This window comes from Nematostella vectensis, chromosome 3, assembly GCF_932526225.1.
Source record: "Nematostella vectensis chromosome 3, jaNemVect1.1, whole genome shotgun sequence".
NCBI lineage: Eukaryota > Metazoa > Cnidaria > Anthozoa > Actiniaria > Edwardsiidae > Nematostella > Nematostella vectensis.
The window spans coordinates 4,009,213-4,068,661 of record NC_064036.1 but is presented as its reverse complement, the minus strand read 5'-3'; the positions used below and the strand labels follow the sequence as shown (position 1 = coordinate 4,068,661).

The window sequence follows — 59,449 nt, the reverse complement described above, 5'->3', positions numbered from 1 at the left end:
CGTGATAGTCAGGATGTCGGTTGCATCGAAGACCTTGAGTTAAATTTAACCCTAATGGATAAGACTCCTGTTCAGAAAACATATGTCTCAATTAGCCGCCCATTGTATGCAGAAGTCAAAGGCTATATTGAGGACTTGATAAATAAGGGATGGATTGTGAAGTCAAAGTCTTCCTACTCGTCGCCGGCTGTCTGCGTCCGTAAACGGGACGGGTCTCTAAGACTGTGCATTGACTATCGTGAACTGAATCGTAAGAGTGTTCCTGACCGTTTTCCCATCCCAAGGATTCAAGATGCATTAGACACCCTAGGGGGAAATAGTTGGTTTTCAGTACTGGATCAGGGACGCGCATATCATCAGGGTTTCATGGGGAAAGACAGTAGACCATTGACTGCCTTTGTGACCCCTTGGGGACTGTATGAATGGGTTCGCATTCCCATGGGTCTTTCCCAGGCCCCCGCGGCCTTTCAAAGATATATGCAAGATTGTTTAGAAGATTTAAGAGACACCACATGTATCCCATATTTGGACGATATCATTGTCTTTAGTCAAAGTTTTGAAGAACATGTTAGTGATCTGAGGAAAGTTTTGCAAAGACTGCGGGAACACGGGATAAAATTGAAACCCAGCAAGTGTAAAATCTTTCAAAGGGAAGTTACATTCCTTGGACATGTTGTGTCAGAAGAAGGTTATCGGATGGATCAGGAGAGTATTAAGGCAGTTACGGATTTAAAGGATACGCCACCTAAGACAGTCGGAGAAGTTCGCAGACTTATGGGACTTCTAAGTTATTTCAGGAGATATGTACATAACTTTGCGACGTTAGCAGCACCCATTTATGATCTTTTGACGGAACCCAAGGGAGGTACAAGTACCAAATCGAAAAGTAGGTCGAGTAAGTCCTTATCACGCCAACCAGTCTCTTGGTCTGAGGAACATCAGCGAATACTGGAGACACTTATAGATACTATCACATCACCACCCGTTATGGCTTATCCGGACTACCAACAACCCTTTATTCTTCACACTGACGCATCGGAGCGGGGACTTGGGGCTGTATTATACCAACGCCAGAAAGGAACCTTGAGAGTCATTGGTTACGGGTCACGATCGTTAACTCAAGCCGAGCGCAATTACCATCTGCATTCGGGGAAACTCGAATTCTTAGCGCTAAAATGGGCAATTACGGAGAAATTTAGAGACTATTTGTACTATGCCCCTGGATTTACTGTCTACACGGATAATAACCCGTTAACATACATTCTGACCACTGCCAAATTGAATGCGACCGGACAGCGTTGGGTATCAGAATTGGCTGACTATAACTTTGTCATCAAATACAGACCTGGAAAGGCAAATGGGGATGCAGACGGTCTCTCGCGGATTTCACAAGGCATGGAGAAGTATATGGAAGAATGTCAGAAGACCATATGCCAAGAAGACATAGGAGCCACTGTGAATTCTGTAAAGTTCCAGGCAGGTGAAGATGGCATTCCGACTATCTCTTTGTCAGCATGCCTTGAAGATTCTCCCGACGATAATGTCACCTTAGGCACGCAAGCATGGTCGACAGAGGACATTGTGAGACTTCAGCGTGCGGATACAACAATTGGAAAGGTGATTGGTTTCATACTTAATGAGTCATTACCCAGCTTAAAGGAGCGAAAGAAGGAAACTCCTGAAACAAAGGCCATGTTACGTCACTGGAAGAAGTTGGAACTAGGTAAGGATGATATCCTTCGCCGGAGAATTGGACCACGTCTCCAATTGGTCCTTCCACGGAAACTTCATCATCTCGTTTATAAGGAATTACATGAGGAAATGGGGCATCTCGGTGCAGAGAGGGTATTGCAACTTGCGAGGGATAGGTTCTTTTGGCCCCGTATGCAACAGGACATTGAACACTATGTTACCTCTGTTTGTCGATGTATCAAGCAAAAACGACCGAAACATGCTCAACGGGCACCAATGCAGAGTATTCAAACAACAGCTCCCTTTGAACTCATTTCTTTGGACTTTTTACATCTAGAAAAAAGCAGTGGTGGGTATGAATATATCCTCGTAGTGATTGATCATTTTACTCGATTTGCCCAAGCATACGCAACACGGAATAAATCGGCCCCTACAGTGGCAGAGAAGCTGTATAATGATTACATCATGAGGTTTGGGTTTCCCCTTCGAATACATCACGATCAGGGGAAGGAGTTCGAGAACGATCTACATAAACATCTGGAAAAGCTTAGTGGGGTAGCTCACTCAAGAACCACACCATATCATCCACAATCCAATGGACAAGTCGAGCGTTTTAATCAGACCCTTCTTGCAATGTTACGCACACTACCAGAGAACCAGAAATCCAAGTGGAAAGATAGTCTTAACAAAGTTGTACACGCATACAACTGCACTCGAAATGACTCAACAGGATTTTCTCCTTTCTATCTACTTTATGGTCGCTCACCTCGACTTCCCATTGACTTAATGCTTGGTACCAGTTTGCAAGGCACTCCGCAACAGTATCCGAAATATGTGACAAAGTGGCGAGAAACCATGGAAGAAGCTTACAGGATCGCACGTTCTAAGTCGACAGCTCAAGCCGCGCGGGGTAAGAGGTACTACGAGAAGAAAGTGAGATGCTCATCACTTAAGCCGGGTGATCGGGTATTGGTACGAAACCTGTCAGAACGAGGCGGTCCAGGGAAACTACGCTCATACTTTGAGGATCAGGTGTTTGTGGTTGTGAATCAGAAGGGAGAATCGAGCCCAGTGTATGAGGTCAGACCTGAGAATGGCAAGGGCAGGAACCGGACTCTGCATTATAACCTCTTACTGCCATGTGATTATCTCATGAGTGACGTGATTACTCAGCCAAAAAGGAAAACCAAAACACGGAAACCTGCAACAAGGAACGCAGCAGAGTTGAAAGAGGAGTCGAGTAGTGAAGAGGAACCAGACTTTGTTTACGGTAGACCGGTTGGATATGCGCCCGACGAGAAAGAAGAAGCATCAAGCGAATCGGATGTAGTCCTGGGTCAGCAGGAGGAAGTATCAGGCGAGTCTGATGTAGCACCGGATCGGCAAGAGGAAATAGCATCAGGCGAGTCAGATGTATCTCTGGATCAGCAAGAGGAAGCTTCAGACGAGCTGGATGGAGCACCCGATCAGCAGGAAGGAACGGCAGGTGAGCTGGATGAAGCAATAGAGGAGCAGGCAGAGAGGGCATCACAGCAGCAGCAAGGGGAACAAGGTGATAGGGACAGCCAGGAGAACTATGCTAATGGCAGCATCATTGGACGACCCGAGCGGAATAGGCATCCACCTTTGCGGGTTACTTATGATGTTATTGGTCAGCCATCCTATTATCGGGGACCGGTCGCTAACCATGGTATAACTATAAATGAGTCAGCATGGAGTGCTTACGGTGCACCTCCTACACAAGAGTTACCATGTGCCACATGCGGGTTCAAGGCACCCTTCGGTTTACAGGTACCCTACGGTTATTCGGTACCCTGCAGTCTACAGACTCCCTACGGTTATCCGGTACCCTACGGTTTACAGGTACCCTACAGATGTCCTTCCTTCTCACCATGGACACCAGCAATGTAATTACAAGTACACTAGTACACTTACTTGACTTATATTTGTTTGTTTGTTACAAGAAAAAGAAAAGAAAAAAAAACGGTCTAGTTAGAGACACTAGTTGAATAATACTAGTATAGCCTAGCAAATAGTGTAGGTAACAAGGTGTAAGACCTTGAGCAGCATTGGGTATTTACGTGGCAATGACATTGTGCAAGAGAACTGTAGAGTAAAGAATAAGCAAGATACAGCTGTATGAAGAAACAAGTGGAAGCCATGGTTGGACTTGATCACCCTACACCATGCCTTCATGGAACTGAACATTGAAATAGTAGAGTAGTCAGATTTTTTTTTTCCTCAGTTGCATTGTAGTATTGAAACATACTAGTAACTTAAATGTCGAGGACGACATCTTTTCAGGGGGGAAGTGTGTTACCCTTGGAATTAAGCACTTGCCCACCCCCCCATAGAAAAATATTGTATTACCCATAATGCAGGGTGGGTAGAAGAAGAAGAAAACGTGTTGACCGCCATGTTTGTTTCTGTGTGGTTTATTTTCGGTTTATTTTTAATGTTACTCGAGTTTTCACAAATTATAAGGTAACAGAAGCATAATTAGACCACAAGAGCCTGACCTCACTCGTGACTAGTGGCAACAAACATTACTTATCTTGTTCAAGAAAGCTATTTTCCAGGAAGGTATTTCCAACACTTGATCTGTTGACTGTGTGGATCCGATTCCACTTCCTTGTGGGCGAGTTTCTGATAGACAAAATGAGGTGAGTGTCATTGTTAATTAGCGTTTACTCAATCTGTTGACTGTCTTGATTTATCGCTCTTCTTTTAAATGTTTATGATGTTTTAAGTCTCGCATACGTCCGGAGAAAAGAACCAAGAAGCGGATTCACTTCCCTTTATCAATGACGAGGAAGTATGGCCTCAAATTGTCCATAAATCAAATTTTTCGATGATATCTTTGATGAAATCGGAACATTAATAGAGTTGTGGGTTTTAAAAGTCGTCATTGGACAAAAAAAGCGCAGGACTTGCGATGTGCCAGATGTTTGGTTACGCTAATACTAACGAAAGTGAATCAGGTAACTGCATTATAAAGGCGTCAGTACAATATTTATGAAATATACTCTTTTGTTATATTTGACCATTTTACCGCTCGTGCCGTGTGTAGACCTAATTTCTCGTTGTCATAACAGCTATCACGTCGGGATGTATTGCTTATTGCTTTATTCCGATAAACAGCCCGTGGTCTGGTGACTGGTACAAACTAAAACAGTAATATATTGGCCTATCAAAATTCTTAAAATTTAAAAAGTAACGGAGTAACATTATTCTTTTAAAGTTTTTTTTCGTTTGTTATCTATATTAAACTTCAAGATACAGCATTTGGCGTGTTATTAAAATTATCGGTTTGGAGATACAAATCTCATTTTAAACCCTTACGCAAACAAAAAGTATATTAGTTGAGTATATATATCTTTTGATTTCAAAGACGTTTAAATGACCCGTCTTGGTCGGTTTTCATAGTTTTGAACGAGGCTATCAAAAGACAAAGCAGGGTCTTATAACAGTATAACTTGAAAGATTTGGTCATTGTATTAATATTTTCGTTTGCCAAATACACTTGTGGGTGTATATGGTGAATAGGGGTGAAAAACGAGACAAATAAGACAAGCCTTCAGATAGTGAAAAAAATGAACATTCAGGGGCGTAACCATGGTGGTGGCCTAGAGGGCCCGGCCCCCCCTTTTAGCAGCCAAAAATACAGTAAATGTATGAGATATTATTTAAAATACAAGAGAAAATGCCTTGAAAGTCCCTTTTGGGCCCCCTCCTGTTAAAAATCCTCGCTACGCCGCTGACATTAATTTTATTTAATGGCTAAAAATTGTCCCTTTGCAGACGATTCATCTGACGTGTCATCCACGCATGAAATGGGGGTAAGGGCGCGGTCTAGGGTCATTCAGATCCACCCCACTGAGTCGATCACCCAAATGAAGACACACACCCCACGAGATGTAGTGCGCAGGGCCACGTTCAAGGCCCCTGTCTTGGTCCGTGACATCATGCGACCCTTGGATCTCATGACAGCCTTTGTCGGGAATGTACGAAACACAGAGTTTTACTTCCTTAGTCGCCTGGGTCTCGTCTTATGGGTGGTTAGTGTGGCATTGAAGTTCTCGTTTGATGGATTCGAAGCGTCTGTACGATACCAGTACGCGTGGGTCGCGATAAAAGCATTTGAACTGAGCACCGTGGTCTTAGGGACCTATTATTTGGTTGCCAAGGCGATGCCTTGGATGCGTAACGGGATGCGCATGCTAGAGGACGATGGGACATACCGCGTGGCCCTGGGGAGAGTCGGCGTTACTTCAAAGGTGAACCCAATTATAGAAACTCAAAAGAAATCACAGAAAACAAGGCCAGAATAATTCTATTAGCAGCTGCGATGCAGACAAATCCCCCTTCATGCGCGTACCCAGGATTTTCTAAGAGAGAGAAAGGGAGGGGGTTCATATTTAGTATATGATCACCGCTCAATAATAAATGACCCACTTTTTGGTGGCCGGGGTGAAGGGGAAGGGGGGGGGGAGGCATTGCGCACCATGTAACTCTTTTGTACGCGCCTGTACCTGGTGTTCGTCACTGCTTTTCTGTAATAGCGGACTCCGTACGCCTAAAGTATGAGAAAAGGGGTGAAATTTGATCCAGTCAAGACTTCCAGACCATAGAACGAACCCACTCGTTAACTAAAGTGGTGAGCATTCTATTTCTTAGAAACTTCAAATCATCGTGGTGGTCTTTATATCCATCGCCGCGTCACTCGAATACGTCATCCTGCGATTGGACAAAGCTGATCACGTGACCTTCAAACAGACCACGTCTACTGCCTTGTGGTATTTTATGCACGTCTGTCGGTTTGTTACCGGTCTTCACGTGCTTTACGCGCATGCTCTCTTGTGGTTTATTCCTACATGCATCATGCTGATCACGGGACATTCTATGATCGAGTACCAGCGTAAGTATATAAAAAATGCTATGATAATCTTTTAGTGTTGCGTGACACTAAGTGCGGCTGATAAGCAGACTAATTACAGCGAGTATTGCTGGTCATTCGTTTGTGTTTTTCTTGCAGAAAGAATGCGTGCACAGTTAAGAAAGAAGAACAACAAGTTAACGATTCGCGAAGCGGTCCAAAGTTTTAACGATCGAATAGTATTTGCAAGGAACTCTTCACATGCTTGTGTAGTGAGTACTCGATATCATTCTTAATTAAACTCAGTCATTTTGCCTAAAATTAAAGTGAGAGGCCCCTGGGGGTCTTATTATGGGTGTGGCTTGCGAGACGTTATCCTCGGCACCAACCTGTCTCGTATACCAACCGGTACCAACCTGTTCCGTTTTCAAAAAGATCCGCGTCCACACGCAGCGTTTTCATTTTGATACGATCCGTCTCCACGAAAACGCAGAAACGATAAGAAAACGGTAACAAGTTCTACAGCGCAAGCGTACGCACGCGCCAAGTGGACTGGACCTGGGTTATAACGCCATCGTTTTCGAAAGGTTCCGTTTTCGTCCGTCCCCACGGCACCGATAGGTTACCGTTTTCAAATTGTTCCACTCTAGAGATCGTTTTCAAATTGTTCCGTTTTCGGTCATCGTTTTTGCGTTTCCGTGTGGACAATACACGTATCCGTAACAAAAAGGTTGCGTTTTCAAACGAAAACGGATACGGGGGGACAGGCAGGCCCGTACACAGGGAGGTACACGCGCAACCCACCTTAGCCGACAAAAAAGAGTTATTTCTTATTGTCGTTGAATACTATCTATTTTCCATATAATGTCCGCAGAGGTTACGTGCCTATCTGGTAGGTCTTTTTTCTCGAATGTTCTTGACGGGTGTTTTGTGCACCAGGTTGTTCTTATGCTACTTCTCATGGTCACATTGGCGTCCGTGTTGGTGAATGCGTACGTCTACTTGTACAAGAACCGCTACAACCTGTATATTTGGCACGCTTTGATGCCATTGGCTCTTGCCATTTACCCGATGAGCACTGCTGCCTGGGTCACCAAACAGTACCACAAGTAAGCGAACGTCGCACAAGGCCTCACATAAATTCATCTCGCACTGTGGGTTATCATGTGTTACTCCACAACATACAGCTCATAAGTGAGCGACGTAGCACGAGGTCTCATGTTAATCCATCTCGCACCATTGGTAATGATGTGTTACGCCATGACATACAGCTCATAAGTGAGCGACGAAGCACGAGGTCTCATGTTGATCCATCTCGCACCATTGGTAATCATGTGTTACGCCATGACATACAGCTCATAAGTGAGCGACGAAGCACGAGGTCTCATGTTAATCCATCTCGTACCATTGGTAATCATGTGTTACGCCATGACATGCAGCTTGGCTAAAAGAAAATGGAAAATGTTTTTTCTTGTACTGTGATTTTGAGTGTTCTGATAACTTTTACCAAACGATTCCCAAAATCCCTCACATTGAGATCTCCCTTGCAGCTACTTTGTCGTGGTGGTAAAAGCCTGGGTCGAACGCCCTGAATCGGACTCGGAATCCGACTCGGAATCCGAACCAAGTACGAACGTAAACGAAGTCAAACCGAACAGACGGCCATCAACTTCGCTACCATCGGATCTTCGCATCCACATGCCTACAATGGGCTACGTGTCAGTGGGCGACCAATCAGATCACACAGAGGCAGATAGACTACAGAGATTGTTCGTAGGATCTGCGAGGGCTGTCGGAAAATGGCAGAGGACACGTAAACTGCCGCACTTTAACTTTGAGAAGTACATTGCATACTTGCATAATGTCGCCCCGAGCACTGGCTTTAAAATTAGCGCGTTGACGGTCACGTGGGAGCGTGTATCTGCTACGTTCTTTTTGATCATCTCGGTAGTGGCTCTCTTTCTACAAGAAACGATCTTCGGCGGCAATTAAGTTGTTAGGTAACTTTTTCATTCGCGTGGCGATACGCGGCTACACGTAAGGCTAGGAGTAGGCAAATCCAGAGAACAATTCCTGTGGCAAAAGATTTGCGAATGCAATACGATGGTCAGCGGCCAGGTATCGGGATTAAGGCAAACCAAAAGGGATCGGGAGTAATAAGGCAAACCAGACAGTCTTCATTGTCAAGCAAATCTAGCCCAATCTTTCAAAGAGGGGGGGGGGGGGGGGGAGAGGGGGTGGGGTGCTCTAAGCCATCTTGCATCTGCTTGCACCTTTAGCTTGAAATACTAGAATTCACATAATAAAACGTCTTCCACTCAAAGGCGCTCGTATGGCAATTATAGAGATTTCAGTCCAAGCACCTCTTTCTAGCGAACAGTACAACACAAAGGCACCCGCGCATTAATAAGCAAGCAACCAGGTTCGCATAAAAAGGTAACCCGATTCTTAGTCGGTTACGCCACAATATTAAGTCCCAAACAAAGCATTTTAATGTACTTGGGTTGGTTAAGAACGTGTGCGGTTGTATTCATTAAAGAACGTTGTCAGTGCAAATGGCAAATGCCATAATAAAAAGGTCGAATATGGAAAGATGACATAGACAGTGACGGTCCGGGGGGGGGGGGGGGGGAAAGGGTCCCCTTTGGGGAAGCATCAGCTGTTACGGGCTTGTTGGTAGAGTGGTTTTCAAAAACCCGTGAAATGCTATTTAGTTTAATTAGTACTAATACGCTGTAATGTCTTTGTTCTCTTTTGTTCCAGCTTGACTATTACACTTACAACTTTTATATTTTGTTGCACGGATTTTGAAAACCACTGTAGTAGTAGAGAAGGAAACTAGGATACTGACCACGTGAGATAGAAGAAAAATGTTCTACCCTCAACTCCTCCCTCCCTTTAGGTTATCTAAACCAAAATAAAGGCATTAAATCTATTTCCATTTTTTATTAGCTCTTTTTATATAATGGTGATCATCATTTCCAATAATGTCTTTAACCTGCACAGAGTGCGTGTCGACAAGGACGTCATCACTGCGTAGCCGTTTTAGTCCTTTTATGGTGATGATGACGTCATCACCGCGTAGTCGTTTAGTCCTTTTATGGTGATAATGACGTCAATACTGCGTATACCGTAATCCCCAGAGCCAAGTATAAAAGTGTCTTGAGATGAAATCCTCTTTAATTATTGTCCTGCGTACTTGTCTTGTATCTCCATATTCGCCATCCCGTATATTTGTTATTACGCAGACCTGTATTTGGTAACCATCACATACCCAGTTTTCCTCAGTTAAAAATTTAAATTATTGGAATCGCACGCTATCGTCACCAAGCGCAGAAGTCCGCGTGCTCAATACTATAACGTAGACCAGCGGTATCAACTAGTAACATTAATCACGTGGTCTAGTTCTTGGGTGACGTGACGGTGTCCTCATGACCGCTGTAGCCTGGAGCGGGAGCTAGGCGCCAGTCCTCTTTCTGCTTGTGCTGACGCACGGCCTCGTTGACCCGCTCATCCATGATCGCCTCAGTGAGGACGCCGTCTTTGGAGCCGTACGCACTCGCCTGGGATGTGGAAACAGAGCAAGGCCAGTTAGACCTAGTTTACACGCTGTTCTTTTCGTGTACCGTTACAAATGCAAATGCATGCAAATGAACCAATTTGATTGTTGTATGTACATGAAACAAAAAAAACGGCGTTTGTCCTAGGCCTTCGACAATAATCTTTCAAATAATTGGTTATTTCAATTCTACGTTTATTCCTATTTCAATAAATAAATTCTAATCCTAGGTTGTACAGTACCTGCCAAGCGATGGCCAGTTTGGCGATTTCCCGACCAGACAACCCCTCCGTCACCTCAGCTATCCCACGGCACTTTGCGTTGAAGTCGAAGTTATCAATCTTCATCCGGCTGTTTGAGACATTGCAGTGATTTTTATTAATCAAGTACTTGAAACCTTATCCTCACCTCCAACACAAGATTGAAGATCAACTTTGTCATCATCACCATCATTATCATCATCATCAGCAGCATCACCCAAACCACCATTACCATCGTAAGAATACCATTAAAATAGACCACTATCAATAAAAATAGATAAACAATATTTTCTCAACAATACCAGAAGTTCAAAAACAAATTATAACCACAAACGGAATTAGAGTAAACAGCATTCAAATTAAAGACAACGATATATTTAGAAAACCCTTCTTGTTATCAAACTTTATGCAGGCGTCAGAGACAAAGCAGTGATAAGTAATAATAAACTATCTTGAAACCTTATTCTCATCTCCAGCACAATATTATCGTCATTATTGTCATCATCACCACAGCATCCTCATCGTCATTGTCATCATTACCACAGCATCCTCATAGTCATTGTCATCATCACCACAGCATCCTCATCGTCATTGTCATCATCACCACAGCATCCTCATCGTCATTGTCATCATCACCACAGCTTCTCTATCGTCATTGTCATCATCACCACAGCATCCTCATCGTCATTGTCATCATCACCACAGCTTCTCTATCGTCATTGTCATCATCACCACAGCATCCTCATCGTCATTGTCATCATCACCACAGCATCCTCATCGTCATTGTCATCATCACCACAGCATCCTCATTGTCATTGTCATCATCATTATAATATGTTTAATGTGAAAAGATCTCTTACCTTGTGCGAGAGCCGCTTGTTGCTGGCTTGAGACAATACTCCTCGAAATACTGCCGCACTAGTCGCTCTCTCTCGTCCACATTAGGAAGGCCAAATTCCACCAACTCGTCAATCCTGTCATTGATGGCCCAGTCAAACTGGTCTGGCTGGTTACTAGCCAACACCAACATAAACCTGGAGAATTCAAGATGAAGACATCCTGCAAAGCTGTACTTCACATGGCCTATTCATGATGAAGGCATGCTATGGGCAGTGGTAGGGTGAAAAGAAAAAAAAAAGGATTCAAGGATAAATTCTTTGTTTATATGAACTGAGAAAGTTTTTTAACAAGATCACCAATGTTTGGCTATAAAGGTAGGTTCTCCCTAGAAGGCAAGCGCAAGCACAAGTGCAACACAAGAAAATCAAGCTTTCTCTTGTACTTGTGTTCCTGTGAGAATTGAAATCTTATGCATGCTGTACTTGCGATGGCTAAGCAATCTTATTAGAAAAATCTTATAGTGCCATGAATACTTTACCTGCGCGAAGACTCGCCAGTACGATACAGAAATGCATTTAAGGTACTACGAAGGTCCTCACTGATCTTTTCCTGTTGAAGAATATCAAAGTAAGATGGAGTCTTTGTGGACAGTTAGCTACTCAAAATGGGATTTACCTGACTTCTTTTTCTCAGGAAGGCATCAGCTTCATCAACAAACAGCAACACACTGAAAAAATAAGCATATAGTCCAATGAGAACTGCAACTATTCTCCTAGCGACCTGGTTTGAGGGTACCTGAGTTTGCTGATTACGGGATAGCTTACACCCTACTCACCCTCTCCTTGACGTCTCCGCCCAGTCGAACACCTTGTGCATTGCAGTGACACCCTCTTTACCCATCGGTACCACGTCACCACCTGTCATGACGGCATAGTCCATACCAGAGTGTCGGGCAAGACTCTGGAACATATATACACCTAATATACACTTTTTACTTTTAAGTAAAAGGTTGCACCAGAAAATGATTGTATAGTAACATGCAGTGGTTCATGGGTAACATATTAATGGCAGAATCCTGGTCTCTAAAAGCCACAGTGTAAACAAGAATTTTAAGGCTATCTAGACCTATGTAGTTTCTATTTATGCTTATTTTCTTATTCATTTGATACCCATGAAGCACTACTGGTTAGGACACATGCATTCTCATTCTCAGTGCTACCATATTTGAAATAGGTGCATAATGTAATTAACAACAAATGATAACTAATGGCAGCTTGATTGATTCGGAGAACAAACAAGCACATGGCCAACCAAAAATGTAAGCATTAAACAGTACAATTAACAGGTTCCAATTGATGAATGTGCAGTACCTTAGCAAACATAGTCTTGCCAGTCCCGGGGGGTCCGTAGAACAGCAGGTTTCTATACATGCCCTTGTTGCGCTTGGTGTTGGATGTAGCAATGCTGATGGAACTCAGATGCTCTTCGAGGTTTGGCTGTAGTGATTGGATTATCAATAAATTACTATGCATGTTAATGATTAAGAAGTTTAAGTAAAAAGACGTAGCATCCTGTATTATAAAGGATTACCTTGATATAAAGATACTTTTACCTGAGCTATGTAGAGTCCTGATTCCAAGTTCCACCAAACGGTAAAAACATTTAATATATGTAATACAACCTTATCTCACCTTGAGGATGATTCCTTTCAGTGAATCCTCTGGATTGACAAAAAGCTTTTTTGTTGTCTATAAAACATTAATCAAGGTTTTAAAAATTTCAAGTGAGAATTTTTATTAAATTAATGAGGAGAACAAGAGAAAGGTGAAGTCAGCAGGATAAGATGTTGAAGTTTCCAAGTATAATATGGTACTAACAAAATGAGCAAGAGTCTCTCATTTGAGCTCTATGGTGTAAGCAGTCTTTCCTGGAAAACACAGCAGTAAAAAAGATATGCATATGGATGGTGAAAACAAATACAAATGATTTTTTGCTGGACCAAACATCACAATTTACCTTGATAGGGTGCCTTATGGCACTGAAAAGGTTTATTCTTGATGTATCACGAACTAGCGATGGCTTTCCAAGTCTTGCTTCTACAAATCTTAAAACACACCATATGATGTCATAAGTCACTTAATTCTAATTTCAGACGGGACAAAGTTCTTGCCAGATTTTCTAGAAGGATTAGGGCACATCAAACATGGTAAAACATGAAACTATAATTTTATGTATTAAAATAGTTTTGATAAAGAAATAATGGTAGATCACACACAAAAAAAGGAAGGCCCCTGGAAGTCCACCATGAAATGATGTTAACAAATGCAAAGGTCAGCATACCTTGCTGTGACACCAGTGCCATATTTTGCAGTATAGATTCCTAGAGCAAGCAATGTCAACCCAGCAGCCTGTAATGTAAACATAAAGAATATATATTTTTTTATTTTGGAGAGAACTATTTCTTAATTGGTTTGAAATGAAATGTAATTCTGCAAAAATTACTAAATGTAAAATGCGAGTAAATTGGGTTTCTGCTCAACACAGATTGTGTGCACGGTTGTGTCTAAAAATTTAAGCACACAATGATTAACTTACGGTTGCTGAGATCTTATCCCAGTCAGAAATAAAAGCATCAAATCCAGCACCGAGGATGCTCCCTGCAGTCCTGGTGGCAAGAAATGTCAATCAGTTGGGGATAATGTACTTTGCATACCACAACATTAAATTACAGTTTAGAGACTGCCATGTTTATAGCCTAACAAATGCCTAACAGCACCAGCCCAGCAATAGGATGACTTCATCACCTCAGTACACCAAATGGTCACACGATTCATGGACAACACACTTACTTGGTGGACTACAGGACTATTGCTTTCTGGTCTCCGGGACTATAGCTATCTGATCTGCTACCTTTATAATACATTTTTCTTGAGTACTTATTTGATTTTTAGCCAAAGTGCACTTTGAATTCTACGAGTTACAGTGGCGATTCTCGGCAGCCTCAAATCTTCCTGTTTGATTTTAAGAAATCTATTAAAACAGGAGTGAGCTGTACTGCAGATATGTCCTAAATAACTCTAAGAAACTTTACATGCACAAAGAAAGCGCTTATGTCAGGTCGAGCAACGCTCCTATAGACGTGAAACATTAAAGAACGACAAATTCCACCACAAAGACATGTAATATGTCACCTAAGGTTTTTGTCACCTCATAAACCACGTCTAGCGTATATCGTCCTCCGTAGATCCATTTCTGCGGCATATAACGCTCAAGCAAAAGTGTAATCTCAAAGACACTACGCACTTTATTTACTTCATCAGAAGTCTATAAAAGGGCGAAAGATTCATTGATTTAAATATCTTTGATGTCCATAGCTTACTGAAACTTTTCAGTACACGCATTCTCTCCTCTTGCCACCCTCTTAGTTATAAGAAGGGTTTGTGTCTAGGGAGATGGCCTAGGTCCGTTGAGAACAAATTCCTCACTTGCCACCTTCTAAGCTGAAATCCGCAACTTATTCTAGATACGGTTACGCGATTTCACAACATACATAACGGCGAGTGTTGAATTCACGGACAGGCAAAATGCGTTTTGAGGCAAACATGGCATCTAATAAACGAATCTAAACATTTTGTCATGAGGTTCCACCCGGCTAAACAGAATCTTCTGAAGATTCTTATAAAAAACTGGCAACTTATCACGGATCTCAGCCTCATACGGCTATAATCTTTAATGAACCTATAGTCTCTTATAGAAAGGAGAAACCGCTTATAGACTTTTAAGTCAGAGCCACAATCTCCCATAAAGGACTAGGTATCAAAGCAGATTTATTTACAATTGTGGCGGGTGTGGCTGTTGGCAATATTACACAACTACAGCTTTCTGTTATGCTACCTTTATACTACATATTTCTTGGACACTTACTTCATGGATTCAAGGACTGTTGCTCTCTGCTCTGCTACCTTTATAAGACATTTTATTGGGTACTTACTTATGATGGATTCCAGGACTGTTGCTATCTGCTCTGCTTACTTTATTCAACAGTTTTCTTGGACACTTAATTGATGGACTCCAGGACTATAACTCTCTGCTCTGCTGTCTTTTTACAACTTGTTTCTTGGACACTTAATTGATGAACTTTAGAACTGTTGCTCTCTGCTTTGCTGCCTTAATACACCATATCACTTGGGTACTTACTTGATGGACTCCAAAACTGTTGCTCTCTGTTCTGCTATCTTTTTACAACATGTTTCTTGGGTACTTACTTGAAAGACTCGAGGACTGTTGCTCTCTGTTCAGCTGCCTTTATACACCATATCACTAAGGTACTTACTTGATGGACTCCAAGACTGTTGCTCTCTGTTCTGCTGCCTTAACTCTGATCTTCTCAAGATTGATATCCTTGTTTTCACGCTCGATTTTTGCTCTAAAAAATATCATTCACAGGTGTTAATGTCCAAACAATAGGTATGGAAATTAAGATAAACCAGCGAAAATGAATATGATCACCATACTCACTTTCCCCTTAGTTCAGCCTCAAGTCTCTTCATGTCATTTTTGTGTTTCAACTCTGCTTCATACTCAACCGTTGCTTCAAAAACAAAGTTAAAGAAGTTACAAGAAGGCCTACAGTGCTATCCACTATAGACAGGGACATAGTAGCAAACAAATTAGTTCAATGATGTGTTAAAGATAAACACAGGGAAAGATAGTGTATATGATGATGATTGGAAGTTGATTAATTTTCATACAGTAGTCAATGCTGGTGATGGTATACTCTCATAATAAGCCTAAAACGATAATAAAATCAACTATCTCCCTTACATCTTCTGATAGCTTCTTGCCTCTTTACAGATTCCTCTTGCTTTCTCAAGTTTTCCTCTTGCATCTGCCTCTGTTGACCCAACTGATCATTGTATCTCTTTCTCGCAAGCTGGTCCTCGTACTGTGCTCTCTGCAAGTCACAAATACGTTTCGTTTCAGAATAAATTAAAAAATATATATATTGATGAAAATTCTATCAAAGAAATCAAACATTCTCTCTGTGCTTTCATAGCATTTTGAAATCCTTGTTTGGGGAGTTATTGAGCAGACGAAAAGTGAGTTTTGACTGCAAAAAAATGTTCACAGAACAGATATCACTTTGGCTGGACGTTTTTTACTGATATTTGTCCTGTGAAAATGTGCACGTGAACTGTACTGACCATTGAGCGTGCATAAAAAATCATCACTGGTATATAATGAATGATAACTAGCATATCCCAAGAGAGCCAAAATAATAGCTGATAAATCCAAGGAGCCAATGATCAATGGAAATCTATGGTTAAGTAAGTACATATGGTTAATAAATTTATCAACCTGCTGATGTTGCTGTGTCTCTGCTGAAAGCGTTTTCCGTTTCTCCTCTTGCTCAACCCTGACTCTGTCCAGCTGCATCTGATTTATCCCTGCTTCATATTCCTGTCAAAAGTGAGAAAAACTATACAGAAAATGGCCCAAAAAGGTTAATGTTTCACAGCATCAAAAAAGTGGAATATCAAGTCAAAGCATGCTACATCATTGTTTAGGGATCCACATACCTTGATTTTCTCCTGTTTCTCCAATTGTTTAGTGGATTCTTGTAACTTTGCCAGATCTAGTGCTTTTTGTGCATGTGCTGGAGGTGCAAAGGTACAACATGTATAATGCATTCAATAGAACAAATCCTTTAATGTCATCAGATTGAGATGCTCAACCGAAAAAGTGTCCTGGGTGGGCATGCCTTAATTTCATCATGCTGTCACAAGTATGCATGATCAAGTCTTCTGTAATCAACCTTAGCTAATGATGTTATACGCAAATCCAGGACATCCTCATATAACATTATGATCTAAAATAAAAATAACCCGAAATTAATCCTTGCACGTATCGTGTTATGACGTTACAACATAAGTAAGTATTATGTTTAACATCTGCTTGACAAGTGCATCAACTTGATTGGTGTGCATCAACTTGATTGATGTGACAGGGTTTGCAAACCCTGCAAAATAAAGTTCCGCTCACAGTCCATGCAAGCTACACCGAGTTCCATCAGATATAATACTCACGGGATCTTTCCAGCTCCTTGGCGGCCTTAGCGGCTCTTTCCAGACCTGTAGGGTCAAAACTCGACCATACCGGCTTTCCCCCTTTGCCTCCCTCCCTCTTAGCATCATCTTTGTCTTTCCCGTCCCCCTCGCCGCCGCCAGCAGGAGGTATGGGAAGCTGTTTTGGTAGATTTGGAGGGGGGAGGTTGTCCTTATTTACGCCAAAAAGCCAGGACATTCTGCTTATAGTAAACTTGTAAAAACAGTCACGGAATATCGGGAAAGATGACGAAAATGTCCACACGTGCAGAATCAGCCGGCGACAGCCTCGCTTCCATGTCTGGTAAGCCGCTGGTGCCTGCGCCCGCAAGCAGTGACGTCATCGCCAGATCTAGAAAGGAGGAGCGAAGGACAGTTTTGCACTGGAACCATACCTTCACTGAAACACAGCCAAATTACCACCAAAATGTAAGAAATATCGCAATCGACAAGCACTGTATCGAATGCTATTTGTATTGTATCTGATAGTGCTTTGATTTGGCGGCCTAATGGTTTGGTTAGCTCGATACATGTCACGCTGGTGTGCGCGTTATTTCATGCGCCAAAAATGTCGTAAAAAACATTTATGATACTAGACGCAAGATGTGTGTTATTGCCTCAAACGTTGTATCCCATTTACAGGTCGTCTAAGAGACTGCAACAAACCCAGGCCCAAGTGGATGAGGTACAGTTAAAAAGCACTAGACAATATTAAATTTGTTCTGTCATTGTCAAAGTTTTTGCTCACCACATCAATCAATAACTTTTTAAATGTCGTTAATAGATACGAAACTTCCCCCTGTATTCTCTAACCAGGTTGTGGATATCATGAAAGTGAATGTGGATAAAGTACTCGAAAGGGATGCAAAGCTTTCTGAGCTTGACAATCGAGCCGGTAAGCAAGCAATGAGCATCAACCTCTTACATGATTGTTCAATACAATAACATTTTATTTGAAAAAAAAAAAGAAGATATTAAGCTAATTAACTAAACAATTCAATCAAATGATTAGGACCGGCTTAAGAAGACCTTTTACTATGTTTAATTAGGTGGAAAAAAGTTATGACTGATAAAGCATGGGTTATACTATTGTAGTAGTATTATGCCTAAAACAAAGAAATAAAGCGATGACAGGTAAATTGTTTGCATCTTTTCTTCTAGATGCACTTCAAGCAGGCGCATCTCAGTTTGAGACAAGTGCATCACGACTCAAACGAAAGATGTGGTGGCAAAACTGCAAGGTAATATTAGTGTTGACTATGACTATAAACTACCAGTGTTATACCAAGTTTTGTAGGCAAACATATAGTAAACATTGACATGATTGCCTTGATTTGGCTTGAAAACCCTCACACAACTAGGATAAGGATAGGAATAATCCACCTACATCTTCAATTATGTAAGTTATTCGTCATGCCCATACCCAAGGAGAGGGGTGAACTCTGGTATGTTATAAATCTAAAAGTCAAGATCCAATAATAACTGTGCCGTGGAGATACTGCAATGGCATAAAAAAGTCCCTTTTTGTTCTTTCAGGGGTGGTAAAAAAATTATCAGAAAATTCACCTCCCCCCAAAAAATTGTCCTTCCCCATTTCTCCAAAACTGGTACCCCCAATATATGCTTACAGTTATCTCCATTTCTCCAACCCTGGTACCCCCAATATATGCTTACAGTTATCTCCATTTCTCCAAACCTGGTACCCCCAATATATGCTTACAGTTATCTCCATTTCTCCAAACCTGGTACCCCCAATATATGCTTACAGTTATCTCCATTTCTCCAAACCTGGTACCCCCAATATATGCTTACAGTTATCTCCATTTCTCCAAACCTGGTACCCCCAATATATGCTTACAGTTATCTCCATTTCTCCAAACCTGGTACCCCCAATATATGCTTACAGTTATCTCCATTTCTCCAAACCTGGTACCCCCAATAAGTTATCTCCATTTCTCCAACCCTGGTACCAATTATCTCCATTTCTCCAACCCTGGTACCAGTTATCTCCATTTCTCCAACCCTGGTACCCCCAATATTACCCTGGTCCCAGAGCCTCGAGTGTCTCTCTATTTAGTGGCCAGCGAGGTTGAGACGAGGCTCTGGCCTCTCGAAGTGCAATTTTGACTTCTGCTAGGTTCAGAATCTGAATTTGGTCGCTGATTGGCCAATTGATGTGTGGTCATGTTACCTGTTACCTGTCCTCCTCGTGCCATGTGGCACATAGGGCCTTCACAGTGCTTTTCCACTTTTCCCTGTCTGCTGCTTTTGGCCGCACCTCGTCCCAGTTCCTCCACCCCGCCTCGCCTCTCTCCCTGTCCTCCTGGGTCTTCCCTGTTTCCTTCTGCCTTCTGGTGTCCAAGTTAATGCTACGCTGCAGTCATTTTCTCTTCCTTGTCTCAACACGTGTCCGATCATTTTCCATCACCGTCTCTTCACTTCACTGCTCAATTGATGTACTCCAGCTCTTCTCCGTACCTCTTCATTCGTTACATGGTCTTCCCAACTAATCTTCAATATCCTTCTCAAACACTTCTGTTGGAATACATCTAGCAATTTATCATCTTTCTATTTCTGAGATCTTTCATTCCACCACCCTCTCTGCAAACTATTGCTCCTAGGTACGTAAACTCACTGACGTCTTCAATTTTGTTTTCCATTGATCACAATATTTCCATGCTGTTTGGCATTTATCCTTAGCATCTTCGTCTTCTCTAAGTTTATTTTGAATTCCGCTCGCCTAGCCTCGCCGTCCAGCCTTGCTGTCTTCTCCTGAATATGACGTTTTGTTAAGGAAAGCAATGCTATGTCGTCCGCAAAGTCTAGATCGTCCAGTTTAGATGTAAATTTCCATCGTATTCCATTTTCTCCATTTCCAACTGACCATCGCAATATCCAGTCCATGACCAATAGAAACATAAAGCCAGACATATTGCAGCCTTGCTTTACCCCCATCTTTATGTTTAACCATTCTCCTGTTTCACCCTGATCTTCGACCGCACACTGGAAATCTTCATAAAACAGCCTCACAATGCATATAATCTTCTCTGGAACTCCATACTTTTCCATAATTACCCACAAACTCTCACGATGGACTGAATTGAAGGCTTTCTCAAAGTCTATGAAATTAACATACAAAGTTGCCTGCCACTCATTTACTTGCTCTATGATGTTTCTCAGTATAAATACTTGCTCCGTAGTTCCTCTCCCTCTTCTATAGCCAGCCTGCTCTTTTCTCAACTTTTTGTCAACTCCGTTTCGTATCCTGTCAATAACAATTCTTCCAAGTATCTTCCCTATGATGGACAATAAGGTGATTCCTCGTGAGTTCTTGCATTCTTTCAAATTTCCTTTCTTTAGTAGCTTTATTATAAGCCCTTTCTTCCAGTCATTTGGGATGGTTTCATGCCTCCACACTTTTACAAGTAGCTTATGCACTCACTCGGCCGAGAATTCTGGGTCTGCCTTCAGCAACTCAGCTGTGATATTATCTATGCCCGGCGATTTTCCATTCTTTAGTGTTGTGATTGTATCTTTTACTTCTCCGAAAGTTGGTTCATTGACGGATATTTCCTGTATCAATTCTCCGAATTCAAATTCAACTTCATCCTCCGGTTCTATGGGGTTATCTGGTTGCTCTCTACTTAATACTTCCCTAAAATGTTCTGTCCATCTCCTCTGTATTTCCTCTTTTTTACTGAGAAGGTTACTGTCCTTATCCAACACTGCGGTGCTGTGCCTAGGTCTCTCGTTACATAGTTTCTTCGTCAATCCATATAAGGTCTTCATATGTTGGCTTCGCGCCGCCTTTTCAGCTTCAGATGCTATCTCCTCTAACCATTTCTTTTTGTCTGCCTTCAAACTTCGCTTCACTTCTCTGTCCTTTTCTCTGTACTTTTTCCTCAATTGCCCCTTAACTCTCTCCGATCGTGTATGTTGTGGTTTGAAATGCTTCTTGGTTTGAAATTGTTAAAACCAGTTTGAAAAAAATTCAATCCATGCCACATTTGTTGTGGTTTGAAATGCTTCTTGGTTTTATTTTTTTTCAAACTGGTTTTAACAATTTCAAACCAAGAAGCATTTCAAACCACAACATGTACTCAATATTTTCTCATTCATCTGTTGTCTTTCATCTATCAGACTCCATGGCTCTCCGCTAATCCATGGTTTGTTCTTCTTTCATGGCTTACCTAAAACTGTCTCTGCAACTTCCAAGAGTGCCTTTTTCATTATAGTAAAGTCCCTTTCCACTTCTTCCTTTGCATCTACTACTTCTTCCCCTCTCTTATTTGTCCTCTTGCTCCAATGCTTTGAACCGATTCCTTAATTTGATGTTAAATGTGTTCCTCACCTCTTTCTCCGTCGACTTAGATGTATTATATTTTACTCTGATGTTACCCTTCCGTTCTGGATATTTCCTTAACTTAGCTTTACAGTTGCACACACCAAGTAGTGATCACTTCCTACGTCGGCTGATCTAAAAACCCTTGTGTCTTTTACTGAATTCCTAAACCACTTATTTACGAAAACATGGTCTATCTGGTTCTTTGTCTTTCCATCTGGTGAAATCCAAGTTGCCTTGTGAATGGTTCTATGTGGGAACAGTGTCCCAGTTATGACAAGTTCGTTAAGGTCACACAATTCACATAATCTTTCTCCATTGTCATTTCGAACTCCCAATCCATGCTTCCCCATGACTCTTTCATAGTCCCAGTTTTGGTCGCCAACCTTTGCATTCATATCACCAGTGATGATTAACATGTCGTGTTGATTTCTGCTATCTAGTACCTCCTGCAGCCGTGTATAGAACTCATCTTTTAAATGTTCGTCTGCATCCTCTGTAGGTGTGTATATGTGAATGATGGTCAATTTAATGTGCCTGGAGTAGAATCTTGCTTGAATCATTCTCTCATTCAAAGGAGTCCATTCTATTAAACAATCCGCCGCATTTTTGGACATGAGGATCCCTACTCCCTCTCTATGGATGTTATCTTCCCTTCAATAATAAACCATCGTCTCGCTATCTCTCAGCTGCATTTTCCCTTGGCCTGTCCAGTGAGTTTCACTGATTCCCATGATGTCGATGTCTCTCTTGCCCATTTCCCTCGCTGCTTGGGCAACATTGCCGCTACTATATAATGTCCTGACATTCCATGTTTTGGGTGGACCAATGGTTTAGTCAGCCCAGGGGCGTCCGGATGGCTTTGGCCTCTGCGCGTCATACAATCTCTTTCATGAGATGCAGCCACGGTCTTCCCAAGTGAATTTGCTCTGCTTCTGGTTTCTGTGATAAGCTATTTTTTTATGGGAGAGGGTTATCAACCCTTTGCCCAACCACCAACCTGGAGGACCAGTGGATCACTCTTCGTCTGGCCCCTACCTTTTGACCTGTTCGGCATGGGTGGCCCTGCCAGGAGTAAAATACTCCCGCCGACATAGCTCTAGAGGTCATTGGGACACACAAACACCCTCACCACGATAAGGTGGCGATCCCATCGAGTGGCGTGTGGTCATGGAAACCAAGAAATTTTAACAGTTTTCTATTGTATTTTTCGCTTCAAGTTCAAAAGGTCAAAACCGGTTTTTAATTCTTATTGTTTGCAATTACAAACAGCTAAACGAACGAAGTAGACGAGCGATAGAATATTTTGATCGTAATTTTAATAGTGCTCAGTTCGAATAAGTTACAAGATTTACCAGTATTAAAAATGTAAAGTTTGTTCAAGAGGAGTCTCTTCACGAGTTAATCAAGCGGCGAGATGTCTTCTCTGTGCTGCTGACTGGCTAAGGGAAATCGCTGATTTTCCAAGCTTATTCCCGGCGTTTGCTCTCGCCTCAACGATATTGGATTCAACTATCCCAAAGCAAGCAATTGTACTGGTTATTTGCCTCTTGAAATCTTTGATAGAGTCGTTCCGAGGATAACTGCGAGCTTATCCGCGATTTCTCCTCCTTGAAGCGCTTTCCCAAGAAAATGTTGTATTCTCCACCTCCTATGGGCATATTCTTGTCACTAACTCTACAGTAATGATCCTATGGATTTTCAGATGAATGTTGTTGTTTTTAAATCGGGTGTTCATGCGCTTTTCATACTCGTGAATTCGATTCCCGAGCGAAGAGATGTTTACATCCAAGGTAGCACCACGTGAAACTGACACATGCTAATCACAAAACGTTAACATGGAAGTGAGGCAGAAGTCGAAATAGCGCTTCGAGAGTCCAGAGCCTCGTCTCAACCTCACTGGCCACTAAATAGAGAGACGCACGAGGCTCTGGAACCAGGGTACCGCAATATATGCTTCAGGCATGTAACCAGGATTTTTTTTTAAGAGAGGGGGATGCACATGCATACACTTATTTCAAATTCGTTGTCAGTGCAAATGCCAATTGCAAAATGGCAGTGCTACCATAAAAAATTATTAAAAAGTGACTCCTCATATTTTACGGGAGGCAGGAAAATGTAAATAACCCTTGCAATTTGTTTACTTACACTTTAATCTCAGGGGTAATTATACCTACAAGCTGCAATTCACCATTTGCACAGACAACGTTAATTGAACTACTTGTATATACCATAAGTGCTAAGTCTAAGACAGCAATTTTTTCAGTAGGAAATGACTTTTTTTTTTCATCTGAGAGAGGGTGCACATACTGTATGTCGCCTGTACTTTCATGATTAGATTTTAATGAGAATTTTTTTCTCAACAGATGTGGATAATCCTGTGCATTGTTGTTATTGTGATAATAGCTGTTATAGTCAGTAAGTAAATCTAGTCCTACCACAACTATAGCTATTTTTTTATGTGAACAGAAAGTCAGATAGATGCACAATGCATATTTGTGCATCCAAAGGATAAGAGAGGAGTACTAAAGGGTGAGGCATTTTTTCTTATTTAATATGCAAAATTACTGCCACATCAATATCCCAATTTCAGAAAGTACATCCCAAGCCCTATCCCTCTTTAGGCTATCCAGGAAACCCATTCCTATGGAGGAACTTGGCATTTGCTATAATGTGTGAAGAAATGCCACAATGGCTATTGATCGCACTGATTGATACCAATCGCAAGGGATGGTTGTCAACATAAACATAATTCAGTCTTTCTCAACACCGTTTCATTTGACTTGTTTTCTTTTAAGTCTGGGTAGTGACATCGACAGGGACAGGTTCTTCATCAAGTTCTTCAAGCACCGCTGCACCAGCCACAATTAAACCCTGACCATCAAGCATCCACTGGATAAAGGCCACATGTAAAATACCTCTCAAATTCCTGTATTAAATTCCTAATTCTGTGTTATGACTGCATCTTTACTGTTGCCTGTCGACAACTGTGTGACTCTTCTTAGTTGTTTGTTTACAGCTATGGTAATTGTTTAGCTGTTAAGAAACACAGCCTGTAAGCTATTACAGTGGAACTTTGATACTGTGGTAGGGTGGCTAGTAAGGGAAGAGTTAGGTAGCCACCATATGCAAGAATCATGTTTTTTTTTCTATGCACTTAGGGCATTAGAGAATAAATGGAAACTAGATTGACCAAATCAGCACTGCTCATGTGTAACCACAAAATACGGTACCTTTATAGACTTATCAGTTCTAAAAGCTTTTGATGAAGGTTTACTGAATTGATTTAGAAAGTGGATTCATGGTTGCATGATAGGGTTCAAAGCATTGTTTCCCAGCTGTTATTTTCTAAAAAAAAAACTGTACAATGGGAATGGTTTATTTTTGGGTTGTGGGTTACATGTGAGAAAGGGAAATTTTTGTCATTTTTTTATCTTTTAGCACAACAAGGACATGTGGACCAAAAACGTTTGAAAAAGGAAAACATAATGGGTGGGGTGAGGGGCGAGTGACACTCGTGGCCTAATAATAGGTCAGTATTGTCTGGAAATTAACCATATGGCAAACTTATTTCTGGAGTTAAGAAACAGTATATTGTCATTGGTTAGTTGGAGTTCCTTGAATGTAAATGCCCAGTAAATAACCAGTAGTGGAAGCAAGAAGAGATGTTTTATAAAGAGCCCTTTCCACTCAGCCCCACTACAATGTATCATGCTAGAGCTTTATACATGAAAAATATTCAAAATAAAATAGACTTGTAGAAATTGGTTGTAATTTTTTTTTTATTGGGAAGAAGGATTTAGGAAATGGATGTTCACTGAGTGAATGTTTACCTTAAAAAAACAGGGTTGGCTGCAAGCCCTCCCTTACCCTTTCGTCCTCTTAGTGTGCATGCCTCGTCTCCATCTATCCTAGCATGCATGCCCACAGGTAGCCCAGGCTCTGTCAATGAGTAATTTGAACCGATCAGCTCATTGACCGTAAATAAAGAGAACATATGGAGTTGTTACTTTATGCAAGTCTTCTTCCATGAAAATGTAATAAATTCAATCCAACTTGATGTAGTACTTGAAAAATTTAAGATCATTTCCACAATAGAAAGTGGGAGTGTGATAGAGGGAATACTACAAGTACTACATCAAGTTGGATTGAATTTATTATATTTTTATGGAAGAATACTTGCATAAAGCTCGTTGACAGACCCTGGGCTACCTGTGGCATGCCTTGTTTCCCTCTCTCCTCTTCAGACCCATAGCATGTGCCCTCCCAAATTTTTTTTTTTTTTTAATAATAAGGAAATGACAAGGAGCATGGCTATGAACGCCCCACTTCTCCCATTATTTTCTTAATGTTTCTGTACCCTTCCCAATATTTCAAGGCAGTGCAGTTCTGTTCTTTCCCGAATTCCTTGGGATTGCTATACAGACTACTGGTCGCCAAGTCTGGAAGAACATACAGTACAGCATTTCTATCTCAAGCCCTTTTCTGTTTTTGTTGCTCAGCTAAAGTTTGCTCTACTCTCTTTATGGATTCTGTTGGGCCTTCGCGCCTTAAATATGCCTGGAAGAAATAAGAATATGTAGTATTCACCTTCTGTCTAAAAACAGGGTCATGACTAGCCTAGGTGAGTGGGGGGGAGGTGCACCTTATCCCTGAATATTCGCAACAAACCTCATTGTGTAAGTGGGGAGGCATCCTAGAGAACCCCTTAGCTGCAAACTCTGTCAAAAACAAGTTATACCTTGAATAATGCCATGAATAAGACTATCACTGAAATGTTACGGCATGTGAAGTGGTTTTACATGAAGACTGTCAACTTACCAAGAGCAGATCCATGTCTGAGAGCTTGGCCTCTTGGGCCTGTACCGCTGTCTCAAGGTGAGGGTGGAGGATGTGGTGCAGGCTCACAACATCTATGGCATCCTGGAATCTATCATTTGTGATAATAATAACAATAATATTAATAATATAGTTTATTGCCTCAAATTGAAGTCAAGCACCCTAATAACATGGTACCACTTTCATTCTCAGTGCTTACAGACATGAGTGTAAACTACATTGAGCAGTCCATAACCTCTATAGATGGGTAAGTTGCATGTGTTTAGGTGAATATTATACCCAAATATATGTACTTGCATAATAAAAATGCCAACTATTTTTATTTGTAGAACAACACATGCTACCACAGCCACGGAAGCTTTAAGAAAGTTAGCCAACTAGGATTGATTCCCTGCATTTGGTGTATTGTGCCATTATGACAACTGAAGAAGTTTGTCTTGCAAGCTTCTGTTTATCAAGAAAGCTATTCCTCCACACTAGCGTCTTACAGAAGAATTGAACCAATCACTGACCTCCCACTATCGGTCAGCTCATCCAGAAGATTATCGAGTTTCCTGAGCCTTGTTAAGTAGTACAAAAGGCCACCAAAGTGTCGAGTAGATCTCAGCAGTTCAAATTTGCTGTTAGCATTGATATCATCATACACATGCTGGTGCACCTGTTGAGCAAGTCCAATGAAAACTTTGTTTTAGATTATGAATAACATCTTCCTTGATCTCTAAACTGAGGCCTGTGCAATATAATGAGAATTGCTGACAAGACATTTAGATGAAACCTTACTCGTATGAAATCAGGCGAGTCAGGTTCACACTGCACACAAACCAGGTCAAGAACATCTTCGTGACGATTTTGAGACAATGGTACCTACAAGAAACCACAAACAGAGATAAAGACAAAGTTAGAAAAAAAGTTATGGTATATAAAAGAAACCAAAAATCCCTGCATACCTGTAATCCTGATTCTGTGAGCATTTCTGGCATTTTCCACTTGCGTCCTTCTTTGGGAAAGTAGATAAAGTTCATTCTGTCCCTTTCTGACCAGTTGGCTTTACGGAGACGACCATCAGGCTCTCTGACAACTATATTACGAGTCTAAAAAATATGAAATGTATAGTAAAGCAAATCTTATAAAACTATGCACTTTAACTTTTATTGATTTAGTGGGGAAAGGGATGATTCTATGTAGTGAAGTATAGATGTTATTGTAACTAGTGGCACAAATAAGATGGCAACCATGTGAAATGCAGTTCAAAGTTACAGACTTAGAAAAATTTAGTTGTTTGTTGTGTGTACCCTATCTGTAGCACTCATGCTGATATCTGTGAAGATGAGATTAGCAGAGTCGTATCCTGCAAGTCGTTCATCAGTACCAATGACTTCATTTATTTCCTCTCTCTCTTCCATAACAGGAGGCATTTCCAGCATTGACCGCGCCCTTGATTCGGCATCTTCCTCAGCCTGCAAGCATAACCAAGATAAAACCCCTAACAAATCAACAAATTATGCTGAAATTTATTAGGCAAGGACACTGTTAGGCATTGACCTTTTGAAAAATCAGAAAAAGATGAAATGAGAAAACAGGAGTTGGAGATAACTAAGGAAGAAGAGCATGGAATTTTCTTGAGCCCTCATGTGCATAATTTTTTAAACTGTTGAGCAACCAACAGACTTTTGAAATCAGGATTCAATATTCTATATCCCTGCCAGTATTAAAAACACAGACAACAAAGACTTATAATACTATTCTGTCTTATTGTCCAGCACTTTAAATCAATGAAGAGTATAAGGAATCTAGAAGCTAGTACTCCTGTGTTATACTCGGTGAATACCCCACCCCACCCCACCCCCCATCCCCCATTATAGTTCATACCTGAGACCTCAAGCTGCAGATGCAATACCGTGTTGCTGATGTTTCTCTATCTGAGTTTTTTAAATTAAATTTGTAAAGATCAGTGACAGCATTGTCTTCTTACCGCTAGAAGCTCCTCGTCCGTCATGAGTTGGTACGCGTGGACTTCCAGCGCCTGCTTGCGATTGGAAAATATCTTTTCGACATCACATCCTGTCAGCCGTCTGAGAATTGTGTTTACGCTCTCATCATTAAAGGAAGGGACTTCCTTCCTTTTTCTGTGTCTTTGACATGTTTGGATAGTTCGCGTTGTTAATGCTCTTGGGAGAAAATTATTGCTTACAAGAGAAAATATATTTCTGTAGCGAGCCGCCATTTTGGATGCGTGTGCTACGATACGCATGCGATTATTGTGGACACCGCTGGTCAGCAGGTTTGACCCAAACAAAACAACGGAACAGCATCTTCTGTTCTGGCAAGATTTTACACTTGATTCCTATTGATCAAGTTTAATACTCACGCGAGAAGAACGCATAAGTACCAAGGTATTTACTATGATCAGTGATTAGACGATGTATCACAAAGTCTTAGCTTTTTAGCCAGAAAATTAGAGGAACCCTCACATTTGCTTCTCTGTCTTTGTTGATCTCTGCTATTGATTGTTTGTGTTGACGTTTAGCTGTTTAGTAAAATAGTTTAAGTTTGAATTGATTCACTTTGAGAAGAGTATGAGTTGCAAATGGGTAGTTAAAGAATAAAATATCCCATACAACAAAAAGAAAAATAGCAACAACGGAAACGTATTGCTTCAACGCAAACACAGGAGAGAATCTTTCGCGTGATCAACATGTATTGTCGAGACATACTTAATTACTGTTTTCTATTCATAGGATATTTCACTATGCAGCCGTTCAGGACGACTGCCAAACAAGAAGAGAAGCCGGAATTTATCTCACATTTTTGCCCTACACACACGGAAGAAGCCTTCTTCTCCATGAAACAAATGCGATGCAACTCTGAGCTCTGTGACGTTGTGTTACTAGTTGGTGATCGTCGAATTTATGCACATAGACTCGTACTAGCAGCCTGTAGTCAGTATTTTCATGCAATGTTTACTAGTGAACTCCTTGAGAGCCGGCAGAAGGAGATCTCTTTACAGGGTCTTCAGCCAGACGCTATGGAACTCCTAGTCGAATTTGCATACACGGCTAGAATCCAAGTGAGTGAAGACAACGTGCAGGCTCTCCTGCCGGCAGCCAGCTTGCTGCAGCTGGAAAGCGTCAAAGATGCTTGTTGTGAATTTCTAAAGAATCAGCTTCACCCATCAAATTGCCTGGGAATTCGGTCATTTGCAGATGTTCATGTATGCACAGATTTGCATGAGTCTTCTTACAGATTTGCTTTGCAACATTTTGTGGAAGTTTCTCAGACTGAAGAGTTTATGTTGCTTAAAGTCAATGAAGTATTAGACTTGATATCTAGTAATGATTTGAATGTTAAAAATGAGGAGCAAGTGTTTAATGGGGTGATCTCTTGGGTCAAACACGATGCAGACAGCAGAAGGAAATACATAGCACGTTTATTACATCACGTGAGACTATGCTTATTGTCCAGGGAGTGCTTGATGATGAGAGTTGAAACAGAAGAAATGATCAAAGGGTCAGAGGAATGTAAGGATTTGCTGATAGAAGCAATGAAGTACCATTTACTGCCAGAGAAGAGAATGATGCTTGAATGCACAAGAAGTGAGTGCCGTAGACCCTCAGGCCAAGTCCCCATCTTGTTTGCTATTGGTGGCGGCAGTCTGTTTGCAATACACAGTGAGTGTGAATGTTATGACCCTCGTATTGACAGGTGGTGCATGATCACCCCCATGTCCACAAAAAGGGCGCGGGTAGGTGTAGGCGTGGTTAATGGGTGTATCTACGCTGTTGGTGGCTACGATGGCAGTGTTGACTTGGCGACTGTTGAAGTCTACTGTCCTCAAGATAATCAGTGGAGCACAGTCACTCCAATGGGGACTCGACGAAGCTGCTTGGGTGTGGCGGTTATAAGCGGGCTTATATATGCAGTAGGAGGATATGATGGTGCGTCATGTCTGAACAGTATAGAGAGATATGACCCTCTAACAGCACAATGGACCTCAGTGGCAGCAATGAGTACTAAAAGGTTTGTGTGTTTTAGCTCTTACTGTAGCTCACATTGTTATAATGTGTTGGTTTTGTAAAAGAAAGAGTTCTGCTGCAATATAATGAAGAAATTGTTTTCAAGTGTGATCCTGACCTTTGACCCTCCCATCTTTTCACTATTACTCCGCTTCAATGTGATATTACTTAGGATTGTTTGTCTATATTTGCAGGCGTTATGTGCGTGTAGGAGTAGTTGGTGGTATCATCTACGCTGTGGGAGGATACGATGGGAGCTCACATCTCAACACTGTTGAGTGCTTTGATCCAGTTACTAACACATGGAAATCAGTTGCAAACATGGCTAGTCGGAGAAGCAGTGCCGGGGTTGTAGTGCTCAACAATATGCTGTATGTTGTTGGTAAGTAAGAATACATTGGGGAAGTTGATAACTTCCCTTGAACAGTAGCACGCTGGCCGGCTCTCAAGTGTTTTTTTTTATTTTCGGAAATTATTGTTTTCGGAGTTTCAGGATTCCTGTGGAAGGGGGAAAGAGAGCTGGCAGTAATGGCCTACCTTATTGCATGTTCTCTATTCGCTACTCCTACACTGGAGAGCCGGCTAACAGGCTACTTCAACAGAGGAGTATGCATGCCCCCCCCCCCACTTACTATTATGCCTATAATTAAAAAAAAAAATATGTATATATATAAGTAAATGCACAGGAGGGGCATGGCTGTGCGTGTCCCCAATATTTTCTTCTTGATGTTTCTGTTTCATGCCAAGCCCCCCTTGTCACCCAATATTTTGAGGCCTGCTACAGCTGTTGAAGCTGGAATCATGAATTATGCATTGAGAGCACATATACAATATAATAGTCAAAAGCCTGTGAAGGTACCTTAGGTAGCCACCACCATATGGCTCATGTCTGATTGTTGGCACAGCAGATAAAATTTCTTTTTTGTTGAGGGAGGAAAACCGGAGAATCATGAAGAAAAGAGTGGATCTAGGGGTGGGCCAAGCATGCCACAGCCACTCCCATTTTAAGATTATTGGCTTTACAGCACGTTCAAGAAAACAGTGAACACTGGAAATTTGTATGAAATGTTTGTTCCGACCAATCACATCGCGAGATATCCAAACAGTCAATTAAAAACATGTCTCAAGAAGTCTCAGTGTCTGAATTCTTGCGTTTGATTCATCAGAAGGCAATAAACACTCTATGAATCTGACTCACAATTTTTTGAAACCCTTGCTTTGCCCCCTCCCTTTCGCCCCTCCCCCCCCCCCCCCCCCCCGCTCCCTTTGTAACTCCAAAATCCACCTCTGAAAACCACTCAGGGTAAAAAGGGAAAACAACTTATTCAACCTACACATTTAAGCTAGAAATGAACTAAAACTACAGAGCTGTCACCTCCCACCTTTCCTTTTTTTTTAGTGCCTTTGCTATAAGTGTATTTCTGGCTCATAAATTTCCCAGGGTTTTGGTTAAGGTTTGATCACCCTATTTGCCCAGATTCTTAAAATGACCATTATAAGTATACCCATTTGTATTATTGCAGGTGGTAATGATGGTGCATCATGCTTAAACACCATGGAGAGATACAACCCCGAAACCAATACTTGGACCTCTCTTGCAGCCATGAGCGTCCGCCGTAGCACCCACGACATTGCCATCATTGAAAGCTGCCTGTATGCTGTGGGTGGGAATGATGGTAGCTCAAGCCTGAACAGTATTGAGAAATATGACCCTGCAACTAATATGTGGAGTACTGTGGTGCCCATGAGTACTAGGCGAAGCAGTGTAGGAGTTACTGTTGCTGGTGTCCTTGTAGTTTAACCCATGACTACCTAATGACTAACAAGGCTGATGTTTCTGACAGTTTCAATTGTCTATGACTGAACTGCTTGGCAGTCGTTACTGAACTATCGAGTTATCAAGGCCTTGGGAGCCATATTTTATTTATTTGTTGTCAATTTTCTGCAATCTTTTATATAATTTCACAATAGAGGAGTGCAAGTTTCTAGCTAGTATTCTTGTAGGAGCACAACTCGGGTCCAATATTTTGCCCCAGGCTTGGTGAACTAGACATTTTCACTATATATGTGGTGGATAATGGAATGGGAATTCTTGTGAGCTCTTTATCTACTGGTAGTTATTTTACTAAATGAGGGAATTCACTTCCCTGATCAAATAGATTTCCCTTTAAGATTTTTGCCATTAGTCTATACCCTAGAGGCCTGGCAGGAAAAGTCTACTTGTTCTCTGATTAAAAGATAGAGAACTTATCAGCCGTTAGTGAAGTGTTTTAGCTGTGTGTTTATTCCATAGATTTTAATTAAATTTCATTTTAGAAAGATAATAATGTAAAAAGATTATTTAAGATCTTAATAGTGCTTGCTGGGCAGGCCAAAAGAAGCCCTGTTCAATTGATTTCTAATAAAGAGATCTGAATACCTATAAGCATTCCATTTGTTCTTTATTATCTTAAACCAAGTACACGTTTATAGCAAGGCTCATGTATGGCCAGTTATAGTAAGCATATTCTCAGTGTGATGCTATCACTATTCCAAGTCAATTGCTTAACACAAAAAGCTGACTGACACCGCACCCTCGGATACAGTTCCCATGATATCAGCAGCCTATCTACTTGAAGTTCATGTCATGCCTCCATTCACTTCTCTTTCTTCAAATATGATGTACTGGGAAAATAAAACACCAGTCAGTAATCATGTAGTAGTTTTGTTTGGTTGCCTTTCTAGGCTATTTACTTCACAATGAGTGTGTACAATAGTCTAGCAGGCATAGCACTCACTCGTCGATGACATCTGCATGGCGAAGATTCAACAGCAGACCATCAGAATCAAGATACACTGGGTTTTGAGATGCGGCAATCTACAACGACACAAGCAGATAATCAAAAAAGTTGTAACCAATTGACCCTTTCACTCCTGGGTACTTTTGAGCAACATTGTAAGAAAAGCAGACTGAAAACAGAAACCTCCCCCCCTATTTCAAGTCCAACACTACCAGTTAAGCTAAGCTACCGCTGACCCAAGACCGCTGACCCATGCCTTTAAGTTTCCAACAATGCACTGCAGTGCCTTTTCTTTCTAGCGACGGCACTGCTACAGCCTGTTGCTTACAACAGTTTTGCTTGTAATTTGCTTAAAAATTACAGCTTTTTCACATCTGGAGAGTGCCTTAGGACATCATGAAGTCTTTTTGGGCATAGTTAATGCTGTGCTTATGGATGTTTGCACACTGAGGTTGATTCAATAGGATAATTCCTTGTCTGGGCTTCACCAAGTGAGAAAGGAATTTTCTGGTGAACGGCCTCATACTCTCCAATGTGGGCCATCTTTGCTACCCAACCTTATTCAAAAATTGTTTTCAGGCTTATTCTGGGTTCCTTGGACCTGGAAATGTTTTGTTTGGCTTCGGGGCAAAGAGACTTATAAAAAAAACTGTTATGATTGTGGGGGAGGAGATTGCCCGCCTGTCTGTCAAGGTGTTTCCAAGACTCCCATGATGCAGTGCAGGCATGCAAAATAGGCTAAACATGGTGACTTGCTTCTAATGGAGGTTCTAGCATTGATTATTGTGGCTGATTGCTGTAAAATGGGACCTGACGGATCACAATAAAGGTATCTATTTGTGACTTGATCTGTTTTTGCTTGTCTCTATTTGTAGTTCGGAATTTTGTGTCTTTTTTGGTAAGAAATGTTTCTAAGTTTAAGGATTTGTTTACGAATTGGTCAGAAATTAAGGTTGTTATTTTGACAAAAGAGTCAATTCTATTACATTGCTTAGATGTGCTTTTGAAGGTCTTCTATGCCTTGGATGAATCTACGAGTATCCGGGTCTGGTGATGTTTAGTTTGCATTTTTGACATTTTGGAGTTGGGCCTATATTTTACAGGCGTCTCAGGGCGTTATGGCAATGAAAGACTTAAAGTAGAATTCAAATTACCTTTTTTGTAACTTGGCCCCATCAACTTTGAACCCCCCCCCCCCCAACACCACCTTGAGATAAACAGATAATTGCTCCCTCCCCTAAAAATGACTAACTTACCACTCTAGAGATTTTCTGGGCGGCACGGATCTTTCTCAATCTCAAATATCCAGGGTTATCCTTCAAAGCTTCACCAAGGTGGAAAGAGTCAAGGAATTTGTTTGCTTGCTTTTTATTGATAATAGGAAATTCAATGAACAAACCAGAGGCAAAAAGGCATACCTAGTTGTCATTGTTTCAAAATTCACAATGGCGCAAGAGTTTTGACAGGAGAAAAGAAATTTATCAGACAATTTATAAAATATCCCAAATAGCCATTCAATATCACACATTAATGCCAGCTTTTAAAGTGCAAGTTATTTTTACAGAGAGTAAGAAGCTAATATGAGTGTCATAGTGGATTGGTCAAGACTAAGTTGCAGGACTCCTTATGGCAAACCCAAAACAGATTTTTGTAAATGTTTATGGAAAGGATATAAGTTTAGCAGCTTGGGCTTCTCCCTCAGCTTGTACAATCTTCTGCTGCCTTTCCTGGATGGCTTTCTCTACGATGAACTGTGCACGCTGAGCTTCCTGTTGGGCTATTAACATGACAACAAAAATAGTTAAAGAATGTCAATTAATCACTCCTTTGTTATTGTTTATCATTGAAAATACAATCTATGATTGTCTGATACATTACTGACAATATTTGACTGAAAATATCTTGGTTACTCCCTTGAATTAGCCAATTGAAATCGATGCTTTGATTGACACAGCATTGAGTGGGAGCAAAAAATAATGACATGATTGGCATTCAAATGTCAAAGTTACACAAACCTGAGATGTTTATTTATGTATGGCTCACTCACCAACTTGTTTAGCCTCAATGGCACTAGTGTACTCCTTGCCAAAACTCAGGTCAGTCTAAAATATGAAACACTATTTATCAAAACAAATCCAAAATAAGAAAAAAGATGGATTTTTGTCAAAGGTGAAAGAGTATGAGTATGGTGTCAAGAGTTGTTCTACTCACAATAGACACATCATCCAGGATGATGTAGAAGTCTCTAGCCCTCTCCATCAGCTGCCTCCTGATCAGCAGACTGACCTGTGGTGCAGAAATGAGAGCATGGACATAAACAAACCTTGCACATGTCAGGGAAACAAAACAATACAAGGTTGATAGGTATGTTTTATGCCTATGTGAAAAGATAGGCATGTTTTATGCCTATGTGAAAACAAGACACAATGGAAAAAAATGACATGAAGCATCATATAAGGCCATTTTACATCTAATAAGGTGGAAATTTTCTGTAAGTACTTATTAAGTAATAGCAAACTAAATAACAAATGTGACTTTATTTCGGCCTCATGCTATTTGTGCTTTGAAAATCAGTTGAGAAAACAAGGAACTGATGGACATTGTAAAAAAAATTGTTTCTTCTTTCTCTTTCTTGAATTGCACATTTCGTCAGGTCTGACGAAAATTCCTGTCAGCTGGGAATCTATAATATAAGGGATATACCTGTTGTCGCATGGTGATCAGCTGTGATGCATTGAACTGGGCCACTACACTCTTAAGAACCTAGAACAGTAAGCGCAGTTAGTACAGTAAGAGCAAAATAGAAGCGTTTTGTAGCGGCCTTATGTCCCCCCGGGGATGAGGAGGTTAAGTAAGTAAGTAAAATAGAATCATTACTCATGACATTGTCAGCAACATTGAAGCTGCTTCACTATCAATAACATCACCATCATAATCAACATCAGTATAATCACTATAGTGATCACTTACTTAAACCATTATGAAAACATTGTAAATCCTTTGTTTGTCATGAATTTATTCTTTGTTTATAATGTGTGGAACAAAATAAACTGAAGTGATCTTTATTTCTCTTGGTGCGATATTCAAAAGCATAATCAATGGCACTGTGGCACAATCACTAATCATGACAAATGTGACTCTCTCTTGAGCACATTCTGCAATAAACTTACCTCATTCATGATAGAGGGAAGAACTCTCTCATCAAAATCCAGACCAAGTTTTCTGTACATAGGTGGGAGTTTATTAGCCTCAGGTCTGGCCAGTACACGGAGACCAATATTTACCATCTGTAAATCTGCAAGAAGGAAAAAAGAAAACTGTAACAACCAGTAGTGAATACAAGAAATCAATACTGTGAATAGAGGAGACCAATAACCTCCAAACGCAGATACCAGCAAAGAGTCTACTCCAAGCATACTTATATCTTTGGTCTGCCATATTTTTAGATCTCAGAAGGAGCCCTACAATACTAAAACACATTTTCAATTGTAGGGCAATCAAAGTACCTTTACTTCCAGTTGGTGAGATGATCTTCCTTGGTCTTGAACGGATGTCATAAATAATAGGGTATTGGAACCATGGGATTCTATCAAACATAAAACAGAGAAAATAATTTTCATTTGATTTGTAGAATGTAATTTAATGGAAATAGGCTTATGAGCTCTAAGGACACATGAATATAGTGCAAGCCATGCTCTCAGGGGAACAGCTCGTAAATAGGCCACTTAAAAAAATCTTATTTTTGGTCACTATTCGTTCCTCAGGGCAACAACCATAAATGATTTTTTATTCCATTTCCAGCAGGATCATAAAGAATTCAATTTATTTTTGCATCATTTGTGAAATTTGTCCCTAACCATGGTTTGCTTTGTACACGTGTCTCTATTCCATCCCTCCAGAAGGCATAGTGGAACTCGAAACTGGGCAATAATAACAGCTGATTACCTGAAGTGTAGGCCCTCTGTGTAAACTGTGTCCTGGACACCTCCTATTCTGCTGAAAATAATGGCTCGATGACCACCATCCACTAAGCAGGAACAAAACAATAGCATAACTGGTTATAATTGAGTCAATACATGATTATAAATCAGGAAATTGAGAGAAGAGAGGGGGGGTTGTATTGGTTTATCTTCAGATCCTTGCAAACAACATGGTGATATTCTTCAGATGAAGATTCATGGAACACATTGCATCACATGGTCATATCATCATCATTACCATCTTGGAAGGTTGAGGACAGGACATTCTGCTGTGATACCGATTGCTTGAGCATCTTATAGCTTATGTAAATACATTGGAGTATGACATAAAAAATACTTTCCTTCAACTGGCCCACTCGTCATATTCAAGAAAAGATCTAATAAAAACCAATTAATAATTTGAAATACAACTAGCCAGAAATAATAGACAGACGCAAAGAAACTTTCTGACGTAACTTGACATTCGGTTGCAAGCACTCGCTCGATAACTACAATCTACAGGAACTTGCTAAATTTGAGGCTAATCTCCAACTCACCAGTATAAACGGACTCTTTGATTCCATAGCCAGCTAAAGCTGCAGCAGCTAGAAGTTTAAAGCCTGTCCCTAAGCCTCGGGGAGCCTTTCCCATGCGCCCGGCAAACTCCTTGAACTGCTCCGCCATCTTAGACTTAGTTTCACGTGCATGGGCGTGACGTCACGGCGAGGTACATAATCGCGAAGGGGGACCTTATCGTTTGTGACATAAAGGCCAAAAAGACAGGGATCCCGCTATGCAAATAATAAATAAATAAATAATGATTTATTTATAAAGCGCTAAAACTATGTAAACATAATATAAAGCGCTCAACAGAAGACAAATTCTTACAAAAACATCTAACCTAACATGACAAATTGTAACACGGTCAGCTAAATTAACGAAAATATATATATTTTTTTTAAAAATATCGCAGCTCTAGATCCCACATCGATCTAAGCTGTGGTTTAAAGCACTTCGTTCGAGTCGAAGTCGCCCTGCAGTTTTTTTGCCGATGAAGTTTAACTGAGGCAAACCGGCTATGCCATGCTGACGAGTCCTAACAAGGACGAAACAGCTGTCCATGGTTGCCGAACTGCACGGGTAATAGACTGTGCTAGCGTCCCGTCTTGGCCCGACTGGTGCCAATGTGTGTATGCTAGTGTGCTTTTAAAGTCCACATTTATTTTTTTTAAATGCCTGTTTAAACATGTACCAGGACCCGCCCCTTTTATACCGCGGGTCCTTGTTTAAAGCTCACGGTCGTTTATGTCCCTAATTAACTTAGGTAGCAAGTTCCACACAGAAGGTACAGTATGGACAAAAGCCCTGTCCCCAAAGGTTTTGCATCTTGTGCGTGGTACTGGCTTATGAGAATGCGCTTATTACAAAATTCGGTTCATCTCTATATACGCCTATTTCAAATAAGGTAACACCCGAAAACCCATGTGTCGTAACCCGCGGTGGTTCATAGGTAGCATATAAACGGCTGACAGAAAGCCATGGGAATGTTGTTACGATACACAGATTTTCCGAGTGAAAACTTATTTGAAATAGGTGTACAAGAAATGTTTTTTTAACAACGTACAAGAAGTAACGTACTCATCCAAGGATCAAGGAAAAGCAAGTCAAATGATAAAATGTTTCCCCAAAAACCAAGTTATTGAGTGCAACACGCCGGGTGGTGAGCTCAGGCGCTTATCCGGGGGAGGGTTTATTCATAATTTTCCTCTTAGGCGAGGCGCTTATTCCATGACTGTCAAACCAACTTGAACAGAAATCTTGTGAAATTGGGTGAAATACAGTAAATGTGGGGGGGGGGGGGGGGGGGGGGGGGGGGGGCAGGAGAGCCAATGCGGTAAATACAAAGAATGTATGAAAATTCTCCCAAAAATGGGTTTGTGATGGGGTCTTGTGACACCCGCCTAATTGCGGGTGAGTTGACAGCTATGTCGGGGGAGGCGCTTATTCGAGGGAGAGCTTATTTGAGCAACAAGCGAAATATGTTTGAACAGAGTCTTATACTTACGGGCCCCTGATTATTTTGTACGAAAATCATGCCATGTCTCTCTTTATTCTCAAATTCATATCAACTCATCTTTCCTCTGTAGGCACTTAGTATTAAACATTTCGTTCAAAACGGAAAATTTGGGCAAGGAGGATAACAACGGGTAACTGGTTTAGAAAAAGTAGCCAAACATCTGTACAAGTTGACTGATGATCCGTTCTAGTTGTTCTTTGAGTTGATGAGGTGTAAGTTTTGACCAATCCACACCAGAAGATCGACAAAAATATAAAAGGAGGAGAGTTTGCGACGTCTTTTCTTGCCGCGCCTGAAAAAAAAAACGAATTTGTGGGGGTATCATCGGGTGGGTATTCAAGGTGCATATAACGATTTCTATAGGGTTGTGGCAACTTTGTTCCATGCTTCCTCACTCGGGTTACTACTGATCGGGCTCCCTGTGGCCGGTATAAGTTTTGATCTCACAACGAGCGCGTCCCGGCCCAGTCCCCAAGCAGCCACATGGTTCTTCACCCAGGGCAGGAAACCCATTAAAAGCGCTTGGGACTAAGTCCAGAGTAAACCAGACGGCTTTGATGTCACGGGATTATTATCGAGCGAGCTTACCGGTGTACGAAAGGCGGGAAACGCTGTTTGCGCCAAAGGAAGAATCTCCTGGCCGCGTACACAGCCAGAGTGATGATGAGTACACATGATAGGGTGGCAAGGGTGTGCCTGGGCCTCTGGATGTAATCCCTCAAATGTACTCTCGGTGGACGAGCTGTGTAAAGATGCAGATAAGCCAACTATCAGACGTGTAATGACTAGAGTGATATCAGAACCAGCCCCCTCCCCCATTTGGCCGGCAAAAAGTCGGCAAATTCCAGCAAATCCTGGGTAGGCACCGAAGACCAATCAAAGAAAGCGAGGATAACCCACCTCGCATTTGGTGTCGAACTTTGAGTCCTTCCTTGAAGTTGCGGTAAATGTACTCTGTCCAGCGTTCATCGGGGTCCGTGATCCTGGTCCAGATGTCTTGCACATTTTCCATAACTTCCCACAGGACTACCGGTGATTTCACTAATCCTGAGTACCACCACGAACTGTTAACATCCTTCTCCAGGTACTTAGCAACTACTGTGGTCTGCGCTTTGGTATTGGCTGGCGTCTTGTCTATTTTCTGCTCGGTGGTATTGGTTGTCACCTGAGCTATTTTCTGTTGTGTATTTATCTCTACATTCTGCCTAACAGAGTGAGCCGCGCTTCCCTTTTGATCCATCGACTTCTCCACTCGCATACCTTCAGATAGAGCAATATCACCATCGACCCTCCATGAGTCATCAATAAAGGCGTCCAGATAGGAATGTGCAGATCGATCATCGTCTGCGTTCTTGTGAGGCCGTGGTTTAGTGGTCGTCGACAATTCCATGTATGAAATGTTATTTCCACTTCCAGCCGTCCTGAAAAGGTTGTTCTGTGAGGAAACGCCGCTTGTCTTTTGTTGCGTTTTAGTTTTGTACGCCGGTGGCAACATTACATTTGATTCCAAAGGTTTTCTGGGAGAGATGGCATTCTCAACAAGAGTCCCGTTTTCTGTTGCAGACCCTTGGGGGGTAGCACTAGCATTTGATTTCATGTTGCTGGTCTTGTAGCGAAGCAGGATGTCGCCCCAAGTGCAATAGTTAATCTCACTACTTCCACGGTTTAGCGGCTTGACGTATCCGTGCTGATGTATTTGTGCTCCGTGACTAAAGCTTGAAAGAAACGTGACACACGCTAGAAGACACAATGTGAGGGACGGCATTTCGCCGTCGTCCCAGTGGATCTAAGGAAATGAACTGAATTCCATGGAAAGAATTGCGTTATTTATCAGCATTGATGACATCGTCAGCGCGCGCATGGTTTGCGTTTAACTTGCCTGCTAGCAGAGGCTTCGGGGCCTTAGCGCGTGTGAGTTGAGTTTTATTTAGCATGGCAGGCCTCGAAATATAGCGGAGCACGATACAAAGGGGGCACAGCCACTCCCATACAGGTCATTAAAAAAAAAACTTTTGGGGCAGGTGTCCCCAGTGCACCCCCACAAACTCCTGTCTCCCTTTTTACTTTAACCAAGTCTATCAACAACAAAAAAAATCAATCGTGCAGCAAAAAATAAAAGGGGATGGTGTGGGGTTTGCCCTCTCCTATTTTAACGATACCGTAGAACCAAATGGCTTCATTTCGGGTGAAATTTTTTTGTGGACTTTAAAAGCACACTAGCATACACACATTGGCACCAGTCGGGCCAAGACGGGACGCTTCGAGACGCTAGCACAGTCTATTACCCGTGCAGTTCGGCAACCATGGACAGCTGTTTCGTCCTTATTAGGACTCGTTAGCATGGTATAGCCAGTTTTCCTCAGTTAAACTTCATCGGCAAAAGACTGCAGGGCGACGTCGACAAAATCTTAAATACTTCGCCAGATATTCAAGAAAAACCGAATTCAAACGAGTGTTGCGTTATTCTCATAGGCGTCAATAATTCCCATAATCCTGTTAACTTTGCTCAAAGTTTAGTTTAACCCATTGACTCCTGGCTATTTTTGAGCTGAATTTACAAAAAACAGACTGAAAACAGATACCTCCCCCCCTATTCTGAGTTTTATACAGCCCGTCAAAGTCAAACAACGCTGCACCTAGTAAGCGGTATCCTAGCTTTCCAACAGTGCTTTGCGGTCCCCCTTTTTAACCCCTCGTCGTTGTGCTGAAGCCAGCACAAGTTGATGGTTGCTTGTATTTTTCATCAAAAATACAGCTATGAGCATATTTGGAGAGTGTCTCAGGACATCATGAAGTCTTTTGGGGCATAATTGAGTGCTTTGCTTATGGATATTTGCAAGCAAAGGTGGATTCATGATGATTTTTTTTTTGTTTGGCTTTGCCTGGATAAGAAAATAATTTCCTAATGAATCACAACAGCTCTCCTAAATGCTGTCTTATCTGAAACCAAATTGATTCCAAAATTGTTTACACTGCTATTCTGGGTCTGTATGACCTGAAAATGATTTGTTTGACTTTGGGGAGAGGAGTGTTGACTGGCCCTCCCCTCGTGAATTTTTCCCTGGATCTCCCAGAATGCTTTTCAATCCGTAAAGGCATCTTCGTGTTTTTACAAGCCTTCAAGTAGTGGACATTGTGTTTTGAGGCCATGGAAATGAACCTGGATGATCAGAATAAAGGTATCTATTTGTGTCTTGAGCTGTGTTTGCTGGTCTCTCTCCCTTGTGTTGTATTTTGAGCGTTTTATTGAGAGGGGTGATTCTGCTTTTCTTTCCTTGTTCGATTTGAAATTTGTCAAAGAACCTGTGCTTTTATTTGGCTTAAGAGTAGTTGCCAACACCTTGGTTGGATGCATATCTTCAAGACCATTTATCCCTTAGACTGATGCCTGAGTATCTTCCTCTTGTTGTGTTTAGTTTGCATTTATGAATTTTTTGGGTTGTTGGTACTTCCCAAAGCCGGTACAGGCCGGTTGAGGGGTCAATGTGTTAATCTTTGTTTATCGAGGGTAGCATATTTAACCGAATATACAGTTTTCCAACATATGGTTAGTAAGCACTGTCACTGGGGGTGGTCACTGCCAGAGGGTTTATTGCGTCCCCAGTGGTTCTTTTACGTCCCTTCGGTTCAGGTTAGTGTAGTGCAGCTTGAGGAGACGGGACCTCCGGTTTAGTGTCCTTATCCGAGAAGACTGGAAACACGGGAGAATAACTTTAGCTCACTTGTGACACAAATTCGAATCATGGCAGGAACCCGGAAAAATTCCCAGTTTGAGCCAGGATTCGAACCTGGGCCACAGCGGTGAGAGGCCGACGCGCTAACACACTAGGCCACCCGTGCTTTCACGGGTCGCCTATACAGACGCAAAGAAACTTTCTGACGTTTCTGCGCTTTTGGTGTGTGTAAATAATTCGCATGTTTAAAAGTGGTTGATTTCGCACTTCGGACCAGGCAAAAGCACTCAAATTTAAGCGCGTATAAAAATAATTATCTTAGGAGGAAAGAACAATCATTAAGCTTTAAATTGATATATAGTTTGTTGGCATTTGCTTTAATCCGACGGGAGCGCGAGCGATTTTGCCGGGACGATCGGGGTAATTACCGCTTGGGTTACGGCATCCTTAACGACAACATGTAAATGTGTTGGTTTCGTGTGGATCAAAGTAATCACTAACCGGGAGGACCAAGATCGCCTCGATTCCATTTCCACGCACCAAATATAAAAAATAAAACTCCACTAACCAAAGTTAACTATGCACTAACAAAAACAGACCCAAAAACTTGAATTAAGACAACTTCGTCATCTGGGGGAGGGGGTGTTACCTTTGCGATCTGGTCTGGCAAGTTCATCCAGTGCATGTATTGGGGGGGAGTATTTGATTACTATGAAGTACCCTATAACAGGTATATCTAAAATGTGCACACATACAGTAAATCGGTTAACTTTAATTTACTAAAAAAAAAAAAAACACTGCACTTCGTTACACATTTTAAATGCTCAGACTATTAAACACTTGAATATTGGGACAACCATTTTTAGTAAAACTTTGTTTTTATACATACCCGAAAAGATCCGTGCTGGTGAATGCTAGACAACTACCCAAAGTTGTAAAATCCTACAATTCACAGATACCAACCTATCCTGCTCAATGTATTTTTCTGACTGTTATATCCAATTTGAAAATGCTCTGCCTTCAAGTGACACCAAAGTTGTTGAAAACATTATCAAAGGAAAATTATGAATGACTGAATTTCAATACTTAGGTATGACTTCCGATATTGAAAGTATAATATTTACAATGTTCTTAACATAGCCCCTACACTTGAGATTACCATTAAATAATTATATAGCATGTCCAAAAAAACCCATTAAATATGGAAAACATTCTATATCTAACCAAAACCTTGCCCTATTCAATTTCCCTAAACCTTTGTTTGTCCATCCTCTTGCAGTGCTTTGTCGTCTTTAGATGCCTGTATAGTGTGCGCTTTCTTCATTTCAGAGTGCCTAACTCGGGTGTAGGCCATTGAGCCCCCAAGAACCATTGCATTACTGAGCCACCATAAGGCTGTCTTGGTCTCATGGAAATAACTTACAGACATGATGGTCTGGACGCATGCCTTGGCTGTGCCACTGATGTTGTGGGTGAGAGGGCTGGTGACTTTAATCTGTAGACCAGTGATGTAACCAATGGCAATGCCGAACACTCCTCCGATCGTCATCATAAGCCAGAAGTATGCTGAGGACAAGTTAGGAAAGTGTGCTACCTCTCCTATCTCTCCAAGGAGGGCCATCAGAGGAAGGAAAAGAAAGCAGGCATTGAAGTTGTTGTACAACTGCAGGCGCCAGATGTTGTTGTCAACTGCAGGGATGAATTTCTTGGTATAGATGGCATTCAGTGACACACAAAGACTTGCCAGGACTCCAAACAGGACACCAGAATAGGATATCTTACCGCTACTCCCCTCCTGGTCCACACCCATGAGGAAGCCACCAATTATGACAGCACAGCAAATGACAGCTTTATATGATGTGGATTGGCCCAATATGACATATGTACAGATCTGCAAAAATGAGGTATAAAGAGATTAACAAGGGATTTACAGTCCCTATGTAGAGAAAAAGCTTTTTCATACCGCATAGCCCTGTGGTAGATATCCCAATATAAACCCAGACTGTCTGGCTCAACAGGCCCCCTTTTTTAGATGGTATTTCTGTCCTTGCCTAAGGCTACTTACAGGAAAAGTTGTTTATGCACTACATTTTCCATAGTTTTGTTTTTCAGTAATTCCTGCTGTTTTTTTAAGCAACTTAACTTTTTTTATTGTGATCTTGGTCTTCTTTTCTTTTTAATCAAAATCAAAATTAAAGATTTATACTTGAATCAGTGTTGAACTTAATCCATACTAACTATTAAAAATTTATCCATGTATTGCTAAAACACAAAATAATTCAATTGATAATCACATTTTCCAAAAAGAGCTTTTTAATAATATTGATGAAAACAAAACAACATTGTCATGCAAGCTTGATCCAGGTTCCCCAAACTCCTAGTTACATGTCCTTGCCACATACCACGTTGAAAACTGTTGTTAAAGATCTGCCCACATTGTAGAACGAGACTCCCAGATTCTTTAGGCAGAGGTTGTTAAATGTGATCATTCCAACAAAAACAGCAGATAATGGCAGAACCTGCAACCATAACCATTACACTAGTTTAGAATTAACAGAATATGGTAGCTTCTATTATAACATAAAATAGTCTTGCTCCACTCATTTAATGTAAATAAGCTTGTAACAATTTACCTCAATTTACCTTATTCAGTCTGCCCTGAAGAAGTCTTTTTTAAAGACAGAAATTTGGCAGAGTCGAATACCTACCTGTTTTGGGTGAACCAAACTTTTCACCACATTTATATAAAGTTGACATATCAGTACTTTATCACATACCTGTTTTGCAACTGAGAGCTTGATGTGAAATGCAGGGAATGTGTCGATCCATGGATACCGATCACCAAGAAGACTCAGGAAGAACAAGCAGATGACAGTCACAACACACTGGTACCATGTCACAAACAGGGGAGCATCCAACTACAACATGACAAAATAAAGCAAGGATGGGTTTGACAGGTATCTAGCTTCCCTAAAGAGGGACAGCAAAATGCAAAATATATTTGATGTGTAAACTATGAGGTTAAAACTCTTAAATGGTTAATACTGACAGGACCGAGAGCATTCCACAGGTGCTTAGACCTCAACGACCACCTGTCCAGTTATTAAGCTAAGGAAGCAGCCCTGTAGCAAGGATTTTGATTTGGCATTTGCCCATTTCATAGACCATCTCTCTTAGCTATCACATCCTAGCTTGCAGTGGTAATTACATTTGTTTGGATGGATTCTCTTGTCAAGTGGGGCTGGTCTGACCAAGGCCATGCCTACATTATGGGTGGACCTAGAGGGTAAGGGTGGACCTAGAGGGTAAGGGTGGACCTAGAGGGTAAGGGTGGACCTAGAGGGTAAGGGTGGACCTAGAGGGTAAGGGTGGACCTAGAGGGTAAGGGTGGACCTAGTGGGTATGGGTGGACCTAGAGGGTAAGGGTGGACCTAGAGGGTAAGGGTGGACCTAGAGGGTAAGGGTGGACCTAGAGGGTAAGGGTGGACCTAGAGGGTAAGGGTGGATCTAGAGGGTAAGGGTGGACCTAGAGGGTAAGGGTGGACCTAGAGGGTAAGGGTGGACCTAGAGGGTAAGGGTGGACCTAGAGGGTAAGGGTGGACCTAGAGGGTAAGGGTGGACCTAGTGGGTAAGGGTGGACCTAGAGGGTAAGGGTGGACCTAGAGGGTAAGGGTGGACCTAGAGGGTAAGGGTGGACCTAGAGGGTAAGGGTGGACCTAGAGGGTATGGGTGGACCTAGAGGGTAAGGGTGGACCTAGTGGGTAGGGGTGGACCTAGAGGGTAAGGGTGGACCTAGAGGGTAAGGGTGGACCTAGAGGGTATGGGTGGACCTAGAGAGTAAGGGTGGACCTAGAGGGTAAGGGTGGACCTAGAGGGTAAGGGTGGACCTAGTGGGTAAGGGTGGACCTAGAGGGTAAGGGTGGACCTAGAGGGTAAGGGTGGACCTAGAGGGTAAGGGTGGACCTAGAGGGTAAGGGTGGACCTAGAAGGTAAGGGTGGACCTAGAGGGTAAGGGTGGACCTAGTGGGTAAGGGTGGACCTAGAGGGCAAGGGTGGACCTAGAGGGTAAGGGTGGACCTAGAGGGTAAGGGTGGACCTAGAGGGTAAGGGTGGACCTAGAGGGTAAGGGTGGATCTAGAGGGTAAGGGTGGACCTAGAGGGTAAGGGTGGACCTAGAGGGTAAGGGTGGACCTAGAGGGTAAGGGTGGACCTAGAGGGTAAGGGTGGACCTAGAGGGTAAGGGTGGACCTAGAGGGTAAGGGTAAGGGTGGACCTAGAGGGTAAGGGTGGACCTAGTGGGTAGGGGTGGACCTAGAGGGTAAGGGTGGACCTAGAGGGTAAGGGTGGACCTAGAGGGTAAGGGTGGACCTAGAAGGTAAGGGTGGACCTAGAGGGTAAGGGTGGACCTAGAGGGTAAGGGTGGACCTAGAGGGTAAGGGTGGACCTAGTGGGTAAGGGTGGACCTAGTGGGTATGGGTGGACCTAGAGGGTAAGGGTGGACCTAGAGGGTAAGGGTGGACCTAGAGGGTAAGGGTGGACCTAGAGGGTAAGGGTGGACCTAGTGGGTAAGGGTGGACCTAGAGGGTAAGGGTGGACCTAGAGGGCAAGGGTGGACCTAGAGGGTAAGGGTGGACCTAGAGGGTAAGGGTGGACCTAGAGGGTAAGGGTGGACCTAGAGGGTAAGGGTGGATCTAGAGGGTAAGGGTGGACCTAGAGGGTAAGGGTGGACCTAGAGGGTAAGGGTGGACCTAGAGGGTAAGGGTGGACCTAGAGGGTAAGGGTGGACCTAGAGGGTAAGGGTGGATCTAGAGGGTAAGGGTGGACCTAGAGGGTAAGGGTGGACCTAGAGGGTAAGGGTGGACCTAGAGGGTAAGGGTGGACCTAGAGGGTAAGGGTGGACCTAGAGGGTAAGGGTGGACCTAGAGGGTAAGGGTGGACCTAGTGGGTAAGGGTGGACCTAGTGGGTAAGGGTGGACCTAGAGGGTAAGGGTGGACCTAGAGGGTAAGGGTGGACCTAGAGGGTAAGGGTGGACCTAGAGGGTAAGGGTGGACCTAGAGGGTATGGGTGGACCTAGAGGGTAAGGGTGGACCTAGTGGGTAGGGGTGGACCTAGAGGGTAAGGGTGGACCTAGAGGGTAAGGGTGGACCTAGAGGGTAAGGGTGGACCTAGAGGGTAAGGGTGGACCTAGAGGGTAAGGGTGGACCTAGAGGGTAAGGGTGGACCTAGAGGGTAAGGGTGGACCTAGAGGGCAAGGGTGGACCTAGTGGGCAAGGGTGGACCTAGAGGGTAAGGGTGGACCTAGAGGGTAAGGGTGGACCTAGAGGGTAAGGGTGGACCTAGAGGGTAAGGGTGGACCTAGAGGGTAAGGGTGGCTTTTCCCCAATTCAACATAAGGAAATCAAGATAAGATTGTCTAGCACATACAAATGTATGTGCAGCCAAGATAACAGACATGGTTTATAATATCTTTACTGTTTTCCCTTAGCAGGAGGAAATAAAGTAGAATTCTTAGTGGTTCTTAGCTGTTACCATGGTAAAATAAAGACTTATTAGACATTTTAGAGCTTGTACAGTGGAACCTTAGTTTTTTTTATTTATGCTATTTCCGCATGAATGAGTACATAGACATTGATATAAAACTCACTTTTATGTCAGGACTGCTTAAAAGATACTTGTTCAAGAAAACCAGGGATATGGATATTGTCCTGCAACATCAACACACAAGTTATCAAGGGATGAACAAAAGAAAACTCAAAGTGTTCATGATCTCCGACGAAACGCTGGTTAAGGATGATTTCCGATTCAATTGTAAGAAGAATCGTGGATAAACTCGAACATTCAAATAAACAAATATAATTACCAGTAGGCCGCTACAACGGCTGCAATACGGACAGACTTGGCAAGTAACGACTCCTTCATCTCCGATTTCTCCGCCGAAGATGCGATCGGCTTTTCCATGTCTGTCACTGCCACGTGAGATGCGAGCCTTCAGACGCATGAACAGCGGTGATAAACTACATATATACTGCACGACTACAAATATAGAGTTCTGTTTATTACTTTAGTTTGCAAGCTTTATGTGTATGAAGTATTACCCTAACGGGGTTCTCTTGCATCATAAACCGGTCGTTGTGTGAACATTGTTCTCGTCTAAGACTTTTTGAGAGCTCAGACATACGCTTGTTACTTGCCTCACTCTACTTCTATTTAAGCTATTGCATATATTGTGTATTTTGTGACTCTTTGGCGATGTGTTCGATCGGAGACGATGGCTTGGAAGAAGTCCCATCCAAGCCCCCACGTGACCCCACTCAACGAATGTGTATGAAATGTTCAAGCAGTTTAGCCGTAGTTGTAGTGCGGCTGAATGATCCGCTTTGCAAGGATTGTTTCCTGGCTTACTGTACGCACAAGTTCCGCTCCACGATCGGCAAGGCTCGCGTTATACGCCATAATGAGCGAGTGTTGCTTGCAGTGTCAGGCGGACCGGCATCTCTTGCCATGCTACACTTTATCAGCGAGGCAACTAGCGCACGGAGACTGCGATTCCATCCTGATGTGGTTTTTATTAATGACGGGGCTATTATTGGAGTCAGCAACCAAGACATTGTAAGAAAGATACATGAAGTTACAATGAAAGCTGGGTTTGCTTTACACGTAGTTGGTTTAGAGACATTGTTTAGGGCAGACAAAATGAGTCCAGAAGAAAGTTTGCAGGCTCTCCAAACTCTGTTTGACTCCGTAACCTCTCTTACAGCCAAGGAAGACCTACTCAGGTCTCTCCATCAACAACTTCTAGTTAAAGTTGCGATGGATGAAGGTTACTCAAGGGTCATGGTTGGTGACAGTGCAAATAACATAGCAGTTCACATACTTTCTGATATCTCCCAAGGCAGAGGTGGTGCATTGCCATTCATCACAGCATTCAATGACAGCCGTCATGATGGTATCTCAATACTAAGGCCAATGCGTGAATTTATAGCCAAAGAAATCTGCCTTTATAATCACTTTATGGGTATTGACGCAATCAGTACAAACTCACTTGCAACCAAGGCGGGTATTAATGCTAGTATAAACAAGCTTACAGAGGAATTCATTAGCGGGCTGCAAGCACAGTTCCCATTTACTGTCAGTACTGTGTTTAGAACTGGAGATAAACTCTCTCTTTCTGAAGAGAAATGTGATATTCATTGTGCTATTTGCAAGGTCCCTGTGTCCTCAGCTGATAGAAATCTTTGTAAGCGACTGGAACATTTAGCTATAAATCACTCACACAGATCAGACAGTTCTCCACCATCTAATAATATAGGCAGTGCATGTAGTTCAGACGACACAGGGGGCTCTCCACACCAAAGTACAAGTCTGAAAGACATGCTTTGCTATGGCTGCCAGCTCACACTTAAAGATGTAAAACAAGATATCACAGGTCTTCCCTTTGTACAAGATTGCATACAAAGAATTTCCAACAGAGAGGTGATAAATAGTAGCATCCAGGAATTCCTCTTACCAGATGATAAAAGCTAACATCATAAGTATTCTAACCAAATCATAACAGATTAAGACTTATGTACACTAAACTTTGTTCAATTTTAATATTTCAAACAGTTATCTTATCACATTAACAGTTTTGCAAATTTCAGGACTCGAAATAATTTTCTTGAATTAAAGTCACTCCAAAATTTAGTTATTTATTATTATATGATGGGAAAACTCCAAGATTAGAGATGTAATGCAAGTCCCAATACGAAACACGGATAGGGAGGGGCTGAGAGCTAGGGCTTTTAAGGGCTTAAAAGCCCTTCCCCAACCAGTTAGTAGTACTCTACCCATAATGATCTTGGAACCTATTTTGAGTTTGGGAGGGCTTAGTCTCCAAGGAAACCCCCCCCCCCTTTACCAGACACACCTGGGGGAGCTCCCTTGTTCAGTTTACATTTCTTTACCCCACAAATTAGAGTACCCACAAGCTTAAAAAATCTTGCAAGTTCAAGATACTCCAGGCATCCGTCTAAGGGATAAATGGTCTTGAAGATATGCATTTGGCACAAGCTCTAGGATAGTTTTTTTCTATATAGTGAATGCTAATGTCTTATTGTTGTATGCATTTAAGACCTCCAAACAGCACAATTTGTAACTGCGGCCACCTGGGAAATAAATAACTTGACCCTCAGCAGCATGTTCTTCCCCTCTTCCCAGGAAAACAGTTGGAAAAGTTACTCACCCAGGTGGTGGTTACATACTGTAGAGGTTGATGGAGAACCAATAAGGCAAAGATAACCAGTCGAGAAAGGAAAACAAGGTTTACTAAACAAAAGAAATTAAAATTCACTTTGAAGTAAAACTATCCTAGAGACTGTGACCTGTACAGGACCCGAAATGATCCCAGGACCCGAAATGATCCCCAAAAGTTCCCCAACTGATCCCGGGACCGGAAACGATGCCCAGGAGTCCCTGAAATGAACCCCAAGGAATTGCAGTTATGGACAAACAAAGGAAATGTGGAAGGATTGGCTTTCAGTTTTAAAAACATATGAAACATTTTAGCGTCATTTTTGTTACTATCCGGAAATTTGCATTAACTAAAAACCATAGTATTAAGATTTAATATACGACTACGTGGGAAGTACAGCTTGGTTGAGTCAGAAATTGGGGTCAAATAACAATTCCTGTGATGGTAATTTGAAGAACCAGACGTGAAGATATCATTTATACATAACAAGCCATAAAAGAAAGTTTCAACAGATAATCATGCAGGGTTGTACGTACAACTACATGAGGAAATTCAAAACTCACATATTGCTTTCAACAAAAGCCACATCTCTTAATATTTTTCAACGGTGGTAAAAGGGTTGTTCGAGTGCATTAAACAGTGTGCTTTTGTTCATTCCATCTTCTCGGCCAAACCGGCTGCCTAAAATGTTTCTGTAAATATTCCCTCGTGTGAACATGGATTTCATGGTGAAATACACATTTGGTTGTCAAATGAATATAGATTTTTAGGGGTGATGTTTGCCAGAAACAAGATTTATAGTGTCAGAGTCATGTGTTGGAACTGCAAATGTTTCGAAGGTCAAAAGTTTGGTTGTTCTCAGCAAGGCTGTCCTTTGGCTCTGCTATGTTGATGTTGTACTTGTTTCAGTAGCAATTAAAAAATGTGTATTTGTTTTGGACTCTGTTTATGGGTTTGAGACCGGGGCAATGTTATAAATAGAAGTATTGGATTTTAAGTTTATTAAGTCACGTTATTTAGAAATAGATTCGCTGTCAACCCTTAATTATGCTTTAAGAATTGGAAGTGCTTTCTTCTGCTTTCCCTTTGTCCATTACCTCAATTCCGCGAGGTTGATTTCGGGGACTCCTCTGTATTGTTTCGGGTCCCGGGATCAGTTGGGGTACTTTTGGGGATCATCTCCGGTCCTGGGATCATTTCGGGTCCTGTACAGACCCAACCAAGGTGACTGGAGCTACTTTACAGTCAAATAATGAGCAAAAGAAATTTTAAAAAAAGTGGACAAGTTGATATTGGCATAGTTGAGCTGTAGGGGAGGATAGACAGCTAGCCTAAAAAGAATTCAAATCTGAGCCACCTCACAAAAAATAGCCATTGTTGCTAAAAGCAACAAAACTGAAAATTGCCTTTTCCAGTGTTTTAAAGAATTGACTAAGAATAGGTTGAAATTGATTCAAATGAAGAACTTATCGGCCCTATGCATGTGGCTCATCAATACCCTGACAGGGAGCTTGAATGTAGTTCCAATTTCTCTTACTTCAAGAAATTAACAAGAACATATCCTAATTGTCTTAGAATTCAGAACTTCGCAACAATTGGACTTGTTTTGTCCATATTAAGAGCATCCCAGTCTAAGTAGAAGTAAATATCTTAAAACTTTATTACATGATAAACAGGACAAAAGATTGAGCAAAAAACTTGAAGGGGCTAACTGATATGACTGAGGAAATAGCCCCTTTACAATTAATTCCAACACTTTAAATATCCTTGGAATTTAACACTGTGCACACTTTGCTGTTCTTCTTACACTGTAATTTACATCAAGTAGAATCTTGATCACTCAGAAATTTTCCAAAAATGTAGAGATACCAATAACAATTATTATTCTCAAGATAATCTAGGATTAGTTGACACCAATTCCAAGGGTGCTCAGACTAACATTGCCCCTTTTCTTGCTCAGCTCTTGGTATTTCTTTATTGAATTCATCAAATTTTTTGGATGAACAACATTTGATATTAGTTTCTCTGCATTAACTTTTGTAGCAACATCTTTGTTTGTAGTCTTGCCTGGAATGCACTCATATTTCTTTGGATGTGGTACGTACTTCGCTTGATATCCATTTGGGCTGTCCTTGCCTCTGCTTACCATCAAATTCTTGTGAATAAAAACAGCAGTATAGCAGCTGTCAATGTTAGAGTTGTCCCCATACAAGTCGCTTTCCTTGATATAGTAGATCTCTGAAATATCTGTGCGACCTTTCAAGCACTGTGACCAGTAACAGCCAGGAAGAGTAACATAGTTCTGGTATTTCTCCATAACTTTACATTCAGTTTCCTCCATATTGTGGCCTAAGTAGATGGAACCTCCAGGTTTAACAATTCTAAGAAGTTCTCTTACAAGATTACACTGAATTTCCTTGCTTCCAAGATCTCTAAGTCCGGCATAGTTTATGGCATGATCATACTTTTGTGAATCGACAAATGATATTTTCCCGTTCTCTTTGGATAAAACACCAAATGTGTTAGGAGTGTCGTTGAAGATTCTCTGAGCGTACTCTACGGCATATTGGTCTGGGTGAGAACCTCCGATCCTTAATTTAGGATACTCTTTTCTCAGAGCCCTCAGCCATTCATTACAGCCGGTGTTTCCATCAAATATGGACTGGCCATCTTTGATATTCAATTGCTCGCCAATTTTCTTGATCCAAAATTCGTCTACATGAGTCTCATTTTTAAACCTCCTTCTGCAGTGTATATCCTCCCAGTTGTGATCAAAAACGGCTTTTTGGAACCAGTGGTGAAACGAACCAGAAATACTATTTGCAAGGCTTGCCGTTGTTTTGTGAAATGTGAAGTGACTCAACAAAAACAAAAAAAGAGACACTAAAAGGATGGAAAGGAAACAAACCAAACGTCCAAAGCGAATGTTGGTTATCACTCTCATGGTGGCTGGCTCTTTCTGCTATGGGCATGCATAGATAGCGCCGTTATTTGGCAAACTTTGCGGTTATTTTGCGATAAATGGACGTGTTCAACAGAGCACAATAATAATCAATGCACACAGCCACAGCTGGAAAAATCGATATTCATTCGGCGACGCTCGTATGACATTCGAGAAAATAAATTGGTCTCGCACTCTTCTTTTATAACATATACTAAAATGGTAAAAGAATATATAATATAGCATATTATATAAAAATGTAGTTTGTGACGTCTGAAAAAGCAAAAGCACATATATTTGGCCTTATCTCAATCACTTCAACCTTTATAGGCGAGCGTACCACACTACGATGTTCTCTTTTAACCCCGCAGATTTGTCTACTCGGGCAAGACAATCCATCCCACATGGTTACGCGGATAATAGGGCGAAAGCGAATGGACTTTTGATAGATTTTCTCTCACCTGTCTCAGGCAAACAACTCTCGATTCACTTTTGATTTGTTATTCTGACAAACCAGTTGCGTGACGCGCGCCTTGGTTTCAATTGGAGGCCTTGCATGATCGTCTAAAGTTAAACATTCGACACAAAGAAGACTTTCGATTATCTGGATTTTATTCTGGCTCGTCTTCTTCAAAAACCATTATGGGAGCCCTTCCCGTGTGCTAAAAAGAAACGCACTAATCAAAACTTGTATGCATTTCCTGTATGGCGTACCGCCGCAATGGGTGCTAGGGCGGAATGTCCGTCCTCGTTGGCACTTGCCCTGTCTACTACCATCCAGCGAATCATTTCATTTCGGATGAAAGGACAGAGCATATTTATCCCATTTTCGACTTTTAAGCCAAAAGGAACTCAAGTAACCCTTTCTATTACTGGTAAACAATAGAGGAAACTACCATCTTTATGTTGCTGGGATTTCTCGCGGTTGTTATTGAGTACGTTTGCGATTTCGAGCTAAATATCTTTTTTGATTTCCGAGGGATTCACGACTTTCAACCAAAGGCGAGTCTTGCCGTCAAGAGCGCGTACTTTTTGGGAATAGCTAGTATCTACTGGGGCTACCTAGCAAAGGCCGTTGGTTGTTGCACATTTTACGCAGTGAGCCAGGATCTTCGAAGGATCTTTATCTTTCACGTGAACTATACCACAACACTCATCAGAGATGCGCGCGACTTCGACACAGCTAGCGCCTACCACGAGTGCTTGCTGGCCTACACCGACCACGTGATTGATTCTATCAGGTACTGGTTTGTTATGCATAATGTATTATTTGTGTTCAACACCCTGTCTTTTTTGGTCGAAGTGATCATAGGGGGGGGGGGGGGGGGGGGGGGGCTGGGTCATTTCATAGAACGGGCTGGGAGGCCCGTATCGCGGGCTACGATAGGACGAGTGCGAACCGTTCCCGAGCGCGCCTCTCGGTGCCGCGCATCCTCTGCCCTACACGATTCGCCCCGCAGGGGCGGCACAACCGCGTCTCCGACTGCGTCCCTATGCCGCAGATCCTGCACGGCACGGGGAGGGGGCTGCCCTTACGGAGCCTGGGGAGGTGCACCTTGCAGTAGGTGTCCATGCACCTCTGGCCACACGTGTTTGCATGGCCGACCTTTAGCCACCCGCAGTAATCTTTTCCGCGCTTCATCCTTCGAATGCTCGGTATACTACAGAACAGGGTCTAATTGCAAGGTTCCCACATGTTACCGCACAAGGGGGGCCAGCCGGGGGTGGGGGGCTCGGCGGGGCGTGGCGCGCCTCCCAGCCTTGAACGGGGGTGGGGGGCTCGGCGGGGCGTGCCTCCCAGCCTTGGAACGGGGGGTGGGGGCTCGGCGGGGGCGTGGCGGTCCTCCCAGCCTTGGAACGGGGCTGGGGGGCTCGGCGGGGCGTGGCTTCCAGCCTTGGAACTGGGGTGGGGTGCTCGGCGGGGCGTGGCGCGCCTCCCAGCCTTGAAACGGGGGTGGGGGGCTCGGCGGGGCCTGGCGCGCCTCCCAGCCCGTTCTATGAAATGACCCAGTCCCCCCCATCATGGCTTTCACCAAGGAAATAGTACGCGTTTCCATTCAAAGCCGCGAGTCAAGCGACGAGAAGCTTTGATGCCATGTACACAAAAATCAACCGCGAGGTTGACCCGCGGGTGTGTCCCGAGATCGAGGTGTTTATGAGCTATCGTGCGCGCTGCCGTCCACGCGCGGGTTTCAAGGTGATCGGGATTCGTGTCATTGTACAACATGCACTTATCGCTGTCTTGTTGTGTTTTGTTGGGTTCTTTAAACTCTACAATGAGCTGCAATAGTCGAGTCAGCTGCAGCCTCTGTGATCCAGATGATCACGAGGTTTACAGGCCCGTACCCAGGGGGATGCAAGGGGTTCGAACACACCCCACCCCCACAACGGCCTAAAGCACTTTCGGTTCGCGCCATTTGTAGACAAAACTATAAAGCATAAGATAGATCACTCTGGTATATCATTAATCCATAAGTCAGACTTGTATTTGTAACCAAATCCGTCAATAAACGTCCCTTGAAGATACTGCGAAAGGCAAAAAAAAAAATCCCTTTTTGTTCTTTCGGGGGTGATCAGATTTTTATCAGAAAACTCACTCCCTCCCCAAAAAATTAGATCCACTTTTTCGGATTTCCCCCCCCCCCCCCCCCACCACCACCCTCAAATCCTGGGGGTACTAGACTGTCTTAGTTTATGTCTCGCATTTGCGTGACTTTTGAGCTGATTTTTTTTGTTAAAGAATGTCGATCACCCACTACTTTGTGTTTATCATTGAAAATAGAGCCGTTAATTTGCAAGTGAACAATCTACAATTGTAGTCTGACACGTTCTTGACAATATTTGATTGAAAATAACTTGGTTTCTTGCTTGACTTAGCCGATGGAAATGGATGCTTTGTCAGACTCGGTATTGAGCGGAAGCATAAAATGGCGGCGTGATTGGCCTGAAAAGAGATAGTCAGCTGAGAGTATCATCAGACACTATAAAAGGTAGAAGTTTATATGTACAAAAGACAGTGCTGACTCCGAGCTGCATAGCAAGCATTTTTACGGGGCTCAGGAGTTAAACTCTTAGCTCTTTGTTCAAAACTCCATAAGGAAACGGGACTTTCAAAGGGAAAAGAGAGGGTACACACCTTTTAAAGTCGTCTCAAGCTTTTTTCGATAACATGGCTCCGCCCCTGTTTAACGTCCTAAAGCGTCATTTCCTTGAACATAAAACTTTCCATACCCCTCCCCTGGATAGAAGAGAATCAACACATCACATTACATAAAACATGGGACGGAAGTGTTGATAACCAGTTGACCTCCGACGCTATTCACATATCCAGTTTCATCAACAACGACTGTATCTCCCTCCTGAGACTCCAGCATTTGAGTAGAAAACATTCCCGACCAGTGCGTGTTTATTAAGACACGCCGACGTTTATAAGCTCACTTGATTAACCACATTCTTCACAACAAAGAAATAACAAAAGAGCAGTTGATGTTATGATGATGTGCGCACCAGGGCGAAGCAGGATGTGACTGAAGCAGAGCGTGGGGTTTGACGTAAGACGAGTGATGCACGCAGCTCATCAGTATAATCCACAGAAGAATGGCGAAGGCAACAGCGTCTGGCTGGTCAAATGAAGACAAATACGTATCCAGACTTAATCTAAGATGCGAGAAACATCTCAAGAAACAAATAGATGTTCTCGAGAAAGAAAAAATCATGCTTGCAAAATCTCTTGACGCGGAGAAGAGAGCGTTTCAGGACCGAAGCCACAGACTGAACATAAAACCGGAAAACATTGAGCACCTCTCAGAGCCTAAAGGAACAACAGTAGTGGAGCAAAACAGGGAATTAGACCGTCTTTTTAAAAGTTTGGTTCATAGACCCTACATGACCGGGTCGGGGTACTCATATATCGAGTATCTCTCCCGGAATATGCAACCGCTAGTAAAGCGTCCACTTCAATGGGGCATTAACCCGCCTCTCCCTACAGCGAAATCTCGCTCGTTACCAAACATTCAAGGGACAGATCAGGAGACATTTTTCGGACGAGTTAATGGACACCCGGCAAATTTGAACCAACGAGGTGACGCTAGAAGGCCGGTTCAACGTGAAAAACCGGTCATCCTACCACCTATAGCAACAAAAACACTCCCTGTACAACAACGGAGACCGCATAAAAGAAAACCTGTTGCCAAGGCGTCTAGCTACGTATGGAAACGGGAGGCTGCTCCCCCTCAAACGAGTACCGAGAAAGAGGAGCCTGAAAGGCATGAAGAGGAGGGCAGAAAGAGCCCTGTTAGCACGCCACAGAAGGAGAAAGAAGTCGCAGAGATCCCTGAGCGTGACATAGTGATCACGGTGACTGACGACGAAGACACGGTCGAGGAAAGCTCATCGACTTTTGTCACGGATGTCAGAATGCCGGATAACACGCGAGATGATGAGGAACCCGAAGGGGGCGATAGTATGGAGTCTGCAGTTACCGAGACGAGTGTAGAGAAAAAAGCAAACCCAGATACGGCAGTGATGGGTCCTGAACAGAAACCCGAGGAGGAGACCAAGAGCGCTAAGGCGCGGAGTGCAGTTTTACCAAAGAATTTAGACAGTAGACGGCATTCAGTGTAGGTCATAACCATATAAATAAAAGCGAGAAACATATTAAAACGTCTTGTAGGGTGGTCTTCAACACCCCAAAGGAAGGACCGATGAAGTCCGAATGTGCTTGTAATCGCAATGATTTTTTCTGTGGAATAACACGGCATAGCTAGTCATCAGGAATGGGTATACTCGTCCACGTTATATACTCAATTTACTCAATTAGCAGTCACTTTAACCTGACACGTGCTAAACACTGATTTATAATCAGAAGAGTATAAGAATTCTCAGTATCGAATGTGTAAATATGATATCAGACGCGATATCGTCCTACAAATTTGAATTAATTCAAAACAGTATGTATATAATAATTTTATATTATACGTTGTAAATAATCTATATAATTTAAGACATAAAGGTCTAATGTCTTACCAATAAAGGGCATATGCGGGTATTCAGCTTATAACATCGTATGCAAACATTATCCAAAGCATCTTTTTAGCATCGAGGGGTTTCACGGTCCAGCAGTTAGTATGGATCCACTCAACCAAAAATCACGAAAAAGACGAAAAGATGCGAGTCAGTGGGTATGCATAGTCATTCTCGTGCCCAGAGCCCCTCGGCGATACTCACTGCTGGGGTTTTTCCTCTGACAAACAAGATGATATA

General features: G+C 42.2%; 11 protein-coding genes and 1 long non-coding RNA gene across 12 annotated transcripts; 6 read left to right on the top strand and 6 right to left on the bottom strand.

Moving 5' to 3' along the window:
• Positions 1-3,956: 3,956 nt before the first annotated feature.
• LOC116610730 lies at positions 3,957-9,160 on the top strand. Its single transcript, XM_048725693.1, has 6 exons — positions 3,957-4,355; positions 5,494-5,969; positions 6,370-6,610; positions 6,728-6,840; positions 7,508-7,677; positions 8,119-9,160. Exons 2-6 carry the CDS (start codon positions 5,526-5,528, stop codon positions 8,558-8,560), a joined length of 1,410 nt encoding a protein of 469 aa, XP_048581650.1. The 5' UTR covers positions 3,957-4,355; positions 5,494-5,525; the 3' UTR covers positions 8,561-9,160.
• A 339-nt stretch (positions 9,161-9,499) lies between these two features.
• On the bottom strand, positions 9,500-17,634 carry LOC5514222 (ATPase family AAA domain-containing protein 3-B). Its single transcript, XM_048725692.1, has 17 exons — positions 17,314-17,634; positions 16,807-16,883; positions 16,586-16,687; positions 16,052-16,181; positions 15,746-15,818; positions 15,561-15,653; positions 13,823-13,892; positions 13,568-13,635; positions 13,244-13,331; positions 12,919-12,975; positions 12,598-12,723; positions 12,063-12,187; positions 11,903-11,954; positions 11,766-11,836; positions 11,248-11,421; positions 10,370-10,478; positions 9,500-10,131 (listed from the first exon to the last, which is right to left on the bottom strand). The coding sequence occupies exons 1-17, from the start codon at positions 17,528-17,530 to the stop codon at positions 9,970-9,972; spliced, it is 1,794 nt and encodes a 597-aa protein (XP_048581649.1). The 5' UTR covers positions 17,531-17,634; the 3' UTR covers positions 9,500-9,969.
• On the top strand, positions 17,605-25,437 carry LOC5514209 (vesicle-associated membrane protein 3). The gene is made up of 6 exons (XM_001634396.3): positions 17,605-17,760; positions 17,974-18,016; positions 18,148-18,226; positions 18,493-18,572; positions 24,040-24,091; positions 24,472-25,437. Coding segments are annotated over exons 1-6 (336 nt in total). The 5' UTR covers positions 17,605-17,758; the 3' UTR covers positions 24,552-25,437.
• LOC5514216 (28S ribosomal protein S22, mitochondrial) lies at positions 25,438-28,767 on the bottom strand. Its single transcript, XM_032383767.2, has 7 exons — positions 28,485-28,767; positions 27,805-27,969; positions 27,460-27,603; positions 27,293-27,376; positions 27,025-27,170; positions 26,495-26,603; positions 25,438-26,233 (listed from the first exon to the last, which is right to left on the bottom strand). The coding sequence occupies exons 1-7, from the start codon at positions 28,761-28,763 to the stop codon at positions 26,147-26,149; spliced, it is 1,014 nt and encodes a 337-aa protein (XP_032239658.1). The 5' UTR covers positions 28,764-28,767; the 3' UTR covers positions 25,438-26,146.
• Positions 26,598-27,397, top strand: LOC116619225. Its single transcript, XR_004296588.2, has 2 exons — positions 26,598-26,759; positions 26,842-27,397. It is a non-coding gene; the product is annotated as an uncharacterized LOC116619225 (long non-coding RNA).
• A 2-nt stretch (positions 28,768-28,769) lies between the features above and the next one.
• On the top strand, positions 28,770-32,950 carry LOC5514214 (kelch-like protein 17). Its single transcript, XM_001634395.3, has 4 exons — positions 28,770-28,905; positions 29,251-30,529; positions 30,720-30,907; positions 32,049-32,950. Exons 2-4 carry the CDS (start codon positions 29,262-29,264, stop codon positions 32,324-32,326), a joined length of 1,734 nt encoding a protein of 577 aa, XP_001634445.1. The 5' UTR covers positions 28,770-28,905; positions 29,251-29,261; the 3' UTR covers positions 32,327-32,950.
• On the bottom strand, positions 32,950-37,980 carry LOC5514201 (prohibitin-2). Its single transcript, XM_001634361.2, has 11 exons — positions 37,822-37,980; positions 37,251-37,332; positions 36,812-36,891; positions 36,476-36,600; positions 36,009-36,068; positions 35,517-35,591; positions 35,353-35,407; positions 34,979-35,082; positions 34,562-34,639; positions 33,303-33,382; positions 32,950-33,189 (listed from the first exon to the last, which is right to left on the bottom strand). The coding sequence occupies exons 1-11, from the start codon at positions 37,946-37,948 to the stop codon at positions 33,162-33,164; spliced, it is 894 nt and encodes a 297-aa protein (XP_001634411.1). The 5' UTR covers positions 37,949-37,980; the 3' UTR covers positions 32,950-33,161.
• Positions 37,981-39,355: 1,375 nt separating this feature from the next.
• LOC116619226 lies at positions 39,356-41,176 on the bottom strand. The gene is made up of 3 exons (XM_032383771.2): positions 40,242-41,176; positions 39,930-40,083; positions 39,356-39,633 (listed from the first exon to the last, which is right to left on the bottom strand). Exons 1-3 carry the CDS (start codon positions 41,104-41,106, stop codon positions 39,528-39,530), a joined length of 1,125 nt encoding a protein of 374 aa, XP_032239662.1. The 5' UTR covers positions 41,107-41,176; the 3' UTR covers positions 39,356-39,527.
• A 2,591-nt stretch (positions 41,177-43,767) lies between these two features.
• LOC5514196 (GDP-fucose transporter 1) lies at positions 43,768-49,028 on the bottom strand. Its single transcript, XM_001634360.3, has 5 exons — positions 48,877-49,028; positions 48,661-48,721; positions 45,793-45,933; positions 45,418-45,534; positions 43,768-44,906 (listed from the first exon to the last, which is right to left on the bottom strand). Exons 1-5 carry the CDS (start codon positions 48,972-48,974, stop codon positions 44,265-44,267), a joined length of 1,059 nt encoding a protein of 352 aa, XP_001634410.3. The 5' UTR covers positions 48,975-49,028; the 3' UTR covers positions 43,768-44,264.
• Positions 49,029-49,079: 51 nt separating this feature from the next.
• LOC5514200 (cytoplasmic tRNA 2-thiolation protein 2) lies at positions 49,080-50,699 on the top strand. Its single transcript, XM_001634394.3, has one exon. It carries the CDS (start codon positions 49,266-49,268, stop codon positions 50,538-50,540), a length of 1,275 nt encoding a protein of 424 aa, XP_001634444.3. The 5' UTR covers positions 49,080-49,265; the 3' UTR covers positions 50,541-50,699.
• A 2,183-nt stretch (positions 50,700-52,882) lies between these two features.
• On the bottom strand, positions 52,883-54,315 carry LOC5514219. The gene has a single exon (XM_001634359.3). The coding sequence runs from the start codon at positions 54,188-54,190 to the stop codon at positions 53,150-53,152; it is 1,041 nt and encodes a 346-aa protein (XP_001634409.1). The 5' UTR covers positions 54,191-54,315; the 3' UTR covers positions 52,883-53,149.
• Positions 54,316-57,506: 3,191 nt separating this feature from the next.
• On the top strand, positions 57,507-59,234 carry LOC5514197. Its single transcript, XM_032383770.2, has one exon. It carries the CDS (start codon positions 57,785-57,787, stop codon positions 58,808-58,810), a length of 1,026 nt encoding a protein of 341 aa, XP_032239661.2. The 5' UTR covers positions 57,507-57,784; the 3' UTR covers positions 58,811-59,234.
• The last annotated feature ends 215 nt before the right edge of the window (positions 59,235-59,449 follow it).

Excerpts from the sequence above, each read along its gene's own strand:
- LOC5514196 (XM_001634360.3), bottom strand. The coding sequence starts at position 48,974 with ATGGAAAAGCCGATCGCATCTTCGGCGGAGAAATCGGAGATGAAGGAG. Across the intron at positions 48,722-48,876 it reads GCCGTTGTAGCGGCCTACTG|GACAATATCCATATCCCTGG; the intron begins GTAATTATATTT and ends TTGATGTTGCAG. Across the intron at positions 45,535-45,792 it reads AGCTCTCAGTTGCAAAACAG|GTTCTGCCATTATCTGCTGT; the intron begins GTATGTGATAAA and ends TTATGGTTGCAG.
- LOC5514209 (XM_001634396.3), top strand. Across the intron at positions 18,227-18,492 it reads TGAGCTTGACAATCGAGCCG|ATGCACTTCAAGCAGGCGCA; the intron begins GTAAGCAAGCAA and ends CTTTTCTTCTAG. Across the intron at positions 18,573-24,039 it reads TGTGGTGGCAAAACTGCAAG|ATGTGGATAATCCTGTGCAT; the intron begins GTAATATTAGTG and ends TTTTCTCAACAG.
- LOC5514214 (XM_001634395.3), top strand. The coding sequence starts at position 29,262 with ATGCAGCCGTTCAGGACGACTGCCAAACAAGAAGAGAAGCCGGAATTT. Across the intron at positions 30,530-30,719 it reads GCAGCAATGAGTACTAAAAG|GCGTTATGTGCGTGTAGGAG; the intron begins GTTTGTGTGTTT and ends CTATATTTGCAG. Across the intron at positions 30,908-32,048 it reads CAATATGCTGTATGTTGTTG|GTGGTAATGATGGTGCATCA; the intron begins GTAAGTAAGAAT and ends GTATTATTGCAG.
- LOC116610730 (XM_048725693.1), top strand. The coding sequence starts at position 5,526 with ATGGGGGTAAGGGCGCGGTCTAGGGTCATTCAGATCCACCCCACTGAG. Across the intron at positions 6,841-7,507 it reads ACTCTTCACATGCTTGTGTA|GTTGTTCTTATGCTACTTCT; the intron begins GTGAGTACTCGA and ends TTTGTGCACCAG. Across the intron at positions 7,678-8,118 it reads GTCACCAAACAGTACCACAA|CTACTTTGTCGTGGTGGTAA; the intron begins GTAAGCGAACGT and ends TCTCCCTTGCAG.
- LOC5514197 (XM_032383770.2), top strand. The coding sequence starts at position 57,785 with ATGGCGAAGGCAACAGCGTCTGGCTGGTCAAATGAAGACAAATACGTA.
- LOC116619226 (XM_032383771.2), bottom strand. The coding sequence starts at position 41,106 with ATGCCGTCCCTCACATTGTGTCTTCTAGCGTGTGTCACGTTTCTTTCA. Across the intron at positions 40,084-40,241 it reads AGTTCGACACCAAATGCGAG|CTCGTCCACCGAGAGTACAT; the intron begins GTGGGTTATCCT and ends ATCTTTACACAG. Across the intron at positions 39,634-39,929 it reads TTCCCGCCTTTCGTACACCG|GCGCGGCAAGAAAAGACGTC; the intron begins GTAAGCTCGCTC and ends TTTTTTTTTCAG.
- LOC5514200 (XM_001634394.3), top strand. The coding sequence starts at position 49,266 with ATGTGTTCGATCGGAGACGATGGCTTGGAAGAAGTCCCATCCAAGCCC.
- LOC5514216 (XM_032383767.2), bottom strand. The coding sequence starts at position 28,763 with ATGCGTATCGTAGCACACGCATCCAAAATGGCGGCTCGCTACAGAAAT. Across the intron at positions 27,604-27,804 it reads GCATGAGTGCTACAGATAGG|ACTCGTAATATAGTTGTCAG; the intron begins GTACACACAACA and ends CATATTTTTTAG. Across the intron at positions 26,604-27,024 it reads GAGCTGACCGATAGTGGGAG|ATTCCAGGATGCCATAGATG; the intron begins GTCAGTGATTGG and ends CACAAATGATAG.
- LOC5514201 (XM_001634361.2), bottom strand. The coding sequence starts at position 37,948 with ATGGCGGAGCAGTTCAAGGAGTTTGCCGGGCGCATGGGAAAGGCTCCC. Across the intron at positions 36,601-36,811 it reads CTCACCAACTGGAAGTAAAG|ATTTACAGATGGTAAATATT; the intron begins GTACTTTGATTG and ends TCCTTCTTGCAG. Across the intron at positions 35,592-36,008 it reads TGATCACCATGCGACAACAG|GTCAGTCTGCTGATCAGGAG; the intron begins GTATATCCCTTA and ends TCTGCACCACAG.
- LOC5514222 (XM_048725692.1), bottom strand. The coding sequence starts at position 17,530 with ATGTCCTGGCTTTTTGGCGTAAATAAGGACAACCTCCCCCCTCCAAAT. Across the intron at positions 11,955-12,062 it reads GCGGAGACGTCAAGGAGAGG|TGTGTTGCTGTTTGTTGATG; the intron begins GTGAGTAGGGTG and ends TTATTTTTTCAG. Across the intron at positions 11,422-11,765 it reads ACTGGCGAGTCTTCGCGCAG|GTTTATGTTGGTGTTGGCTA; the intron begins GTAAAGTATTCA and ends TGAATTCTCCAG.
- LOC5514219 (XM_001634359.3), bottom strand. The coding sequence starts at position 54,190 with ATGAGAGTGATAACCAACATTCGCTTTGGACGTTTGGTTTGTTTCCTT.